The 72,089-nt window shown below is 39.7% G+C and overlaps 2 protein-coding genes and 1 pseudogene across 2 annotated transcripts; 2 read left to right on the top strand and 1 right to left on the bottom strand.

The window, feature by feature from the left end:
* The window catches only part of LOC133077026 (D-dopachrome decarboxylase-like), a 7,107-nt pseudogene extending 3,204 nt beyond the window's left edge, over positions 1 to 3,903 (top strand).
* Positions 3,904 to 13,117: 9,214 nt separating this feature from the next.
* On the top strand, positions 13,118 to 39,911 carry PSKH2 (protein serine kinase H2). The gene is given in 6 exon segments (XM_061171723.1): positions 13,118 to 13,248; positions 17,345 to 17,681; positions 17,683 to 17,904; positions 17,907 to 18,014; positions 39,616 to 39,646; positions 39,649 to 39,911. Coding segments are annotated over 6 exon segments (1,092 nt in total).
* Positions 24,807 to 26,058, bottom strand: LOC133076977 (protein archease-like). Its single transcript, XM_061171694.1, has one exon. The coding sequence runs from the start codon at positions 25,707 to 25,709 to the stop codon at positions 25,206 to 25,208; it is 504 nt and encodes a 167-aa protein (XP_061027677.1). The 5' UTR covers positions 25,710 to 26,058; the 3' UTR covers positions 24,807 to 25,205.
* Positions 39,912 to 72,089: the final 32,178 nt, after the last annotated feature.

Below are 72,089 nucleotides of genomic sequence, written 5' to 3'. Positions count from 1 at the left end.
GCATTAATTTACTTTAATCCAAATTCTATATTCTGGCTTGCAGAGAAATGAATATCTACCTGAGAAAGATGATTATTTTCCCTTATATTTTGTTTAGTCTTTATCGTTTTCTGCTCTGCTTACCAGGGCAATGCATACCTTTTGCAAAAATTTTAACTATTACAGGAATATATGAGATGAAAGTCCCTCTAAAACCACTCTGAAGAGATAACCACTGACAATAGTTTGGGGAACATTGAAAGAATGTTATTTAAACTCCAAGATATTTGCTGCTCATGGTGCCAGGATTAATTTTTCAAAGGGTCATTTTGGTTTTGAACCACAAGGGGTCATCATAACATTACAGCAAGCACCTTTTCACTTAATTTACCTGTCAAAGAACAATTCAACAGAGTAAATCTGAAGGTATAATTGGCTTTATTCAACAATTCATGAACCAGGAAGCATCCCATCTGGTAACTACAAGAGTGCTCCCAGGAGTGGTACAGGCAGAAGGCTTTTATAGAAAGAAGGGTGTGTGGGGGGGGAGTCATTAGTAAAAGAAAAGAAAGGATTAGTTTGGGCCAGGACAACTTATTTTTGGAGGGAAGAGACCCAGAGGGTTCTATCATGCAGACTGCGTCCTCTTCCTCTGGGATGGGAGGTGGGGGTGGGTTGGGGAAAAGGCCAACATGCTGACTAGAAAATTCCAACTGCGTGATTAAGATTACATTTCTGAGGCAGGTTGAAACTGCAGTTAGGTTAGGTATGAAATCTAGGTGGTATCATGGGCTTTAGCAAAAGTGATGCCATTTGGGGCCTGTGGTTTTTCTCTTTAACATACATTACCTATAAATTTTTCATTTAAAAAAGTCGCACTGCAGCTTACACAAGTGACTTCCTGTTGTATATGTTCGATGTTTTTGGACACCTCATTAAGTGTCAAGGTGTTCTCCTACTCCCTATCTCTTGATGGCTCACCAAACCATCACTGGTCTTCACCATAATGCAAGCCCTTCTTTTCTTCCTCCTAAATAGCATTTTTTTTTTAATGTTTTCATCTGTTATTTCACAGTCTGGTTCCATTTACCCTACATGTTCACTGAAACTTATCTTGTTTTAAGGGTCTGTAAACAAAAAGAACAGAGTGTCTGTTATTTATCATCCAGTTACACAAAGGGATAAGTTGCAATCCACTGCAGTCACCCACCGACTGTACGCTCTGAATTCAGGGAATTCAGGATGGCAAAAACAGGATGAAGCATTCTGTGTTTTGGATTACCGTCCCTAGATAGTTAAGATGCATATCTAAGGAAGAATTTCAGTGACCCCAGATTCTTGCACCTTCCCATACATAGAAAAGCGCTAAACTCATTGACGTGAGATATCTGCTTTTGTGATTAGCAATAATTTCTTACCAAGATGTACGCTTGATTACATGTATTCCCCAGCCCCGAATTCATATTTATACTGGCTCTTCCCCTACCTCTTCAGAGCTATCTGAGAGGCTCTCTCCAGGCTATAGTCCTCAATAAGGTTCCCAAATCAAATAAAACTGAGCTTTCTCCCCTGCTGCCCTTTGCACAGCTTCCCGCTGGACTCGGCAGTGCACACGAACTTGCCCGCCCGCCGCGTGCCCGCGGGCCTGGAGAAGCGGCTGTGCGCGGCCACTGCCGCTACCCTGGGCAAGCCTGAGGACTTGAACATGGGCCGGGGAGCACGCTGTGGGAGGAGGTTGGCTGACCTGGGTCGGGCTCTGTCCCCGCGCCGGCTCCCCCACCGTGAGCCCGACCCTTCCGCGCCCGCCCGCCCCGCCGCCCGCCGAGTCTGACCTCCAGCTCTCTGTGACCTCGCGGCCCCGTCCCCCACATCCGCTCCGTGTCGCCTTGCCCAGTCAGGACACCGACGTGACCTCCAGTAACCCCGGCCGGTGCCCCCAGCTCTAATCCCTTGCGGCCCGCGCATCTCCACCCCGCGCTCCCGCACTCCGCGCGCCCCGGTCCTCAGCACGATCCCGGCCTACACCGGCTTCAGGTTAAGCTTTCGTGTCCCCGCAGCGCGTGAACGTGACGGTGCGGTCCGGCCTGGCCACAGCGGTGAACGACTTAGCGGATCCCGGCGCGCAGCCGCTCGTCTCCTCCATCGGTGTGATGGGCATCCCGCCTCTTCGAGTTCCTCACCAAGGAGCTGGAGCTGGCCCAGGACTGGTGCGTAGGGGCAGGGAGAGGACCCTCTTGGGACTGCTGCGCGGCCGGGAGCAGGGATCCCACCTCAGGCCCCTCCTAAGTTTGGGGAAAAAATAAGTGTCTCACCCTGTGCAAGAATGATCTGGTGCCCCCGGGGCCCATTGACCCCTTGCCCCCACCCCCCACCCGCCGTGGTGGAGCCACCTTGAGAGTGGTAGTGGAATTGAATGAATTCCTGGCTCTGCAGTGGTTCCTGTGACACCTGGGTAAGGTGTGGCCTCTTGGACCTCAGTGTTTCCATCTGTGAAGTGGGAAGGCTGTCCTTTAACCACTCCCTGGGGGCACTGCATGACATGGCACTATACCGTACCTGCCCTGGCACCTGGCAGGGTGGGATGTTGTTACCCTGACAAAACCAAAGCCACTTATCATCTGCCTTCAGACTTTTCCACATCTTAGGAAAACAGGAGTAATTTTCTAGAACTTCTCCAAGCAGGTCAGGAGGAATTCTGGGTATGTTCTGAGGCTGGGACCTTTGGGTCCCAGGTAAGGTTCCCAGGAGGGCCATGGAGTAGTGGAAAGAGCATTGGCCTGAATGTCTGGAGACCTGGGTTCTGGGTCCCGAGCAGCTGGGGGATCCAGACAAACCTGGAAATGAACCACCTCTGGTTTGTAGCCTTCTCTTCTGTGACTAGAGAGGCATGGATTAAATGATTCCCAAGAAGCCCCTACAGCTCCCAAACCTGGGATTCTGTGGCAAGGTTAAAATTTCTTCCCGGGTGAAAAATATTCCTGAGCCAAGTCCATGCCTACGAAGTACTAAGTGCATGAGAAGCTTGAAAGAACCTTCCAGAATGGAGCCTTCGTTGGCCCAGAAAGGCTGGTGAAGAATGGTCACTTCTGGGAGGTGCTCAGGCCTGGTCCTCAAGCTGGGGAGCGATAATAATTCTAACAATGATAAGTAATGCGTAATTTACCGTGTGCCAGATACTCAATAGGTAACTCACATGCATGATTCCATTTGATCCTCAGAAGTTTTGTTCCCGTGTCCACACCCCTCATGTGGACATGCCATCCCCATGAGGTAGATACCTCCATTATGCCTATTTACAGATGGGAAAACTGAGGTTGTCACATATACCTCCTTGGCCCCAGGCTATCCCAAGTATCCTGTTTCTTCACAAAGAACTTCCTATCACTTCTGTGAGAGAGGCACACTCACTCCACAGACATTACAGGGGTGGGGGTGAGAGTGGGAGTCACCCTGTGCTTGGCCTTCTTGAGCCAGACTTTGCGAAAACAGGCGGCTGGAGCACTGCATATGTCCCCAGCGGGCCTGCAGTTTGGAAGAGAGAGGATTCCCCTGTGAACCCACAGACAGCATACAGTGACCACAGAGGCTGCCGTGTTGAGTCTGTCCTGGGAGGGCAATGATGATGTGCAGTCACCATCCCATCCCTGACATGCCCACTGCCCTGTTGGGGGTTGGGGGGAGAGCATTAATGGGGTGAGGCAGGCTTGCAAAATGCCCGGGGGCTAAGGCAGGCTGGCCTGGGAGCCCATGATGGGAGTGCCTGTCTCGGGGTCTTGGAATGTGAGGCATTAGCCCAGGAGCTGATGACATCTTTTTCTCTGTTCCCTGAAGGATCATTATCCGCTTTCTTCCCCTGGATCCCAGGCAGATTGTCAAGAATGGGACAGTCGTGACATTTTTGTGATTGGCATGGAGGGTGTCCAAGGCATCTGTGAGCTGGCCCCTTCCAGGGAGGCCTGCTGACAGAGTGAGGGCCTGGTGGATACCAGCTTTTGGCACCCCCATGTGCAGACATGCCTGTGACCTCACGGTCCTCTTCCCCATCCTCATGACAAATAAATGAAGAGAGCTTTGCCTCTCAAACATGAAAAAACTAAAAAATAAAATAAAATAAAACTGAAACTTACTGCTCTTAAGTTGTGTGTGTGTGTGTGTGTGTGTGTTTTCTTTTCAGTCGACAGTTTCATAAGAGATGTTCTGTGGGGGTAAAGAAAAGCTCTGTGAAAAAACAGGTTAGACAGTACATCCTACCCTGGACAAAGTGCATGTTAACATACTGAAGTCTCTGAGCAGTCCTTTGGTGATTAGAGCCACTTAACTTTAAAACAGCATTTTCCAAACAATTGATTGGACAATGACTCCCTTTGTTTGGGCAATTAATGTCTTTAACAACCTGAAGAAGTAATATTCTTTGGAATAGTATTTGAGAAATTCTGATTTATAACATTAATTTTAAAAAGTTATAAAACTCATATATCATACTATTGTATAAATATTCATGTTTCACTTGAATAAATTATATATTTTTGAATTCACATGTATTTTAAAATGTAATAACCTTACAATGTTTTCTTCTGCCCTCCAAATGTTTCTCATTTTTATTTTTTTCTGTCTCTCTATCTATTTATTTATTCATTTTCGGCTGCATTGGGTCTTCGTTGCTGCACGCAGGCTTTCTCTAGTTGCAGCAAGTGGGGGCTACTCTTCATTGCGGTGCGCGGGCTTCTCATTGCGGTGGCTTCTCTTGGAGCACGGGGTTTAGGCGTGCAGGCTTCAGTAGTTGTGGCACCCGGGCTCAGTAGTTGTGGCTCATGGGCTCTAGGGCACAGGCTCAGTAGTTGTGGTGCATGGGCTTAGTTGCTCGGCGGCATGTGGGATCTTCCCAGACCTGGGCTCGAACCCGTGTCCCCTACATTGGCAGGCGGATTCTTAACCACTGCACCACCAGGGAAGCCCTATTTTTTTCTATCTTGATAGCAGAGATCCCAGGACCTGTCTTGCTACAGCAGTAAGCTTGTATGGTAATTACATGAACTAATGATGGAAAATTCACCAGTGGGAATAATAAATGGCATTGTTATGCTGAGAACACTGTTTCTATTAGAAAATATGAACTAAGAAAAATGAATTATTAGGTAGAAAGGCGATTTTACATTATTATAGAGGTCCTTATTATACATTATATGTACATTATTAAAGATGTCACAGAAGAAAGATTTGTAATCAGAGAGAGTTTTATACATACAAACCTTATAATCTTAGAATAGGAAGGGATATTATCAGAGATAATTTGATAGAATGTCATACCAACTGAAGAAATAAGGAGGAATTCATGGCTTTTTGTGTCTAATCATTAAAGAATCTGAAAAAGAAATTTCTTGATTTAAGAGTTCTCCAAATGCTACATATAATAGAATTATAAAATGTATTGAAAATTATAAAGAACTTAGGAACATCAAAAACAGCCTTCTTACCTCAAAGAAAGGGAGACCCAACGTCAAAAAGTTAAGTAATTTTTTTTTAAAACAAACGTTACACATCAGTAATTGCAGATCTGGAGATAAAACAAAGATATTCTGACTCTAGGTTTATGATTAATTCTACTATTTAAAAAGTGATTTATAAACTATTCATAGTTTTATACAAATATGAGGTTATTACTGGAGTGACCTTAGAGCTGTATTCTGAAATGGGATTATTCTTTAGGGGGGAAATACCTGTACTTCTCCATTTCAACCACTAGATAGCAGGCTACTGAATAAAACACAATATGGGATTTCATAGGTCTAGAAACAGGGTCAATGAGAATGGCAAATTGCAAAGTCACAAAAGACAGGAAGTTATAAAGATTTGGATGAGTTGGGATTTACTTGAGGAGAATGAGCCCGTAACTTTCCCCTACTTCTAACGCAGTGAGAGCCAGGTCTAATGACTCTTGAACCCTGAGATATAATTTGCTTTGGTGATCTCAAATCAGTGTGGTGGGTAGAAAATGAGAAACTGTTCAATCAAAAGTACAGAGGCTGATTACACAGTGCATTTCAACATCACAATGTATCCAATGTAGGAGTCCTTTCTGAGTTCAATGCAAAAGGCAGAAACAATAAAGGAAAAAATTAAAAGACTTATCTCAAATATTTAAAATATCTATGTGTTGAAGGGGATGGTGGTGGCACATCCCATGTCCACCACACAGTGGGACTGAATATTCAATAACAAAAGAATATTTAATTAAATTGTGGAATATCTACATGATGGAATGCTGGTTAGCCACTTAAAATCATCTTTTAGATAATTTTTTTTGACATGGGAAATAAGGATACTGATCGGTGGAAAAAAAATTACATTGCATTATATATACCATGATATTTTTAAGAAATAACAAGATACAAATATGAAAAATAAAGATATTTATATACATCCATAAATTAAAGTTATTATTAACAGTCAGCTTTCCTATAGTGTTTTCAGAAAGGTTGCGCTAATCATGTATTACCTCTGAAATTGGAAAACAATGAAACTAAACATTAACAGAAGGGTTGGTAAAGCAACTCCTTTGCCGTAATCGGTACCCAATGCTCACCTGCTGTCCACTGTCCAAGCCATTCAGAGCTTGCCCAGCGCTCTTGCTCCCTCTCTCTCTCTCCCCTTCTCCTGGTGGTGGCTACCTCATATCTGTTTTCCCTGGAGGTGATGGCATTTGGGTGGGGTCTATGAAGTTACTGTTTAGGTGCCCAGTTTTGCCATTTATGAGTAATAGCACTGAATATGGTTATGATTCTTTGATTTAAATTTTAATGACTTTTAGATTTGAATGTCTAAAACAATATTTTCAAATTGTGGTTTACAGACCACTTTACACTGGTTTGTTAAAAATGCAACGTCTTGGTCTTTTTCCCAGGCTCAATGAATCTAAAATTTTGGGAATAGTGTTCTGGAATTTACATTTTTAACTAGCTCCCTGAGTTTGCTTTTTTGTTTTTTTGTGTTTTTAATTAACGTTTATTTATTTATTTATTTTTGGCTGTGTTGGGTCTTTGTTGCTGTGCGTAGGCTTTCTCTAGTTGCGGCGAGCAGGGGCTACTCGTCATTGCGGTGCGCGGGCTTCTCATTGCGGTGGCTTCTCTCGCTGCGGAGCATGGGCTCTAGGCGCACGGGCTTCAGTAGTTGTGGCTCGCGGGCTCTAGAGCTCAGGCTCAGTAGTTATGGTGCGCGGGCCCAGTTGCTCCGCGGCATGTGGGATCTTCCCGGACGAGGGCTCGAACCCGTGTTCCCTGCATTGGCAGGCGGATTCTTAACCACTGCGCCACCAGGGAAGTCCCCTGAGTTATTTTTATGCACATTAAAGTTTGAGAACCTTTGGTAATGGCTGAGATCAAGCGTGAAAAAAATGAGAGTAAAAATATCAAACTAGTGAACGCTTTTAAAGTCTGAATATTTATCAAACTCCTCATCTGAGCTATTTTTCCAGCAGATGCTTATATATTCAATATTTTTAAAGGCACAAACATATAGGGACAAACTAATAATAATAATTTTAATAATCTAAGCACTGCCCCGCCACCCACCAAAAATTTACTACTTCATGAAAGCACCCAGTATGTATGTGGCAATTGAAGTGAATAAACCAAGAAACAATGTCTTAAAAAATAAAATGAAACAAAACAGCATTTCAGAAATAAAGCTTCACATAATGGAGGAATAAATCTGGATTTAAACATTCTCTGCTATTCCTGACGCCAAATGGCACCTGACAAATTTGGACACCAGAGGAGTTGACGACAGGGTGAAGAGATTAAGTCTGCAAAGCTTTCACAGCTGGCTTTTCAGCTTGACCATGAGCTCCTCTTGGGCGCAGGGCTGTGTCCCACATTCTGAGATTAACATTTGGAAGGAAACTGTGACCTCCAATTTCAATCCATAGCAGGTTTCTCCAAAATGTCGGAGAGAGAAAATTGGTCACAAACAGTCAGAGAGAAAAGCATTGCCAAGGATTCAGTTGATGGTGTCCTAGGAAGAGAAAGCTATTTCCCTGGAGAGAAAGGCTTGTATGGGAACAACGGATATAAGAGAAGTATCAGGTTGTGGAAATGCCCCAAGACCACAAGTCAATCAAAAACCAAGGTTCTTTTCTCTGTTAACTTTTTTTAGAGTCTTGTTTGAATTAAACATGGCAGCAGGGAAATCCAGGGCATGTTTCAGTAAATGGTAAAAAATGTTGATTTATTTAGGTTAGAAATTAGTCTCTAAGCCACTGGTTTTTGAAACGTTTATGAAAACTGTGCAAATATTTTTGGAATAAAAGTTTAGATTTTTGTTTGTTAAAATGCTCATTTTAAAATAGTTCATCTAGCTATTCAAATATGGTTTTCTTTTCATAACAATTGTCTTGATACTTGATTATCTGTGGCAGCCATGAGAATTGCACCTTGAGAACCTCCTACTAGAGGAAGCTGACTGACTGAGGGCCCAGCCAACTGTGCATTTTCGCAGAGGTAACCTCTCTGATGCCCAAGTGTGGTGGGCATACTCAGACCTATTATTGAGAGACAGGGGATGCTTCTCAGCTCACTTTGTTAAAGTTTGAAAGCTACCAAATTCAGGGGAGATTTGTTATAAAACAAGAGATAACTAATACAACCCCTTAAAGCCATTTACTTATGTTAGTTTTTAGTGTACTATGTAGTTATTATATATAATATATTACAATAATGATATTTATTGGGCATTTATAATGTTCCAGGTACTGTTCTAATTGCTTTACATGAATGGAGTTATTCACAGCAACCCTATGACATTTGTGTTATTATTATTTCAAATTCATAGATAAGAAAGCTGGAGTGATAGAGAGGCTAGGTAACTTTCCTAAGGTCACAGCATTATTTGGTAAGTGGTGCTAACGGGACTTGAACTTGGAAGTCTACTTTCAGAGCCAAGCTCTCCTGAGGTGGCAGTCAAGCTGTCATCTGGGGCTGTAGTCATCTCGAGGCTCAGCTAGTGTTGAAGAATCTGTTCCCAAGTTCAGTCACATAGTTGTCAGCAAGTCTCTGTTCCTTGCTGTTTGATTTTTGGCCGGAGGCTTCCTTCCACACCACAGGAACTTATCTCATTAGTGAGATTACAAATGAGACCATACTATATAGAGTTTGGTTTTTTTACCCCACCCCGAAATACATTGTAAATATTTTTCCATGTAACTAAATCTATTTCTAATCATCATTTTTTTTAAGGTTTGGATGCAAATTGTCAACTTGAAAAGGCAGAATTCTTTTAGGCAAATCAGCTAAAATATCATGGAAAAACTCTCACTTTATCTTTGATTTATGCACAATATCAGGGAAACTTCACTCATCAGTTGGCTGTCGACTTCTTTGAGTCATTACTATTAAAAAAAGCAAAATTTGTTTTTACTTGACAGCAGATATCTTACCTGCAATTTATTATTGTATACTAACATTTATCTTCTTTTTTTGCAATTATAAGATAACTTATAAAACTTGAAATTCTACAAGAGCTAAATACTCTTTTTCTCAGTGCTAAATGTAGAGCTATGCAAATTAACAGGAATGATTCACTACTATAGTGGAGACAAAATATTTTCAGTAATTGAAAATTTCTTACTGACTTGTCGGAATTATTATGGTTTTTTTTTGGTGTTATGATAATGAAAAATAGTCTGCCAAGGGTAGCAGGAACGTTTCTCTCATCTCTGAATTTCACACAAAGGCATCCTACTTAGAGATTCTTTATTATTGGTTTATGAGAAGAAAGCTCAGAGAGGAGCTTTGCACTGTTGGTTCCACACTTCACTTTGTATGTGAAATTGGCTTAAAAGAGCCCCATGCTAGTTGTCATTACAAACACAAACCCTGCACCTTGGGGAAAAGGAAGTCAATAAGATGAACACCTACACCTTCAAACTGATGTTTCAGGCATGAGATCACTCTAGAGAAAATTAATCCCAGTAGGTGGGATCTAAAGAAAAGGAAAACCTGAAACACAACAACAAAATTGCAGCTATTCCTAGAAGAACTCATTCCAAATGAAGCAAATTCTTCATTTTTATCTGTTAAATATGCCTTTTGTTTATATTTTTTTCTTCTTAATCTAAAGAAGATAGTATAGAATTGTAGGGCTTCCCAGTGTATCACTCCTTGTGACCTCCCTAATTTCTTGCATTGCTCTTTTTCTTTCACTGAAGTGTACTAAATACTTACAATAGAATAGAATACAAAAATTCATAATATTTTTCTGTTTTCCACCAATATTATTCATGTAAGAGAGAAATGAGTTTTCCCTAAATGATCGTCTAAGTCTTTAATGAGTTTTAGATTTGGCATAATTCTGTAAATCCTTTCAGTGCAATATTCTTTAGGGACTGGATTATTATTTGTTGAGTATATCTTTCACACACCAAGTTACTTAGTTGACTCAATTTATGACATATAAGCCAGAGTGTTATTCTAGGAAGTTCCTATGGGTTCAGAATCTCTATTGCCTAGGACTCAATGTGCCCATCTAACTCTGCTTTTTAAAAACTGGGTATAGGAAGGAACCCAGCACTGAGTGATTGGAGCTATGCGTTACATATTGTTTTGAACATTATGGCTGACTATTTAATGAGAATTTGTGACTTTGGGGTAATAAGTGGGAGCTGAGGATGAGGTAAGTTCTTTTTCTTTAGAAACTGGAGGTTCAATTTATTTAATACTCTTCAGAAAACACCACTAGAGTAAAGTTTAGCACAGAATCAGATGTTGAACACCATTTTCATTTCTTCAACTGGTGTGTTACAGGAAGCCATTTATAAGCACTAAACACAAGGACATAAAAATAAAAGTTCATTTAAAACGGGCCTTAAGTCTAAAACTTACTTGAACAATTTTATTACTTCAATTAGGATAAAATATATAATTTAAATAACTATAAATAATTAATGTGTAAATAGCATGTGGTCCCAAACAATGTTTCCGTGGTCTCCAAAACAATGAGGCAATTATGCACAATAAAGAGAAATACACACAGGAGACCCTGCAGTAGGATGCTATTCTGCACATTACTGATCCTTTTGGAGGGGGTAGTTGGGCTAAAAGAACACACTGAGATGTGTGGTTAACATTTTAACATTTTAAAGCTTGGTGAAAACCCTTAAAAGTTTTGAATGCGTAAGTAAATTTTGTCTCCTGGAACGGAATTTATATTGTCAACAACACTTCCATTTAATAGTTGGTGCTTTCCAAAAAAGAACTAATCAGTGGTTTCTATTTACTGTTTTCATTTCTAAAGAGCTTAAAAACCAGTGATTGTATTAGCCAATTTTCAAGGAAAATTCAGGCTTAGCAGGAGGCTCTTGACAAAGCTCTCCCTGCTGGACGGCCAGCTGCATAGAGGGACTGCCTCGCGGGACTGAGGCAGGCTGTCACCGCTGCCCAGGGCCAGGACGCTTCCTATCTGCTGGGCCGCATGCATCCTCACAGCCCTGTGCTCCCTGAGCAGGAGAGCTTGCTCTTTGAGCAGCACCCGAACGTTTTACTTCTCTCCATCTCCTCCCCTTTCTTCTCTTTTCCATTCTGCTTATTTTGCCTATTCTGAAAATCAGTTAAAAACTTGAGACATAAAAGCACGAATTCTTCACCTGCTTACAACCAACTTTCTCTCTTTGTTTCCCAGTACATGGCGAACCTTGAGGGTTCTTTTTCATGAAAAGTCTATTATTTGGCACTTAAGCTCCCTTTGCAGGATGGGCTCATTTTCTCTAAGCTAAATCCAAGTCGTATTTTAAATTTTCCTTCAAAATACAGTTCTTCTGGGCAAATCCATGACTAATTGACTCATCACAGATTGTCTCTGTTAAGCCAAACTAAACATTAAACAAAATTAGAGGCCTTCCCTGGTGGCGCAGTGGTTGAGAATCTGCCTGCCAATGCAGGGGACACGGGTTCGAGCCCTGGTCTGGGAAGATCCCACATGCCACGGAGCAACTGGGCCGATGAGCCACAATTACTGAGCCTGCGCGTCTGGAGCCTGTGCTCCCCAACAAGAGAGGCCGCGATACTGAGAGGCCCGCGCACCGCGATGAAGAGTGGCCCCCGCTTTCCACAACTAGAGAAAGCCCTCGCACAGAAACGAAGACCCAACACAGCCATAAATAAATACATAAATAAAATCCCAATGCTCAGTCTAAAAAAAAAAAAAAAAAAATTAGAAAGGATATGACCATTGGAAGAGCACTAGACTGGGAGACTTGGACCTCACTTCTGGCTCCACAGCCTCTGAGGGGTACCTGATCTTGACGTGCCTGGCTGGTTTTGGCTGAATTTCACTCCCCACGCATCAATTATATACAATTTATCAATGTAAATTATACATAATCAGTATGTTGATATCTGACCAATACATAAAATATCATTTACTAAAACGATATGTATAACATATATACTCATGTATAAATAATTATGAATACAAGGATGAAATAGATAAAATAGATTATATATTATATAATAATTACAATTAATAATTAATATTATACATAATTAATACTATTTTTTTTCCACCACAGATTTTACCCTTGTATTTGCAAAGTGTATTGGGCTGGGTTCTAGACAGAGTTTTTCTGTCTCAGATGCATCACTCAGAGGGTGAGGCTCATGTCTCTTACAGATGTAGGAGGTAGCAGAGTGCCAGACACAGACTCGTGTGCTCAATTAATGCAATAGAGTACAGTGATATTTTATACTTTAAATATTATAAGCTCTTAAAGTTTAAAAAATATTATATTTAATGTTCATATCATCTAGATATGAGTGCGCTCTGCCTTGGAGACATAAAAGTCCTTTAGAAGGAAGATCTCCTTTGTAAACTATATAACTTTATATGTTCACGTCCTCATTTCACAGATGAGAAAACGGAGCCCTTGAGAATTAAGCCCAGGCTCCTGACTTCTCGCCCACTTTGCTTTTACCACGTCAAGCTCTACTATGGATAAGTGGTCAGTGCGGATCAAGGCGGCCGGACTGTAGGCCGGACCTTCTTCCTAACGAGGGCCCCTGGGCGGGGGGCTCAGTTCTGCCCCCTCTGCTAGCCGGGGATAAGTGGGCGCCCGCACCGGGAGCCTCGGGCCCCGCTCCCCGCCGTGGCCATGGGTTGTGGCGCCAGCCGCCCGCGCCGGCCCGGGTCGAGCGGGAGAGTCAAGGCCAAGGCCGCCCCGGAGTCTCGAAGGATGCAGGTGGCCCGCCTCCGGGCCAAGTTCGCCCCCTGGGTCCTCGCCAGGTAAAGCGCGGCGTGAACCGCAGGCGGAGGGGCTGGGCTGAGCAAGGTGAACCGCTGACCGAGGCGCCCTTAAAGTTCCCCTCGACTTGACCGGACCTTAGGCTTCTTTCTGATCAAAGGCCCCAGACCTCCCTAAATCGTCTCTGCCCCTTTGAGATGTAAATCTTTTACAACCCAGGAATGTCTTTCTCAAGGATCTGGGCGCCAACTTTTTGAAATGTAATCAAAGAAAGATCGAGGCTCTATCTACCAGTCTCTGTGGGAGGGTAGGAATCTCACTTCCATGACACCACTTCCTACCCTAATGCCCTTTAGTAATTTCCTACAAGCTCACTCCAGCCTTACAACTCTCTTGCCTTGTGTTTCAACAGTTGAGTTCAGTCTCTCCCATCGCAGTAGTTTTGACCCATCTTGCAATAGTCTGGAATAAAGTCTTCCTTGCTGTTTTTAGCAAGTGTCCAGTGCAATTTCTCTTTGAAAGAGGGGAGGAGGGCAGAAGATAGGGAAAGTTCAAGACTGAAGAAGTAGAAGGAGCCACAGGGAGTAGAGGGAGAGAATCCCTGACCTCAGAGCCCTGGGAAGGAGGAAGTCCTCCCACCCGCACAGCGCCTGGAGGGGTGGAGTTGGGGGGGCTTGCCATAGATACACTGGGGCTGGGGTGTGTGAAGGATCTTCTGTTACATTCTAGAAAAGGAGATCATAATTAGTGGAATAGAAACAGGGCTTTGAATCAACCAGACCTGAGATCCATTCCTATCTTTTCTATTGTGTGTCATTGGGAATGGTCCTTAGCCTTTTTCCTTGCTCAATTTCCGCCTCTGTAAAATGGGAATAATAATAATAGCTGCCTCGTAAGAATGCTGTGAGGATGATTAAGTAATATATGTAAATGATGCTGCACAGTGCATGGTTCAGAACCTCATGTAGATACTATTATTGTCTTCATAAGATGACCATGTAAGAAATGAGCAAGGAAGGCTGGCCGGTTGGTTGACCTGAGAAAGAATTTCCTCAGAGTGCCCCACGTTGGCCAGGTCGAGGAAGGACACCATGGAATCCTCTCCACTCTGCAGCGTTTGGTTGGACACAGTGGTAGGTGGCTTGACCGGATTCTCAGGGACACTTCTAGTCTTAGGATTATACACTCACCTCATCACACTGTTCTGACCAGAGTCTATGCAGAGCCATTTCCTGGCATCCTTGGGAAATTCTGGTACAAGGATGACTTGAGGATTAGTCTAGTATCTGCTAAGCTTAGAGAAGAACAAAATTGGCTGATGCAACTGAACTTGAATGAGAGGGGATATGGGGTCTTGTCAAGACTGAATTGATTGGGTGGCATCTCTGGTCATCTGTGGCCAGGGGGTCTGGTCTAGTCTTTATCCACCCTCATAACCTCCACCTCCGGGTTAGTCCCAGGCCCTTAGATTATGACAAAGTCATAGAAGTAGAGGATCTCAATATTGGAAAGCTTTAGAGACTAACCAAAGGCTCTTCTTTAACCAATGAGGAATTGAGCCCTAAAAGATTAAGTGACTTATCCAAGTTGGTGACAGAAATGGGTCTAGAACACAGTTGTCTTTCCTCTCCATTGTGAGCCCAAATGATAGATGATAGAATTTAAGTCTGACTATATTCACTTTCTTCTTGGGAGTTCATTACAATTGCTTCTGTCAAACCGGTTGCAATATTATTATTGTTTCCATGTTTCATTTTTTTAATCATGTTCAGTTTGTGGCAGCTGAGGTCAAAGTAATAATTTTGTTTCTTATAATCTCTGGGATGATGTAAAATTGCATGACCTACAAACCTGACTTTGAGGCTGCTTTGTGAGAGGGTGGGAGTGGAGGGTGGAAGTGGAGGAGGTGGATTGGCCTTGTAGTTGCATCCTCCCATGCCTGATTCCATTCTTAATGTTTTCAAAATAAGACAATAATTTGGAAATAATATTCATTCAGTGAATGATTCTCTCATTCAACATTTATTGCTGTCTCCTCTGTGCCAGGCACTACAAAAGATATAGCCACCCAAGTCATAAAAATAGTCACCATCGTAATAAAAATTGTCACCATCCTCATAAAAATAGTCACCATCCATGGCCATCAAGGGCTCACAAGCAAGGCCACAGCTTCAGGCTTTTGTTGTGGGACGTTTGTTATCTGAAAGCATTTATCTGCACTACCCTAAATTTTGGCTTAAAGCTTACTGTTTCTTCCAATGCCAAATTACTGGCATTTTTTCAAACATTTGGTTTATGAAGGCCCGTAACAATGTTGAATAACACTCCTTTTATTTGAGTGAGAGTGTAGTTCCTCAGAAATGGTAATTCGTCTGATAGCTGATGATTAATCCCATGAGCAAATGAATTTTCCTGCAGTTTTGAGGGCATAGTGATAAATTAGTATTTGCAAAGTGCTTTCATCCACATTAGAGGTAATGTGTTGGTCTGCAAAGCAACAGAATTTGAAATGCCTGTGATTATCTTCAAAATCACACTGGGAGTGCATGTGAATGAAAAAAGCAGAGTTGGAAAGAGAAGAGGGGACAGAATCCATTTAAGATGACTAAATTGCTGTCTATTTTGATAAGGTAATTGGCCAGAAAATTAAATGCACCGTATAGAACAAAGCTATTTGTTGTAAGCTGGTACAGCCAAATGCCATTTTTATTCAGTAAGCACAGGAATATAAGGAATAAGTAAGTAGACAAACGAAAAAAAAATACAGGAAGAATAAACTCAGCAAAAAGAAGTAAGGCTATTTAAAGTACAGGTTGATATTTGCATTTGAATCTTTGGTATTCAGTATGTGACTTAAAGAATTACCTTCTCCCTGTGTCCTCCTTGAGTACATTCCATTCGCTGGCATTCTTACCTGGGAGAAGTTTTAGTAAAGTGGGAAAAGCACCAAATTATGATGCAAGTAAGGAGACCTGGGTTCTAATCCTCACTCCACAAATTAAACAACCAATCAGCTAACCTGATCTTCAAATGTCTTCATTTGTAAAATGAGGGGTTGGATTAAATCATTCTCTAATATTCTTTCCAGCTTAAAATCATGATTCTAAGTCAAGCACTTTCTCAACGTTTCTTAAATAAAGATAGAAGGTTAAATTTTGATAGGACTTTTAAATTTACATAGACATTAACACAGGTAACTAAAGTTTCAGATTCCTAGCCTTTGAAATCCTAGCTGACTTCCTGGTCTTTCTGAGAGATGATTACTTTACACATTACTCACATACATCCCAGGTTAAAATTTTGTTGGCTGTGTAAAATTGCAAGTGCAGTGGCGTCAGGTAGGGGGAACTATGAGAGCTGCTGGCTGCAAGGCGGTCCTGACACCACCGCCACCCGTCTTCTGAAAGCTGCCCTTATAATAGCGCAACCATGCTGACTTTCGCAATGGTACATCTACTGAGGAGCCATTTGGGGTGATACCTTGGGCGAGATACGAGTTATGCCTGGGACTGAGAGCTCACAGTCTAGTAACCTGAGGAAGCCTACTCTTTGTACCCTGTCTCCTGATATGGTTTCCTCCATCTTTGGAGAAGTTATAAATAGGACTAAGCTTCTTTTTTATTCTCTCCACCTGGTTTGGTGGTTGCTGTTGCAGAATGATAAAAACAAGAGTTGGAGGGAGGAAAGAAAATGGTAGATGGAGGTCCCAAAATTCTTCAAGGAAATTTTGGAGAAATGCATTTGAAAGAATTGGATTTAAATCCCATCTATTGCAACTATCAATACAATCTGTGTGGCCTTGGGAAATCACTTAACTTTTTAATATCACCCAGCAGGAATTTTATAGGATAGGATTTAAAAAAAATAAAATTCCTGGCGCATAATAAATGTGTAATAAATGGTAGCTATTGTTATTAAGATTATTTGTCTTTCTACCAACTAATTACTTTTATATCACTTGCCTCCATTTCAAAAGAGGATTTGGGGTGACTTTCAAAAGTAATGAACACAGTTATGCAAGGAAATTGGATAGGGGGAATATAAAGCTAGAAAAGATGATATAAAGCATCTAATTAAATAATTTTGAAAATCATCACTTCAGAGGGTAACAGATTTATTTGGTTTTTCTTCCAACAGATATGATGTCAAGGCTCTTATCGGGACAGACAGTTGCAGCAAGTTTGTCAGAGTGGAGCAGAAGACCACCAAGAAACCTTTTGCAATTAAAGTGATGGAAACCAGAATGAGAGAAGGCAGAGAGGCATGTGAGTCTGAGTTCTCCATCCTGAGGTGGGTTAGCTATCATTACATCATCCAGCTCCTGGAGATCTTTGAGGCCCAAGATCAAGTTTACATGGTGATGGAGTTGGCTACAGGAGGGGAATTCTTTGATGGACTCATCTCTCAGGGATACTTTACAGAGCAGGACGCTGTCAGAATCCCCCACATGGTTGCTGATGGCATGAGGTGTTTGCAATGCATTGAAAATAACTCACAGGCACCTAAAGCCCGAAAATCGCTTATGTTATCACCCAGGTGCAGAGTCAAAATTTTTTATCACAGATTTTGGTTTGGCACACTCTGGGAACAAAAGTGGTGACTGGACAGGGAGGATGCTCTGTGGGACCCCAGAGTAAATAGCCTCCGAGATTTTGCTAAGGAAACCTTACACCAGTGCAGTTGACATGTGGGCTTTTAAGGCCTAACCACATATGTTTTACTTAGCGGATTCCTGCCTTTTGATGGTGAAAACCATATGAGACTTTACAGGAAGATTCTGAAAGGCAAATATAATTATACAGGAAATGTAAGCTCTCACTTTCTTTCTATTGACTTGGTCTTGAATAGAGTTTCTCAACCTTAGCGCTATTGCCATTTAGGGCGGGATGATTCTTTATTGGGGGTGGGGTGGGAAGAGGTGATGGAGTGGGACTGTCCTGTGCATTGTAGGATGTTTAGCAGCATCCCTGGCCTCTACCAACTAGGTATCAGTAGGTATACTACTAGCAGATACTGGTAGATACTGATTTCTAGTAGCTACACTAGATACACACCTTCCCGCAGTTGTGACAATCAAAATTGTCTCCAGACACTTTTTTTTTTAAAGAACTATTTTTATTTTTATTTTATTTTTTTGGTTGCGTTGGGTCTTTGTTGCTGTGCGTGGGCATTTCTCTGGTTGCAGCGAGCGGGGGCTACTCTTCGTTGTGGTGCGCGGGCTTCTCATGGCAGTGGCTTCTCTTGTTGCAGAGCATGGGCTCTAGGCATGTGGGCTTCAGTAGTTGTGGCACGTGGGCTCAGTAGTTGTGGCTCACAGGCTGTAGAGCGCAGGGTCAGTAGTTGTGGCACACAGGCTTAGTTGCTGGGATCTTCCTGGACCAGGGCTTGAACCCGTGTCCCCTGCATTGGCAGGCAGATTCTTCACCACTGTGCCACCAGGGAAGCCCTGTCTCCAGACATTGTTAAATGTCCCCAAGGGGGCAAAATCACCCCTGGCTGAGAGCCACTGGTCTCAAGGTAGCAAGATCTTCGATTACTGAGTTGTCTGTGGTTAGCACATGACATTGACAATCAAGTAGATGAGTGAGTTTGCTGTTGTTTCTTCAATCATCATGCAGAGCCTGAGCCAGCTGAGTAGATTAATGTGTACTCAGAGGCTCAGCATGCTGCTTCGGTGTTTGATGAGAGATTTTCTGCCTTGATTCTAGATGATCCACAACCTTTTTGAGATGTAGTGTTTCCTCAGTGAAATGTTTAACTTCACAGTTTGTGTAAAATATTTATACATTGTTTAAACTTGGAACTCCCAGTGTTTATGAATGTGTTAACTTTTTTGTTTTGTTTAAGGAAGGAAAGTAACCAATACTTCTCTGTGGGAAGCCTGACAAAATAGGAAATTCACTTCATGTTGAGCAAATTTATTTTATGTTTAACTATAAAAGAGCTTTTTTACCCTCGTAAAGAAAAGTATGGATAGTTTGATTTTACCTACTTAAAGTGTAACATCTATATCATCTTAAGCAAAATTGAAAGCTAAATAACAAATTGAAAAATAATATTGTCTATGACAGATTTAATATCTTATAGTACATGTATATGTTTTAAAAAAAAACTGATACAAATTGACAATTGAGAACTGAGACTTACATAGGGAGATAGGAAAGGATGGGAAGAATTCACAGACAATGTAAACCACTGATTATTAAAAGCTTGAAAAAAATGTCTAGCTTCACTAATGACCAAAGAAATGCAAATGAAGACAACAATATCTTTTCTTTGTCTTTCAAACTGATAAAGATTAAAAAAAAAAAAAACACTCAACTTAATTCTACTCATTGCTGCTAAGGGTACTAAGAGATTAACCCTGTTATTCACTACTGGTAGAGGATGAATTGTAGATTTCTTGGAAAGTAGTTTGAAAAGATATATCTAGAACTTTTAAAAGTTTATGTATTTTGATCTACTAATTCCACTTTTAAGAATCTAAGGAAATAATCTCAGATGCAGCAAAGATTCCAGTGTCAAGAGGCTCATCTGGGCTATACTACAAAAGTGGACAATTGAAAAGAACGCTAAGAGACTGTTTGAATAAATTATTGAGCATTCATATGATAGTCCCTAAATTATTCATGTTTAAAAATTATAAGGGTAATGGAAAATATTTCCGATATAGTGCCAAGTAAAAAAAAAAAACAAAACAATACAAATTGTGTATATGGTATTAACACAAATCATGTGAGAAAATGTATGCATAGGAAAAAGTCTTTGAGGAAATACAGTGTAATGCAGTATAATGTTAACAGAGCTTATCTCCCGGTTTACGGATTATGTACCATTTTGGTTTTCCTCTTTATAGTTTGAGTATATCTGTATTTCTGTTCTGGTTTTGTTTACAAAGAACATATATTTCTGTTTTGGTTATCTATTGCTGAATAACAAACCTTCCCTAAACCTAATGCCTTAAAATAACAACCATTTTATCATGACTCATGATTCTGTGTGTTGACAGGGCTCAGCTTGGTGACATTTCTGCTCCACATGACGTTGCAGCCATCTGGTTCTTGACTGGGATGGAATAACCTTGATGACCCCTCAAATGGCTGACCTCTTGGTGGGATGGCTGGAAAGCTGGATTAACTAGGTCACTGGGACCACTCGGCCTTTTTCTCTCTCCTCTCTCTGTGCATCTCAGGCCCCTTTTCTCTTCATGGGGTTTCTCCATGTGGTCTCTTCAGCAGGGCAGTCAGACGTTTTACATGGCGGTTTAGGCTTTCCAAAAGGCAGTATTCCAAGAGGGAGACAAGAAGTTGCCAGTCATCTTCAAGGCTGGGCTTGGAAATGGCACAGCATCCCTTTTGCCTCATTCTATTGGCTACTCTGAGTGCTAGGCCAACCCAGATTCCACGTGCAAGGAGACCACATAAAGTGTGGCTCCAGGGGGCCTGGTCCACTGGGGCCACATTTGGACTAGATATCACAATGTCTTTTTTAATGTGCAAAAATAATAAACAATTATTCTATTAAGAGGTCCTTTTGTCAGGTTTAATTCAGAGGGTTTCTAACGTCAGGTTCCTCAGAAGGCAGCCCTGAGAAGAGGGTTCATGTACAAGTAATTTATTAAGGATAGACTCCCATGGACACAGGTGAGGGAGTGAGGGAACCAGGATGGGTAGGGGAGGAGGCCAAGGCCATGGAGGTGAGCCTCATCCCACAGCATTGTTCCAGCCTGAGGCAGGTGAGCTGGGTCTTCATGCCCACCCCTCTCTGCTGACCCATGGGGTGGTGATAAGAATGCTGTGGCAAATACTCACTGCTCTCTGGGATCAAGGCAGAGTGACCCCCGAAGCCCAAGGGTGATGCTGAACAAGATTGAGGTGCTGCGTTTCAGAAGCAAAACACTCCAAAAGAGGAGAGTATACACACATACTGAAAAGAGGGGCTCAGCGGCAGGATGGAGCATTGATATCTCCATGATGTCATGCTCTGTGTCTTGAGGAAATGCCTGTCTGTAGCCCCAGAGTACTGAAAGCACATACCACAGAGCAGAAGTGCAACTGCTTTTAACAACTTATTGGATTTATATCCCCTTGGCCTTCTTCCCCATGCTTGTCAGCCACACATGTCTACATATTAACATTTTCTTTTAATATTACCAAGTGTCTTAGTCATCTTGAGCTGCCATAACAAAATACTACAGACTGGGTGGCTTAAACAACAGAAATTTGTTTCTCACAGGTCTAGAGTCTAGGAAGTCCATGATCGAGATGCCAGCGAGGTAGGTTTCATTCTGAGGCCTCTTCTCTTGGCTCACAGGCAGCTGCCATCTCACTGTGTGCTATTTGACACAGTGTGCATGCAGAGAAAGAGAGAATGAACTTTCTGGTGTTTTTTTCTTATGAGGACACTAATCCTATCAGATCAGGGCCCCACCATAATGACCTCATTTAACCATAATTATTTCCTTAGAAATTTCATCTCCAAATACAGCCACACTAGGGGTTAGGGCTTCTATATATGAATTTTGGAGGGACACAAACATTCATTCCATAACACCAAGGAAACATATGTCGATAGACTCAGATAAGGGTATCATCATGTTTTCTCTGTCCTAATATTGTTGTCTATACCTATCAAGAAGTCTAGTAATTTCTAAATGCACCAATTTTATTTAAAAACCAGGGTGACCATCAAGTCTGGAAGCATAGGTGTGATAGACAAAATAATGCCCCCCCGCCCCTCGCAAAGATGTCCACATCTTAATACCCAGAATCTGTGACTATATTACTTTACAGGTCAGAAGGAAATTTGCAGACGTGATTAAATTAAGGGTTTTGAGATGAGGAGATTATATTGGATTATCTGGGTGGGCCCAATATGATTGCAAGCGTCTTTATATGTAACAGGAAGAAGAAGGGTCAAAGTTAGAGGACATGTGAAGACAGAAAGATAGGTTGGATTAATGTGTTTTGAGGATGGAGGAAGGGGTCACAACGAGCCAAGAAATGTGGGTGGTCTCTAGAAGCAGGAAAAGGCAGGGAACAAATTCTCCCCTAGAACCTCTGAAAGGAACATGGCTCTGCTGACACCTTGATTTTAGTCCCTAAGACCCATCTCAGACTTTTGACCTGCAAAACTGTAAGATGATAGATTTGCATTGTCTTTTTAAAAAGTTCTGTTGTCTATAACTGAAATTCCAGGTGTGACATATTGTGTGAATCACTTCTTTTCTCTAGAAGTCAGATGGAAGAGTGAAATAAATAGGATCAGAACATCCAGAGATCTCTTATGGTGAAGAAGAGAGACATGTTTAATATAAATAGCTGATATTTTACTAGACACCTGGCAGATCTGTACTCTAGTCTCACCCATGTCTAGGCAAAAAATTAGCTATAATGTTAATGTTTAATTTTTCTTGATTTTGGTGTGAAATACATTCCTTTTCATGAAGCTTTTATGACCATTCCACTGTTGTTCTTTCCTTTTCTGAATACTGTTTAGGATTACCATAAATTTCTTTTGTTTTGACATTTAAACTATGTGTCATCTTTCTAAGACATTGTAGGCTCCTTGAAGGCTGGGATTCTGTCATATTTTTCGACCCGTCTCCAATATGATATCACAAAGAGGTAAGCATAGACAATGCATTTCTTAAAACTAAATTGCTTTTAAGAATTGAGATTCTGATTTATACCTACATGAGTAAATGGATCTCAACCATCACTGCATTGAGCATAGAATACAAATTTTAATTTATGGTATGGTAGACTATTAGATAACTCATATTTTTAGTTGCTGAATTTATTAGATTCATTCTGGAATATTCGGGTGGTTTTTTTTTTTTTTTTTTTAAGATTGATTGATTGATTGATTGATTGATTGCTATGTTGGGTCTTCGTTTCTGTGCTAGGGCTTTCTCCAGTTGTGGCAAGCGGGGGCCACTCTTCATCGCGGTGCGCGGGCCTCTCACTATCGTGGCCTCTCTTGTTGCAGAGCACAGGCTCCAGACGCGCAGGCTCAGTAGTTGTGGCGCACGGGCTTAGTTGCTCCGCGGCATGTGGGATCTTCCCAAACCAGGGCTCGAACCCGTGTCCCCCGCATCGGCAGGCAGACTCCCAACCACTGCGCCACCAGGGAAGCCCATTCGGGTGGTTTAAAGGCTGCATTTATTTTACTGGGTTTTGCAGAATAGAGGTGGGGGTTCCCCATTCCAGGTGCTCCCGGCAATGCCTGAGGAGCAACCAGGGTAGCATGTCACAGCACATGGTGGAAAAGAGGTGAAAGAGAGCAAAGAGTTCCTCCCCACTGTGTGAGGGAGACCTTTGCTTATCTACTTGGTCACCGATGCCATCACGATGGCTTTCAGCATGGTGGCAGGGCTCGTTCTGGAGTCTCATCCATAATTCTCCTGGAGACCGTTTGACACATGCTTGTGTGTCTCCACCCCTCCCTTCTTCCTGGTTAGGCTTTCTTCATGTCAGGAATCAAGCTCAGCTTGGGAAATACCCACATGAAAAATGCTCAGTGTCCCTGCTCTTAGGGATCTAGTGCTCTTGTCTGACAGTCCACGTATTACTATGTATCTCTTCAAATATGAAGGCTGTGATACACATAGGAAAAAAGGCTCAAAGTCCATGGAGCAAGGGAAGAGAGCCTCTCACTGTGTAGGAAAGCTGGGTCAGATTTCCTGGAGAAGGGGACATTTGTGCTGTGACTTGGTGGAAGAGTAGGAGTTTCTGAATGGGAGATGAGCACATTGTAAGTAGACAGAACAACATATGCAAAAGCACAGGAAATGGAATAAGTTGACTAGTAAAAAATAAGACTTTTAGAGCATTTGTGTGCATGTGAATGCATATTTATATGAGTCTTTTGTAAAGCAGTGTAGTGTAAATGTTAAGAGCACAGTCTGGAGCGATACTGGCTGCCCTTCACTCCCAGCTCTGCCATTTACTAACTGTGTAACTCTGGGCTTGCTTCTTAATTTCTCTATATCTCAGTTTCTTCATTGGTAAAACAGAAATAATGCTAGTGTCTGCCTAACAGGGTTGTTGTGAAGATCAAATGAGCTAATAGATGTAAAGTGCTTAGAATAGATTTATATGTTACTACATATGTAGTCAGTGCTATATATGTGTTGGCTATTTCTGTTATTATTACTATTAATATGGGAAATATTGGGACTGAAAGTTTGAATTCTGCTTAAGCAATATATATACGTACATATATATACATATATATACATATATATATATATATAGAGAGAGAGAGAGAGAGAGAGAGAGAATATATAGTTATCAAGTGTACCTGTCTCATCTTTTTTTTTTTTTTTTTTTTTTTTTTTTACATGCATCAAATTTTTATTATGGGAAAACAGGAAAGTGTCAATACTTCAGTGCTTAAAAAAAAGTGAGAACAGTAAATCAGGGCTCTTTCTAGAGAAGCCTTCCAATTGTTCAACTATAATTGTTTCATCTGAGAAAACCAACTGGAATACAGGATGGCTCTTTCCCACAGCAATCTAAAACGACCCCTTTTCATGTATGTATAGAAAATATATGTGTTAACCAATTTGGAAGAAAAGCAAAATCCTGGTTGTAGGATTCCTCAAATTTCTTTTTTTTTCAAGCTGCATTCAGTAAGAACACGGGGGCTTCAGAGTCTCTCAGGCTGCTCTTAGATCAATGATCCTTTCTGGGACCAGGCTGGAGGGCTGGCATTCCATGGGAAAGGTGTAAGGCACCTGCTGCTACAGCAGGGAATTAACAAATGAGGAACCATACTTGCCACCTAAAGGTTTCTTTAAACTTTGAATATTTGGATAACACAGATCAAGACTGTATCTAGATTTTCCATTTCTGAAAGTCACACTTTAAGTTAAAAATTTCTGTTCTGCAAATCTCCATATATTAACAGATACTGTAGAATTTATATCATGGTATCTTCTCAAAAGGAAGAGAAAAAACAGTTCTTCAGAGGGAGTCTCTTTTTTGTGTGTGTCTTAAATGTCAATGATCACAAAAACTTCTGGCTTCTCTTCATCATAGACCTGCATTGCTGAATATGTTATTGCCTTGACTTCAGTTCCCTGAGGGTGCTTGGACAATGAGAATTCTTCTCCCCACCCAATTGACCGTAATTTGAAATTTCTTTGATCAATATTAAGTACTTTTACTTCCCGGGCTACGAAGAATTCACCAGCACTGAATTTATAAAGCCATTCATCCAAAAAGTGAAACAGAAGAGATTGTAAGTCATCTCCTTGGGTTTCTACTTCTGTTGCTTGGAGGGGCTCCACTGTCCCCGTATCTGTCATATAACCAAACATGGCCATTGCACATTGCTCAAATGCTTCCTCCAGAGTATCTCCCCATGCGTGTAACTGGACATCAGCTGTATGATCCAAATACTCGTACTTCCGATTGACTGGAGGATACTTGGCCTTGATCGCCTTCTGCTCCTCAGTCAAATTGTAATCTCTAACATCTTCCTTTTCCAGCGCCATGACTGCTGCTTGGGCCCCAAACTCAACTTCCGCCCTTCATCAGCCGGACTTCGGCCCGGACTTACAACTTCCGCCCTGGACTCCGCCCCTTGACACACACCCTTAAAGGGCCAGGACTCCATTCTCGAGGACTGACTTAATCCCCTAAGACTACCGTCTTAGGTCCCGCCGCTTGGAGGAGATCTTTAAAAGTCCAAGGCCTCATTTTCTGGGCTTGCTTCATCAATAGTTCTTTCTAAGAACTAAGGGAACAAATAAATTGGAGGACCTAGGAGCAAGGGACACTTGAATTAGACACCTCGAGGTCTGATAGAAGCCTTTTCTTGCAGCCTCACCCCCAGAGTTGACAACTAGACCCGAAAACATCTTAGACTCCTCATCTAAAGTCCTACTTTGAAGAGATCACTAGCGTAACATCCTTCAAGAAAATGGCTGCCCCCAGGAGAGTGCGGACTAAACCTCTTGTCTCACCTTTTAAATGGAATAGTGAGAAACGTGTGGTGTTAGCTTTTTAATATTAATGATAAATCAATTACACATTCTTGCCAATGAGTTGAGAATCACATATTTTGCCTAATTATCTCCACTATATCGCAGTAATCTTTTTTTGGTGTGAAGTAAATTGATAATAAAGTGAGTCATAACCATATTAGCTAGCTGACAAGGATAAACACTGGTATTAAAAAGATATATATATATATTTTTTAATAAAATTATTTTATTTATTTATTTGTTTTTGGCTGCGTTGGATCTTTGTTGCTGTGCACGGGCTTTCTCTAGTTGTGGCGAGTGGGGGCTACTCTTCATTGTGGTGTGCGGGCTTCTCATTGCCGTGACTTCTCTTGTTGCGGAGTATGGGCTCCAGGCGCATGGGCTTCAGTAGTTGTGGCTCGCAGGCTCTAGAGCACACGCTCAGTAGTTGTGGTGCATGGACTTAGCTACTCCGTGGCATGTGGGATCTTCCCGGACCAGGGCTCGAGCCTGTGTTCCCTGAATTGGCAGGCAGATTCTTAACCACTGCACCACCAGGGAAGCCCTAAAAAGATATTTTAAAAATAACCCACATGAACATTAATAGAAAGTGGTGCCCATCTGCTTAGATTCACCTATGATTGCTGTACTGTTAGGAAAAATTTTACTGATATGTTCCCTTGGAAGGAACAGATCTGATGGATTATGCTCACCAGCCATGACCCCAGTTCCTTTCTATCTCCTTATCTCCACTAGTTTCTCACATTTTTTCTTTACTATATTTCTCCTCTACTCAGGTTATTAAGTAGGAAAAAAAGGAGAGGAGAGCAGAAGACTTGGGATTTTAACTCCCGTTCATTCTCTTTCCATCCTGACTAGAATGCCAATAATGAACATTACACTGTATCTCAGGCCATAATTCTTGTAATTTGGTTCCTATTCCTGTGTTTTAGTTCCTAAGTACTTCTGCTCACAAAAAAAGTGGTGCTTAATATTTCTTTAATGATATTTTTACTTTAAAAGTTATTTTACAGAAAATGATTTAAAGATTATAAATCTTTCAAATTGGACTTCATTTTCTGCTTGTCACTTTCTTCATCTCTTCTCTGACTTACCGTAAATTGAATGTATGTATATCTTCTTTTAAACTCAATCACAAATAGTGAGTGTTTGTAAGAACTGAAACAGAGAGGAGCTTCAAGATGGCGGAAGAGTAAGACGCGGAGATCACCTTCCTCCCCCAAATACATCACAAATACATCTACATGTGTAACAACTCCTACAGAACACCTACTGAACGCTGGCAGAAGACCTCAGACCTCCCAAAAGGCAAGAAACTCCCCACATACCTGGGTAGGGCAAAAGAAAAAAGAAAAAACAGAGACAAAAGAATAGGGACGGGACCTGCACCAGTGGGAGGGAGCTGTGAAGGAGGAAAGGTTTCCACACACTAGGAAGCCCCTTCGCGGGCAGAGACTGCGGGTGGCGGAGGGGGGAAGCTGCGGAGCCGCGGAGGAGAGCGCAGCCACAGGGGTGCGGAGGGCAAAGCGGAGAGATCCCTGCACAGAGGAGTGGTGCTGGCCAGCACGCACCAGCCCCAGAGGCTTGTCTGCTCACACGCTGGGACGGGTGGGGTCTGGGAGCTGAGGCTCGGGCTTCGGTCGGATCGCAGGGAGAGGACTGGGGTTGGCTGCGTGAACACAGCCTGAAGGGGCTAGTGCGCCACAGCTAGCCCGGAGGGAGTCCGGGAAAAAGTCTGGAGCTGCCGAAGAGACAAGAGACTTTTTCTTGCTTCTTTGTTTTGTGGTGCGCGAGGAGAGGGGATTTAGAGCGCTGCTTAAAGGAGCTCCAGAGACGGGCGCGAGCCGTGGCTATCAGCGCGGACCCCAGAGATGGGCATGGGACGCTAAGGCTGCTGCTGCAGCCACCAAGAAGCCTGTGTGCAAGCGCAGGTCACTATCCACACCTCCCCTCCTGGGAGCCTGTGCAGCCCGCCACTGCCAGGCTCCCGTGATCCAGGGACAACTTACCCGGGAGAATGCATGGCGCGCCTCAGGCTGATGCAACGTCACGTGACCTGCAGGCTCACCCCGCATCCGTACCCCTCCCTCCCCCCGGCCTGAGTGAGCCAGAGCCCCCAAATCAGCTGCTCCTTTAACCCCGTCCTGTCGGAGCAAAGAACAGACGCCCTCAGGTGACCTACACGCAGAGGCGGGTCCATATCCAAAGCTGAAACCCGGAAGCTATGCGAACAAAGAAGAGAAAGGGAAATTTCTCTCAGCAGCCTCAGGAGCAGCGGAGTAAATCTCCACAATCAACTTGATGTACCTGCATCTGTGGAATACCTGAATAGACAATGAATCATCCCAAATTGAGGAGGTGGACTTTGGGAGCAATGATATATATATTTATTTCCCTTTTTCTCTTTTTGTGAGTGTGTATGTGTATGCTTCTGTGTGTGATTTTGTCTGTATAGCTTTGCTTTTACCATTTGTCCTGGAGTTCTGTCTGTCCATTTTTTTTTTTATTACTTAAACAAATCTTTTTTACCTTAATAATTATTTTTTATTTTAATAACTTTATTTTATTTTATTTTACTTTGTTTTATTTTATTTTATTTTACATTCATCTTTCTTTCTTTCTTTTTTCTCACTTTTATTCTGAGCCATGTGGAGGACAGGCTCTTGGTGCTCCAGCCAGGCGTCAGGGCTGTGCCACTGAGATGAGAGAGGCAAGTTCAGGACACTGGTCCACAAGAGACCTCCCAGCTCCACGTAATATCAAATGGTGCAAATCTCCCAGAGTTCTCCAACTCAACGCCAAGACCCAGCTCCACTCAAAAACCAGCAAGCTCCAGTGCTGGACACCCTATGCCAAACAACTAGCAAGACAGGAACACAACCCCATCCATTAGCACAGAGGCTGCCTAAACTCATAATAAGGCCACAGACACCCCAAAACACACCACCAGACGTAGACCTGCCCACCAGAAAGACAAGATCCAGCCTCATCCACCAGAACACAGGCACTAGTCCCCTCCACCAGGAAGCCTACACAACCCACTGAACCAAATTTAGCCACTGGGGACAGACACCAAAAACAACGGGAACTACGAACCTGCAGCCTGCAAAAAGGAGACCCCAAACACAGTAAGATAAGCAAAATGAGAAGACAGAGAAACACACAGCAGATGAAGGAGCAAGGCAAAGACCCATCAGACCAAACAAATGAAGAGGAAATAGGCAGTCTACCTGATAAAGAATTCAGAATAATGATAGTAAAGATGATCCAAAATCTTGGAAATAGAATGGAGAAAATACAAGAAACGTTTAACAAGCAACTGGAAGAACTAAAGAGGAAACAAACAATGATGAATAACACAATAAATGAAATTAAAAATTCTCTAGAAGGGATCAATAGCAGAATAACTGAGGCAGAAAAACGGATAAGTGACCTGGAAGATAAAATAGTGGAAATAACTACTGCAGAGCAGAATAAAGAAAAAAGAATGAAAAGAATTGAGGACAGTCTCAGAGACTTCTGGGACAACATTAAACACACCAACATTCGAAATATAGGGGTCCCAGAAGAAGAAGAGAAAAAGAAAGTGACTGAGAAAATATTTGAAGAGATTATAGTTGAAAACTTCCCTACTATGGGAAAGGAAATAGTGAATCAAGTCCAGGAAGCACAGAGAGTCCCATACAGGATAAATCCAAGGATAAACATGCCAAGACACATAATAATCAAACTATCAAAAATTAAATACAAAGAACAAATATTAAAAGCAACAAGGGAAAAACAACAGGTAACACAAAAGGGAATCCCCATAAGGTTAACAGGTGATCTTTCAGCAGAAACTCTAAAAGCCAGAAGGGAGTAGCAGGACATATTTAAAGTGATGAAAGAGAAAAACCTACAACCAAGATTACTCTACCCAGCAAGGATCTCATTCAGATTTGACCGAGAAATTAAAAGCTTTACAGACAAGCAAAAGCTAAGAGAATTCAACACCACCAAACCAGCTTTACAACAAATGCTAAAGGAACTTCTCTAGGCAGGAAACACAAGAGAAGGAAAGACCTACAATAATACACCCAAAACAACTAAGAAAATGGTAATAGGAACATACATACCAATAATTACCTTAAAAGTAAATGGATTAAATGCTCCAACCAAAAGACATAGACTGGCTGAATGGATACAAAAAGAAGACCCGTATATATGCTGTCTACAAGAGACCCACTTCAGACCTAGGGACACATACAGACTGAAAGTGAGTGGAGAGAAAAAGATATTCCATGCAAATGGAAATCAAAAGAAAGCTGGAGTAGCAATTCTCATATCAGACAAAATAAACTTTAAAACAAAGACTATTACAAGAGACAAAGAAGGACACTACATAATGATCAAGGGATCAATCCAAGAAGATATAACAATTGTAAATATTTATGCACCTAACATAGGAGTACCTCAATACATAAGGCAAATACTAACAGCCATAAAAGGGGAAATCGACAGTAACAGAATCATAGTAGGGGACTTTAACACCCCACTTTCACCAATAGATAGATCATCCAAAATGAAAATAAGTAAGGAAACACAAGCTTTAAATGATACATTAAACAAGATGGACTTAATTGATATTTATAGGACATTCCATCCAAAAACAACAGAATACACATTCTTCTCAAGTGCTCATGGAACATTCTCCAGGATAGATCATACCTTGGGTCACAAATCAACCCTGGGTAAATTTAAGAAAATTGAAATTGTATCAAGTATCTTTTCCGACCACAACGCTATGAGACTAGATATCAATTACAGGAAAAAAATCTGTAAGAAATATAAACACATGGAGGCTAAACAACACACTACTTAATAACCAAGAGATCACAGAAGAAATCAAAGAGGAAATCAAAAAATACCTAGAAACAAATGACAATGAAAACACAATGACCCAAAACCTATGGGACGCAGCAAAAGCAGTTCTAAGAGGGAAGTTTATAGCAATACAATCCTACCTTAAGAAACAAGAAACATCTCAAATAAACAACCTAACCTTACACCTAAAGCAATTAGAGAAAGAAGAACAAAAATACCCCAAGGTTAGCAGAAGGAAAGAAATCATAAAGATCAGATCAGAAGTAAATGAAAAAGAAATGAAGGAAACGATAGCAAAGATCAATAAAACTAAAAGCTGGTTCTTTGAGAAGGTAAAGAAAATTGATAAACCATTAGCCAGACTTATCAAGAAAAAAAGGGAGAAGACTCAAATCAATAGAATTAGAAATGAAAAAGGAGAATTAACAAGTGACACTGCAGAAATACAAAGGATCATGAGAGACCACTACAAGCAACTATATGCCAGTAAAATGGACAACCTGGAAGTAATGGACAAATTCTTAGAAATGCACAACCTTCTGAGACTGAACCAGGAAGAAATAGAAAATATGAACAGACCAATCACAAGCACTGAAATTGAAACTGTGATTAAAAATCTTCCAACCAACAAAAGCCCAGGACCAGATGGCTTCACAGCGAATTCTATCAAACATTTAGAGAAGAGCTAACACCTATCCTTCTCCAAGTATTCCAAAATATAGCCAAGGGAGGAACACTCCCAAACTCATGCTACAAGGCCACCATCACCCTGATACCAAAACCAGACAAAGATGTCACAAAGAAAGAAAACTACAGGCCAATATCACTGATGAATATAGATGCAAAAATCCTCCACAAAATACTAGCAAACAGAATCCAACAGCACATTAAAAGGATCATACACCATGATCAAGTGGGGTTTATCCCAGGAATGCAAGGATTCTTCAATATACACAAATCAATCAATGTGATACACCATATTAACAAATTGAAGAAAAAAACCATATGATCATCTAAATAGATGCAGAGAAAGCTTTCGACAAAATTCAACAGCCATTTGATAAAAACCCTCCAGCAAGTAAGCATAGTGGGAACTTTCCTCAACACAATAAAGGCCATATATGACAAACCCACAGCCAACATCATCCTCAATGGTGAAAAACTGAAACCATTTCCAGTAGGATCAGGAACAAGACAAGGTTGTCCACTCTCACCACTATTGTTCAACATAGTTTTGGAAGTTTTAGCCACAGCAATCAGAGAAGAAAAAGAAATAAAAGGAATTCAAATCGGAAAAGAAGAAGTAAAGCTGTCACTGTTTGCAGATGACATGATACTATACCCAGAGAATCCTAAAGATGCTACCAGAAAACTACTAGAGCTAATCAATGAATTTGGTAAAGTAGCAGGATACAAAATTAATGCACAGAAATCTCTTGCATTCCTATACACTAATGATGAAATATCTGAAAGCGAAATTAAGAAAACAATCCCATTTACCATTGCAACAAAAAGAATAAAATATCTAGGAATAAACCTACCTAAGGAGACAAGAGACCTGTATGCAGAAAATTATAAGACACTGATGAAAGAAATTAAAGATGATACAGATAGATGCAGAGATATACCATGTTCTTGGATTGGAAGAATCAACATTGTGAAAATGACTCTATTACCCAAAGCAATCTACAGATTCAATGCAATCCCTATCAAACTACCACTGCCTTTTTTCACAGAACTAGAACAAAAAAAATCACAGTTTGTATGGAAACACAAAAGACCCCGAATAGCCAAAGCAATCTTGAGAAAGGAAAATGGAATTGGAGGAATCAGGCTCCCTGACTTCAGACTATACTACAAAGTTACAGTAATCAAGACAGTATGGTACTGGCACAAAAACAGAAATATAGATGAATGGAACAGGATAGAAAGCCCAGAGATAAACCCATGCACATATGGTCACCTTAATTTTGATAAAGGAGGCAAGAATACACAGTGGAGAAAAGACAGCCACTTCAATAAGTGGTGCTGGGAAAACTGGACAGCTACATGTAGAGGAATGAAATTAGAACACTCCCTAACACCATACACAAAAATAAACTCAAAATGGATTAAAGACCTAAGTGTAAGGCCAGACACCATCAAACTCTTAGAGGAAAACATAGGCAGAACACTCTGTGACATAAATCACAGCAAGATCCTTTTTGACCCACCTCTTAGAGAAATGGAAATAAAGACAAAAATAAACAAATGGGACCTAATGAAACTTAAGAGTCTTTTGCACAGCAAAGGAAACCATAAACAAGACCAAAAGACAACCCTCAGAATGGGAGAAAATATTTGCAAATGAAGCAACTGACAAAGGATTAATCTCCAAAATATACAAGCAACTTATGCAGCTCAATAACAAAAAAACAAACAACCCAATCCAAAAAAGGGCAGAAGACCTAAATAGACATTTCTCCAAAGAAGATATACAGATTGCCAACAGACACATTAAAGAATGCTCAACATCATTAATCATTAGAGAAATGCAAATCAAAACTACAATGAGGTATCACCTCACACCAGTCAGAATGGCCATCATCAAAAAACCTACAAACAATAAATGCTGGAGAGGGTGTGGAGAAGAGGGAACCCTCTTGCACTGTTGGTGGGAATGTAAATTGATACAGCCACTATGGAGAACAGTATGGAGGTCCCTTAAAGAACTAAAAATAGAACTACCATATGACCCAGCAATCCCACTACTGGGCATATACCCTGAGAAAACCATAATTCAAAAAGAGTCATGTACCAAAATGTTCATTGCAGCTCTATTTACAATAGCCAGGACATGGAAGCAACCTAAGTGGCCATCAAGAAATGAATGGATAAAGAAGATGTGGCACATATATACAATGGAATATTACTCAGCCATAAAAATTAATGAAACTGAGTTATTTGTAGTGAGGTGGATGGACCTAGAGACTGTCATACAGAGTGAAGTAAGTCAGAAAGAGAAAAACAAATACTGTATGCTAACACATATATATGGAATATAAAAAAGAAAGAAAGAAAGAAAAATGGTCAGAAGAACCTAGGGGAAAGATGGGAATAAAGATGCAGACCTACCAGAGAATGGACTTGAGGATATGGCAAGGGGGAAGGGTAAGCTGGGACAAAGTGAGAGAGTTACATGGGCATGTATACACTATCAAACGTAAAATAGATAGCTAGTGGGAAGCAGTCGCATAGCACAGGGAGATCAGCTCGGTGCTTTGTGACCACCTTGAGGGGTGGGATAGGGAAGGTGGGAGGGAGGGAGATGCAGGAGGGAAGAGATATGGGGACATATGTGTATGTATAACTGATTCACTTTGTTATAAAGCAGAAAGTAACACACCATTGTAAAGCAATTATACTCCAACAAAGATGTTAAAAAAAAAAAAAAGAATTGAAATAGTGGTTCATCTCACTTTGACTGTGTGGATGTTACCCTTGGCATAAGGGATAGTGATTAGAGTGGAAAATAGCTATTGGCTTCCTTGATTATGTTGCACTTCTTGACGTTGATCTTATCAATGGAATTCATGGAGTTGAGGGGAAAAGAACTATTTGCATAAAGTTTTCATAAACTTAGAAATATCTGGATTTAATATTATATTTATATTATTTATATTATGGTTTATTAGGCTTATAGTATAGGAACTAGTTCTAAATGTATTTTATGTATGGAAGAATGGGGCAACCGATGATTTAGCATTCAAAGGCCAATTCATTTTTTGTTATTTTTCTTATCATCTTTTTTTGAGGATAATCTCTGCCCAATCCTTTTAAAGTTTCAGCACTTTCTTTATGAGTGAAGAACTAAAACCATCCCTCCCCCCATGTCAAGAGCCTCAAAATTATCCTCTTAACTTACAAAAATATCTTCTTTATGAGCCTCATGTAGGATTAATTGGCTCTTTCTCCATTTTTTATTAGATGTCACTTATAATAACTTGTGAATGTCTATTCACTTTTTCCAGGGTTCACAAATGTCCCAACAGATAGAGCATTGTGACATAATTAGTCAAATCTTGACTTTGAGCAGTTTCAGCTTTGGCAAATGTAAGACATAATTTGAAGTCTGCTTTGAATATTGGGAAGAAAAAAACCTTAAATATCTATGACATAAAGATGATGTACAGAATCTCTTCCTATTTGAAATGAGGAACAATGATTTTGCCCAGTCTACTGCTAACAAAGTTATGGAGAGTTGTCAGTACTTTGGGGCACATTTACATAAAATTTAATTGCAAAGCTTAAGTGAAATCCTACCAAGGCCATAAGGCTAACGTTCAAAGAAGGAAGGGAAATGCTTGTCGGAGGGTTATCACTAGGAGAAATTTTAATAAAAACTACAATTTTTGAGGGGATTAATGTTACTTTGAGTGCTCCTAGTCCAAGGATTTGAATGATAGCTTAACCATCTACCTAGAAAAATAGATGTTTGTAGTTTTATGAAAACTTATGATTAAATCCACCAGTAATTACACTTTACTTCTATAAGCTCTATATTTATCAAGTTTCAACATTAATTATAATCCTTAAATTTTTTTCTTCCAGTTTTATTGAGATATCACTGACATACCACACTGTATAAGTTTAAGGTATACAGCATAATGATTTGACTTATATACATCATGAAATGATTGTCACAATAAATTTAGTGAACATCCATCATCTAATAGAGATACAGAATAAAAGAAAAAGAAAAAAAATATTTTTCCTTGTGATGAGAACTCTTAGGATTTACTCTCTTAACAGCTTTCATGTATAACATACAGCAGTGCTAATTATTAAATCTTGTTGTATATTACAACCCCAATACTTATTTATCTTGTAACTGGAAGTTTCTACCTTTTAACCACCTTCATTCAATTCCTCTTCCCCCTTCCCACCTGCCTCTGGTAGCCAAAAATCTGATCTCTTTTTCTATGAGTTTTGTTTGTTTTTGAAGTACAATTGTCCTACAACACTGTGTTAATTCCTAGTGCACAACATAGTGATTCAATATTTCTGTACATTAAAAAATGATCACCATTACAATGTTTAAAATTTAAGACATTGCATCCAGAATTTTAGGGACTACATCTATATTGCATGTGCATGTGCTTGTGGTGTCTAGCTTTTAATAATGATTTTTAATAATGATTCTCTGTGGGAATGCCTCAAAGGAACCAAGAAATATGAAAGCTTTGACTAGTCATATGAATATTATTCATTTTTTAAACTAGTTACATAGTCAGTTTTTGTATATTTGGTAACCTTCTGCTCAAGCTATTACATTGCCTTTATTAATCAGTGTTCATTAAAAGAAAATAATTAACATGGGAATCTGGAATGTAGGACTCTGTTGTCTCTTGCAGGGGGAGCTGGGAATCTCTATGGGGACTCCTGGGGCTCCTGGGGAGGAGATTGAAGGAGACTATAGGATACAAAGCTGTGGGCAACCCCTAGGTAAGAGAATCCTGAACAAATAATTTAATTTGGGAGCTGATGCATAAAATTAGAGATGAAAGTAGGGCCTGGTTGTCAGAATGAGGAAGAAGGGCAGGAAAGGATGGGGTGGAGGACAGAGCCAGTGAATGTAATACTGCAGAGAAGGCCAGGGAGCACCAGATGAAGGGCAAGCTGGAAGACAGCTGAACAATAGGCCAGCAAGAGCCTCACTGGGGCAGGATCCAGAGAGCCAGACTCTTTCAAAGGCCCTGCACTTGGGTCACATTAAGAGAAAAGTATTCATCAACAAATTGGAAAGCAATAAACTACTATCATTCCCTACTTCTCTGTTTAGAGGCAAAGGAGTCAAGACATCAATAGAATATGATACCGTCCTTCTAAAATTCTTTAATTCCTCCAAAACTAATAGTGCAATTGCTAGTATTGAATTTTACTTTTATACCTTTTTTTGTTGTTGTTTTGTACAGTTTAGCTAGTTTCTATTAGAGAGGACAGAGAAATAGGCAGAGATGAACAAAGGAAGAGAGAAGAAAGTGGAAAAAGGCCCATATTGTCCACAAATATTACAATGTACTTGTAACTAATTGGATGAGCTTGGGATAAAAGAAAGTGCTGTCTTTCTTTTTACATGGTTCATTACCGCTTCACACAGAACAATTTTTTTTTTTTAAGGACACACATTTATCATGGTAATAATAAGTGGAATTAGTCTGAGAAGTTTTGGATAATTTGCATCTTCTGGTCCTCTAAATATTGTTAGTGAGGTGTCTATAGTAGTACTGAGGAGGAAGTTACATTGTGATTTAATAGTAACCATGACAAAAGCAACAACAATCTACCTAATATTTTATACTTTGAAAACCATTTTTCACATACTTTATTAATTTGGTCCTAATAGGAGATATGATGATCCCCATTTTTCTGATGAGGAAACCAAGACCTTGAGGTTTAGAGCTGAGTGTGGCCAGTCAGCCTGTCTGGTCCTGACCCACTTACCTCAATCCCCAGTTCTTTCCACATTAAGACCAGTTAACTGGCTGGCTGACAGCAGTGTCTCCCTGAGACTGTGGAGAAAAGCCAAATGGGAATTTTCAAGTCAAAGAGTGGGAGTGGCCATGTCTAAGAAGATAAATGGTGAGGAAAGCCTCGTTGGACATAACGTGGATGTGAAAGCTGCTGACAGAACTGAATGATGTCATCAGGTGACAGTTGGTCCAGAGTAGGAATTTGATTCAACCTGTGGTGCCATAACCTGATTGTTTTGTGTCATATAACACTATTAGTTCAAAAATTTTGAGCATGCACACTCAGTTTTTATGCATTTCTAGAATATATACATGTATGTATATTAATCTGTTTTATACTTTATAAAACATAGACAAAAATAAATTTTGGATTAAGAAGATAAAAATACAGTAGAAGTCCTAACATTTTTTTCCTTGTACTTGTTGTCTTCTAATATGTAACATGAAATTGTCTTCTACATACTCTCTAGTTGTTCTTTGTGGCTCAGGGATTCTGTCATTTATAACCTGTGTTTGAATAATGAGCTTTGTCTGAAGAATTTTTTTCCAGGACACTAGTTACCTTATTTTCTGCAACTGCATTTTCAATGTACATTCATTTGGTCATCTTAATGAGCTCCCCATAAATCTCATTGCACATATTTTATATTCTTTCCAGAACGATTCAGTTGCTTGTCTTATAATGCTCCGCTGGAGACATCTAATTTAACCTTCATTTAACTAGACATGAGCCCAGATAAATATGTCTGGATCCAGGGCCAAATAAATGTCTAGCCAGAATCAGAGGACATGCCATCATGAGTGTCAGCTACTGACATGTTTTGTCTAGACTTGCAAGGTTTATGTTTTATTTTCCCTGTGCTTGGCAAGTGTGTTCATTTATTTCAGGAATTTTATTTTTGGGATAAACATTTCTCGAATCTAATTTATCTAAATAAACTAAAGGAAAAAAGGAAGAGTAATTCCTTTACTGGTTTCTTTGATGCAGATTCTCAGAGTGCTAAGAGATTGGAGGCTGTGATGTTTATGTATGGAGTTTGATTTTTTCTTCCACAAGGACAAAGCAATAGCTTGTAAGGATTCCCTTATTTTTCTTGAGATACACATATCAACCAGAAATTGCTGTTTGCGATATAGCAAATATATGGTCAGTTTTCTCAATCTCTCTCCTTTCTAGATAAGGAGGGATACAAAACCATAGTATTTTCCAGGTACGTGCTACATGTTGATAGGTAACACAGAAAACAAGTTTGAGGAAAAGCAACAGCCCTCTTGTCCCCATCCTCACAAAAGTCACTATGAATTTCTGTCATTGTACTTAAATTATGTGCAAAAGCTGTAGATTTTGCCAGAATATGTCCTTGAAACATCAAATAGCTGGTTGAACATGTCATATCTCTGCTACGGGCTGAATTCCGCTTGTAGGCAACTGACTGGGAGTCATGTGGGCCCTGTGTGCTCAGAGGAAAGGCGCTGTGAGGGATTCTTCCCCGAAGTCCTCTTTTTTTTCCAGGCTGTGGAGATGTAGGCATCGTAAGTTCAGAGTAAGTTTTCAAAGGGAGAGAAAAGTTGATGATTTCCCAGTCCATTCCACTTTCCATTCTAACTCATTCTTGGAGTCACAGGGACTCTCTGACTTAACCACAATGGGGTAAATACCTGATACTGGTGGAGTTCACCAACAACAGCTGCTTCGCCTTGTCCTGCTCACATGAACAGGATGTGGAAACTTGCATCACTGCTGGCAGCACACTGGACAGATTTCTGGAAAAGAATTCTCATTCGTTGGACAAAGAGTTTGGAAGAGAATTTTTGTGTTTGTTTTTTTCTTTTGCTAAAGAGAGATTTTTTTTTGTCTTTTCAAAAGTGGAATTTTAGGTTCACTACATGTCTAATGATATAATCTCTGAATGGCTTATTTGAAGAAGTCATTTGGATTTAATAAGCATTGACCTTTATAATTAAGAACATGATTCTGTATGTGTGTGTTTTTATTTTATTTATTTTATTCTATTTTACTTATTTACTTTTCTTCTTAGCCTTGGCCAACTATTTCCCACTGGGCAAAGGACTTAACAAACTACTGATTTTGGAGGCTAAACATCAAGTGTCAGCTGGGCAGGCCCTGGACCATCCCTGGGTCATCATGACTGCAGGGTCTTCCATGAAGAATCTTTAGAGGGTCATTTCCCAGAACTTCATGCGGAAGGCATCTCCCCAACCACAGAGTCCCAGATCTGCACAATCTTCTAAGTGATGTTCTTATCATAAATCAAGGCATATGTGGAGCAAGAGAAACTTAAAGGTAGAAGAATCACCACTATCTGCACTTTAGTGAGCAGATGACCTTTAAAATCACTTTATCCAATTTCAAGCCAGATACATTAACTTCATTAATAGCATTAGGTCAGTAGGGACCATTTCATCATGATTAAGGCACCCTAAAGCTCCAAGGATCTGGGAGTATGTGGTTATTGTTGGATAACGGTGACTTTCACTTTTACCATTTTTTGATCTATAATTTGTCCCATATTTATATAGGAAATATATAAATTCTCCAAAATTACTGCTGTAAATGATGACTAATATAGTAAATACTTAGTGCATTTATGTAATAGGAAAGAGTAGATGAAGAAAATCTCTTAATAATTGATGGATTAAATACAATATGAGATTATAGGAATAAGGGATGAATATGTGAGGGAATGATGAATCAGAGACATAGCAGGCATTGTTAGATATGGGGAATAAATGTACTTATCCTGAAATTACTGATTTGTAGTTAAGACCAGTATATGGTGTTAATAACCACTGGGTAACACTCAAGATAGTTACAAGCATCTGTTAATTTCATATTTAGTCTGCAAGTATTCATGGAAATTGTTAATTATGGGGCATATAAAAAAACTTAGCAGGTAACAAAATAAAAATAAACCAGTGGGACTACCTCAAACTAAAAAGTTTCTGTATAGCAAAGGAAACAACAAAACAGAAAGGCAACCCACAGAATGGGAAAGAATATTTGCAAACCATATATCTGATAAGAGGTTAATGTCCAATATATAAGGAACTTGTATAGCTCAATAGTAAAAAACAAACAAAAAAACAAACTAATAAACCCAATTTTTAAAATGGGCTAAGGGCTTGAATAGACATTTCTCTGAAGAAGACATATAGATGGCCATCAGGTACATCATCAGGGAAATGCAAATCAAAACCACAATGAGATATCACTTCACACCTGTCATTAACAAAACAAAAGACAACAAGTGTTGGCAAGGATGTGGAGAAAAGGGAATCCTTGTACACTGTTGATGAGAATATAAATTGGTGCCGCCACTATGGAAAACAGTATGGCGGCTTCTCAAAAAATTAAAAATAGAACTACTGTATGATCCAGCAATCTCACTTCTGGATATTTATCCAAAAGAACTGAAATCAGGATCTGGAAGAGAGATGAACACTCCTATGTTCATTGTGCATTGTTTGCAAAAGCCAAGATGTGGAAACAACCTAAATGCCCATCTGCAGATAAATGCATAAGAAAATGTGATGTATACATACAACGGAATACTATTCAGCCTTAAAAAAGAAGGAAATTCTGCAGTATGTGACAACATGGATGAACCTTGAGGACATTATGCTTAATTGAATAATCCAGTCACAGAAAAATAGATACCGCATGATTCCACTTATATGAGGTATCTAAAATATTCAAATTCATAGAATCGAAGAGTGGAATGGTTAGTTGTCAGGGCCTGAGGGGAGGAGGAAATGGGGAGTTAGTAATTAACCAGTGTAAAGTTTTAGTCAAGCAAGTTTCTAGAGATCAGCTGTACAACCTTGTATCTATAGTCAACAATACATAATATACTGTACACTTAACATTTGTTAAGAGGATAGATCTCATCTTACCACAATAAAATTAAAAACCAAAAATGAATTTTAAGATGCTGTAGCTATCCATCAGAAGCTTACAAGCTAATTGGACCATTATTCACTGGAAAATGGGATTTTACAGAATCAGACAATAGTGATATTATTCTACTGTTAGCATCCATCACCCACCAGAGTTTACAAAGGAATATGTATGTGATCATCTTGCTTCATTCCTCTACTGTCAACTCTTTTTTGGTTAGCCCGGGTTTCTTCTAGAATCATTTAATCAAATACCTTGACAGCTCTAAATACCCAGCATGGAATAATTATAAGTGGTGTATTAAAAGAAGTAAACTCCAAAACTCAGTTCTCCAGGCAAGGCACATATGGTCTGATTCCTTGTACAGTAAATTTTTGCAAAGTGATACAAAGACTGAAATATTATTAAGTATATCACTTAATATCACTCTTATGAATGGATAAATATAGTAAATAGTGATTTATCAGTTGACATCACTTTATTTTGTTAAGTACAATAATAAAATACTAGAGTGATGTTTAGTATAACCATAAAATCAGTCTTAATTTTCTATTTTATTTTTCTCTTTTAGGTTATATATATGGAACAATTATATGTGATATATAAATTTGAATGTTAATTAGTAATAGAAATATTTCCAGTATAAATTGTAATGCTGTATCATATATGGCAAACAGTGGTTAATTCCTTTACTATAGAAAAAGTACAAATTCATTAAAAAATAGAAAAAAATGGGCAAATATCTTGACAGGTAGTTCATAAAAATACAAATGTATAATAAGCACGTGAAAATGCTCAATTTCACTCATAATTTAAAAATGAAAATTAAAACAACAAAGAGATAGGAATTTTTCACCTATCAGATGAATGCAGTTTAACACTTGGATAAAATGTCTGGTGGAGGTTGCAGGAAAAGAGACATTGTCATGCACCCTTGAGACAGAGGAGTGCAAGCTCCTTTCCACTTCACCGGGGGAAGGTTTGGCGGCAACATCTATTCAAATTAAAAATGCAGTGGCCCTTTGACCTAATAGTGGCATTTCTAGAAATTTGCCCTATCCATATTCTTGACAAAGTGTGAAAAGATAATATGTGCAAAAGTGTATAAAGCATTGTTATTTATATAAACAAGAATCCCAAGTGAATGCCCATCAGTACAGGAACTCTTTAAATAAAGCATGGTACATCTAAGCATCGGGCAACCCCACATTAAAAATGACGTGGTAGATCTGTATGTCATGTTATGTGATATGTTATTGTGTAAAATGAAAAGGCAAGGTGCAGAGAACTATTACAGTATGATATCATTTGTGTGAAAAATGCATTTAGAAGCCTGAAATTTGCAAGAATTTGATGAAGATAGTGATTATATCTGGGGAAAAAAAGAATAGGAGGTCTGGGGTGGAAGGGAAAGGTTTATTTTCATTTTATACCTATTTCTACCTTAATTTTTTTAAATTGATGTATTTACTTTGTCTATTGTGAAAGAAAATCCACTTGAAAATGCAAGTGGCAGAAGTGAAAAAATCAAAAAGGGAGAAGCTTGAATAAGCAGTCCTAAAAAAATTGGGGACTGACTGACTAAGCTGTGAAAACTAGTTCTTTATATAAGTGGATATTTTATATCTTTTCCAATTGAAATTTTTCAATTGAAAAAGTACAAGCAATAGAAGTACAAGCAATAAAAATTCTAATGCTAGACATAGAAAACAAATTTATGGTTACCAAATGGGAAAGTGGGGGAGGGAAAAATTAAGAGTTTGAGGTTAACATATACACACATATATATATACATATACAGCACAGGGAACTATATTCAATATCTTGTAATAACCTATGATGGAAAAGAATCTGAAAAAGATTATATATATATATATCTCTGAATCACTTTGCTGTATATCTGAAACTAACACAACTTTGTGAATCAGCTATACTCCAATACAAAATTCTAATGCTAATACTTTCAGATTTCTTAAACGATTAGAAATAGCTTTAACATGCAGCCATGTTATTCTAACATTTATTGAACACAGTATTACTCTGTGCCAAGAACTATGCCCAACACCTTTTTTTTTTTTTATAAAGACAGTGAAATAGAGAGGAAGTCTTTATTTATTTATTTATTTATTTATTTATTTATTTATTTATGGCTGTGTTGGGTCTCCGTTTCTGTGCGAGGGCTTTCTCTAGTTGTGGCAAGTGGGGGCCACTCTTCATCGCGGTGCGTGGGCCTCTCACTATCGCGGCCTCTCTTGTTGCGGAGCACAGGCTCCAGACGCGCAGGCTCAGTAATTGTGGCTCACGGGCCTAGTTGCTCCGTGGCATGTGGGATCTTCCCAGACCACGGCTCGAACCCGTGTCCCCTGCATTGGCAGGCAGATTCTCAACCACTGCACCACCAGGGAAGCCCCCAACACCTTTAATATATATTATCTTGTTTACTCTTCACAACAAATTTATGATGCATGTATTATTCCTAATTTGATTTTACACATAGCTCAGAGATGTGCAATAACTTATTCATGATCACACAGCAGGTAAATAGCTCTGGAATTAGAAACTCAGAACTCCTCCCACAATCTCTATGTTGGATTACTTCTAGGAGATTAGAATGCAAGAGGAAGGCTCTGAGGTCTTAGATTTTGTCCATATTGACACAAAGAAATAGTGGAATACAGTATTACCTGAAGTTATGGTATAAATATTTGTAATATCCATGGATAATTTACTTTCATGTCCTTTGCTTATGCAGGTTACCCAGACTTAAAGAGTTCACCTGCAGGCATCCTCTAATCCAGGGGTCCCCAACCCCTGGCGGCGGACCGGTACTGGTCCGAGTCAGAGTCAGAGACCTGCTATGAGTCAGAGACCTGTTATGAGTCAGAGACCTGTTATGAACCGGGCCGCACAGCAGGAGGTGAGAGGTGGGCTAGCGAGCGAAGCTTCATCTGCTACTCCCCATCACTCGCATTACCGCCTGAACCATCTCCCCTGCTGCCCAGTCTGTGGAAAAATTGTCTTCCACGAAACTGGTTCCTGGTGCCAAAAATGTTGGGGACCGCTGCTCTAGTCCAGAGTCAGCACTGGGTTATTGTGGGGCCAACAGAGGATGTTGAATGCAGGGCACGGAGAAAGGTTTAGGAGAGGTAGGGCTGGCTAGGAAGATGGGTCGAGCCTCAGAGATGAACAAAGGCAGGGAGCTTGGAATCCAGGGAGGCAGTCTGGGGCAGCAGGGATGAGAAAAGAAGGATCAGGAACCCAGGCAGAGGGAGACAATAAGAACTCAGTGCCCCAGGAGAGGAGCCTGACACTAAGTCCAGGGTTCCTCAGGGTCAGAGCGCTTGTTTACATGGTAACTCGGTACCATTAGTGAGAGAACCTATAGGATGGAAGGACCGAGAGGCAGACAGTTGCTCATGACGCCTACATTTTTAACTTCTCAAGGGCAGGGACCAGACCTTATTTATTTTTGAAAACCCAGAGCCTGGTAATGTGCACTTAGCAGGCACTCACTGTTTGAAAATGAAATGTGGACAGTTCTCCACCTGCCCTTGCCCCAAGCGTTCCCTGCTTAGCAGCCAAAGTTCCCATTGATCTAAATCTCTTAATCATTTGTAGAAGTTGGGTGGATGAGATGGGAAAGGCTCAAGATGTCTAGCGGGATATACACTATGAATTTTCATGAGCAGAAAAAACACCCTTCTTTTTCCTGCTAGCTATTTGTGGACCCTCACTAACAGTCTGGAAACCTTTAAAGGATTTTGAATGGAGGACTGTGGGTTAGGTAATGTCCCCTTCGCTCCAACTTTTGTAAAGTTCTTACAAATCAACTCACTTTGTTTTTAATTGTCTCTCTGAAAAATTCATAGTTCTTTCACAGGTTCACTTTCTTGTTATATTGATATGATGTGACAAGGAACTTGTAGGTCATATTTAACATCCCAGGATGGAGTTCTTCCCACCCTCCTCTCTCCACCACAAAGAAACAGACTAAGGAGCAAATCAACCACATCCCTGGCCATATCATCTTCTGAAATTTTTTTTGGAATAAAAAGATTTTGACAGTTCTACAAATCACGGAACTTTGTAGTCAACTCCTGAGAGAAAAATATAAATTAGCAATTTTTTCATATGTGTCGACCCTCTTCTACCATCCTCTGGTGAAATTAGGTATTGCAAACCAATTTTAAAATATTTGGATATTCTTCACTTGAACATTGCTAATATGAACTGAGTGAAAAGAACACAGATTATTTTATAAAAGATAATTAAATCTCACATTTCCTTTTACATTTCTTTTTTTTTTACTTTTATGAAATCACTTCTCTCTTTCTCTAATAGAGAAAACAGGTTTGTCCTGAATAATAATATCAACTTCCTCTTTCATCACTGTCTAATATCCATTTAGATTTTGTCTTGTATTATTATTTGTTCTGAATTTTCTTATCTTAATATATTCTGTCTTACCCTTTCTCCCTGTCTCCTGGTGGTTATGTGATTGTTTACTGTTATCTTTGTTTGCATATTTTAAAAATGTTTGTCAAAAAGTTCTACTTTCCATGATATAAGGTTGATAACTATATTTTGAGGAGTTCTATGTTTGATTGACATAATCTGAATAATAGAAATCATGTGGCTTATGGTTCAAGATGGCGGAGTAGAAGGACGTGCTCTCACTCTCTCCTGTGAGAACACCAGAATCACAACTAACTGCTGAACAAGCAACGACAGGAAGACACTGGAACTGACCAAAAAAATACCCCACATCCAAAGACAAAGGAGAAGCCACAATGAGACGGTAGGAGGGACACAATCACAATAAAATCAAATCCCATAACTGCTGGGTGGGCGACTGACAAACTGGAGAACACTTATACCACAGAAGTCCACCCACTGGAGTGAAGGTTCTGAGCCCCACGTCAGGCTTCCCAACCTGGGGGTCCGGCAATGAGAGTAGGAACTCCTAGAAAATCAGACTTTGAAGGCTAGTGGGATTTGATTGCAGGACTTCGACAGGACTGGGGGAAACAGAGACTCCACTCTTGGAGGGCACACACAAAGTAGTGTGCACATTGGGACCCAGGGAAAGGAGCAGTGACCCCATAGGAGACTGAACCAGACCTACCTGCTAGTGTTGGAGGGTCTCCTGCAGAGGCAGGGGGTGGCTCTGTCTCACTGTGAGGACAAGGACACTGGCAGCAGAAGTTCTGGGAAGTACTCCTTAGCGTGAGCCCTCCCAGAGTCAGCCATTAGCCCCACCAAAGAGCCTAGGTTAGCTCCAGTGTTGGGTCACCTCAGGGCAAACAACCAACAGGGAGGGAACCCAGCCCCACCCATCAGCAGTCAAGTAGATTAAAGTTTTACTGAGCTCTGCCCACCAGAGCAACAGCCAGCTCTACCCACCACCAGTCCCTCTGATCAGGAAACTTGCACAAGCCTCTTAGATAGCCTCATCCACCAGAGTGCAGACAGCAGAAGCAAGAACTACAGTCCTGCAACCTGTGGAACAAAAACCACATTCACAGAAAGATAGACAAGATGAAAAGGCAGAGGGTTATATACCAGATGAAGAAACAAGATAAAACCCCAGAAAAACAACTAAATGAAGTGGAGATAGGCAACCTTCCAGAAAAAGAATTCAGAATAATGATAGGGAAGATGATCCAGGACCTCGGAAAAAGAATGGAGGCAAAGATCGAGAAGATGCAAGAAATGTTTAACAAAGACCTGGAAGAATTAAAGAACAAAGAAACAGAGATGAACAATACAATAACTGAAATGAAAACTACACTAGAAGGAATCAATAGAGAATAACTGAGGCAGAAGAACAGATAAGTGACCTGGAAGACACAATGGTGGAATTCACTGCTGCAGAACAGACTAAAGAAAAAAGAATGAAAAGAAATGAAGACAGCCTAAGAGACCTCTGGGACAACATTAAACACAACAACATTCGTATTATAGGGGTCCCAGAAAGAGAAGAGAGAGAGAAAGGACTGGAGGAAATATTTGAAGAGATTATAGTTGAAAACTTCCCTAACGTGGGAAAGGAAATAGCCACCCAAGTCTAGGAAGCGCAGTGAGTCCCATACAGGATAAACCCAAGGAGAAACATGCCGAGACACATGGTAATCAAATTGGCAAAAATCAAAGACAAAGAAAAATTATTGAAAGCAGCAAGGGAAAAACAGCAAATAACATACAAGGGAACTCCCATAAGGTTAACAGCTGGTTTCTCATCAGAAACTCTATGAGCCAGAAGGGAGTGGCATGATATACTTAAAGTGATGAAAGGGAATAACCTACAATGAAGATTACTCTACTCAGCAAGGATCTCATTCAGACTCGATGGAGAAATCAAAAGCTTTATGGACAAGCAAAAGCTAAGAGAATTCAGCACCACCAAACCAGCTCAACAACAAATGCTAAAGGAACTTCTTTAAGTGGGAAACACAAGAGAAGAAAAGGACCTACGAAAACAAACCCAAAACAATTAAGAAAATTGTAAATAGGAACATACATATAAATAAGTACCTTAAACGTGAATGGATTAAATGCTCCAACCAAAAGACACGGGCTTGCTGAATGGATACAAAAACAAGACCCATATATATGCTGTCTACAAGAGACCCACTTCATACCTAGGGACACATACACACTGAAAGTGAGGGGATGGAAAAAGATAATCCACGCAAATGGAAATCAAAAGAAAGCTGGAGTAGCAATACTTATATAAGATAAGTAGACTTTAAAATAAAGAGTGTTACAAGAGACTAGGAAGGACATTACATAATGATCAAGGGATCAATCCAAGAAGAAGATATAACAATTATAAATATATACGCACCCAACATAGGAGCACCTCAATACATAAGGCAACTGCTAACAGCTATAAAAGAGGAAATCGACAGTAACACAATAATAGTGGGGGACTTTAACACCTCACTTACACCAATGGACAGATCATCCAAAATGAAAATAAATAAGGAAACAGAAGCTTTAAATGACACAATAGACCAGATAGATTTAATTGACATTTATAGGACATTCCATCCAAAAACAGCAGAGTACACTTTCTTCTAAAGTGCGCACGGAACATTCTCCAGGATAGATCACATCTTGGGTCACAAATCAAGCCTCAGTAAATTTAAGAAAATTGAAATCATATCAAGCATCTTTTCTGACCACAACGCTATGAGATTAGAAATGAATTACAGGGGAAAAAACGTAAAAAACACAAACACATGGAGGCTAAACAATACGTTACTAAATAACAAAGAGATCATTGAAGAAATCAAAGAGGAAATCAAAAAATACCTAGAGACAAATTACAATGAAAACACGATGATCCAAAACCTATGGGATGCAGCAAAAGCAGTTCTAAGAGGGAAGTTTATAGCTATACTAGCCTATCTCAAGAAACAAGAAAAATCTCAAATAAACAAACTAACCTTACACCTGAAGGAACTAGAGAAAGAAGAACAAACAAAACCCGCAGTTAGCAGAAGGAAAGAAATCATAAAGATCAGAGCAGAAAAAAAATGAAATAGAAACAAAGAAAACAATAGCAAAGATCAATCAAACTAAAAGCTCGTTCTTTGAGAAGATAAACAAAATTGATAAACCATTAGCCAGACTCATCAAGAAAAAGAGGGAGAGGACTCAAATCAATAAAACTAGAAATGGAAAATGAGAAGTTACAACAGACACCACAGAAATACAAAACATCCTAAGAGACTACTACAAGCAACTCTATGCCAATAAAATGGACAACCTGGAAGAAATGGACAAATTCTTAGAAAGGTATAAACTTCCAAGACTGAAACAGGAAGAAATAGAAAATATGAACCAATCACAAGCACTGAAATTGAAACTGTGATTAAAAATCTTCCAACAAACAAAAGTGCAGGACCAGATGGCTTCACAGGTGAAATCTAACAAACATTTAGAGAAGAGCTAACACCCATCCTTCTCAAGCTCTTCCAAAAAATTGCATTGGACGGAACACTCCCAAACTCATCCTATGAGGACACCATCACCCTGATACCAAAACCAGACAAAGATACTACAAAAAAAGAAAATTACAGACCAATATCACTGATGAATATAGATGCAAAAATCCTCAACAAAATACTAGCAAACAGAATCTAACAACATATTAAAAGGATCATACTACTTGATCAAGAGGGATTTATCCCAGGGATGCAAGGATTCCTCAATATATGCAAATCAATCAATGTGATACACCATATTAACAAACTGAAGAAGAAAAACCATATGATCGTATCGATGCAGAAAAAGCTTTTGACAGAATTCAACACCCATTTAAGATAAAAACTCTCCAGAAAGTGGGCATAGAGGGAACCTACCTCAACATAATAAAGGCCATATACAGCAAACCCACAGCAAACATCATTCTCAGTGGTGAAAAACTGAAGGCATTTCCTCTAAGATCAGGAACCTGATGAGGATGTCCACTGTCACCACTATTATTCAGCATAGTTTTGGAAGTCCTAGCCATGGCAGTCAGAGAAGAAGAACAAATAAAAGGAATACAAATTGGAAAAGAAGAAGTAAAACTGTCACTGTTTGCAGATGACATGATACTATACATAGAGAATCCTAAAGATGCTACCAGAAATCTACTAGACCTAATCAATGAATTTGGTAAAGTTGCAGGATACAAAATTAATGCACAGAAATCTCTTGCATTCCTGTATACTAGTGATGAAAAATCTGAAAACAAATTTAAGGAAACACTCCCATTTACCATTGCAACAAAAAGAATAAAATACCTAGGTATAAACCTACATAGGGAGACAAAAGACCTGTATCGAGAAAACTATAAGACACTGATGAAAGAAATTAATGATGATACCAACAGATGGAGAGATATACCATGTTCTTGGATTGGAAGAATCAATATTGTGAAAATGACTATACTACTGAAAGCAATCTACAGATTCATTGAAATCCCTATCAAATTACCAATGGCATTTTTTTACAAAATTAGAACAAAAAATCTTAAAATTTGTTTGGAGACACAAAAGACCCCGAATAGCCAAAACAGTCTTGAGGGGAAAAACGTGGAGCTGGAGGAATCAGTCTCCCTGACTTCAGGCTATACTACAAAGCTATAGTCATCAAGACAATATGGTACTGGCACAAAAACAGAAATATAGATCAATGGAACAAGATAGAAAGCCCAGAGATAAACGCATGCACCTATGGTCAACTAGTCTATGACAAAGGAGGCAAGGATATACAATGGAGAAAAGACAGTCTCTTCAATAAGTGGTGCTGGGAAAAGTGGACAGCTACATGTAAAAGAATGAAATTAGAACACTCCCTAACACCATACACAAAAATAAACTCAAAATGGATTAGAGACCTAAATGTAAGACTGGACACTATAAAAAACTTAGAGGAAAACATAGGAAGAACACTCTTTGACATAAATCACAGCAAGATCTTTTTTGATCCACCTCCTAGAGTAATGGAAATAAAAACAAAAATAAACAAATGGGACCAAATGAAACTTCAAAGCTTTTGCACAGCAAAGGAAACCATAAACAAGACGAAAAGACAACCCTCAGAATGAGAGAAAATATTTGCAGACGAATCAATGGACAAAGGATTAATCTCCAAAATATATAAACAGATCATGCAGCTCAACATTAAAAAAACAAACAACCCAATCCAAAAATGGGCAGAAGACTTAAATAGACATTCCTCCATACAGATGGCCAAGAAGCACATGAAAAGCTGCTCAACATCACTAATTATTAGAGAAATGCAAATCAAAACTACAATGAGGTATCACCTCACACCAGTTAGAATAGGCATCATCAGAAAATCTACAAACAACAAATGCTGGAGAGGGGGTGGAGAAAAGGGAACCCTCTTGCACTGTTGGTGGGAATGTAAATTGATACAACCACTATGGAGAACAGTATGGAGGTTCCTTAAAAAAACTAAAAATAGAACTACCATATAAACCAGCAATCCCACTACTGGGCAGATACCCAGAGAAAACCATAATTCCAAAAGACACATACACCCCAATGTTCATTGCAGCACTATTTATAATAGCCAGGTCATGGAAGCAACCTAAATGTCCATTAACAGATGACTGCATAAAGAAGATGTGGTACATATATACAATGGAATATTACTCAGCCATAAAAAGGAACGAAATTGGGTTATTTGTAGAGACGTGGATGTATCTAGAGACTGTCATACAGAGTGAAGTAAGTCAGAAAGAGAAAAACAAATATCGTATATTAACGCATATATGTGGAACCTAGAAATATGGTACAGAGGAACCAGTTTACAGGGCAGAAATTGAGACACAGATGTAGAGAACAAATGTATGGACACCAAGGGGGGAAAGTGGTGGTGGGGTGGGGATAGTTGTGTGCTGAATTGGGCGATTGGAAATGACATGTATACACTGATGTGTATAAAATGGATGACTAATAAGAACCTGGTGTATAAAAAAATAAATAAAATTAAATTTTAAAAAAAGGTTAAAATTAAAAAAGAAATAGAAATCATGCACATATGGGCTGTATTTTTTCATTCTATTGAATATCATACCATCATTTATTAAAATGCATAATATAAAAATGTGATGGAGAATAGTCTTTAAGTGTACAAACTTCTGGAAAGTTAAAACATTTAGGCTACAGTATAAACATCTTCAACTTAATATATCTTAATAATTACTGATTTGTGTTTGAAATATTTTTTCAAAGTGAAGAAGCTTCACTTTCAAAAAGTCACTTTAATCAAGAGTTAAATTCATAAAGAAAGGTTCTGAAACCTAAAACATGGATTGGTGTGAATTTGAACCTGGAGACCTAAGATGGTGCGTTATTTTCCCAGGGCTGCTGGAACAAATGATCGCAAACTGGGTGGCTTAAAACAACTCTGGTCTCTGTGTTCTGGAGACCAGAGTCTGAAATCGAGGTACCTGTGGGTTTGATTCCTTGTGGAGGCTCTGAGGGAGAATCTGCTCCATGCTTCTCTCCTGGCTTCCGGTGGTTGCTGACGATGCTTGGCACTTCTTGGCTTGTGGCTGCCCTACAGTATCTGCATCAGTCTTCATATGGCTTTTCTCTGTATGTCTGTGTCTCCTTCTCTGACTCTTATAAGGACACTTGTCATTGGATTTTTCACCTTAATTCAGGATGATCTCATCTCTAGATCCTTACCTTAATTATATTTTAAAAGACCCTTATTCCAAATAAAATTGCATTCTGAGGTTCTGCTTGCACATGTGTTTTAAGGTCACCATTCAACCCATTACAGATGGGAATTATCACCTATATTTGCAGCTCTGAGGTCACACTTGGCGTCCTCCTTTAGACCTGGCTTCCTAAACCGTTGTCTTCCTCTTTCTGTTGCCTGTGGCCCTGGCCTTGGGGCTCCACTTCCAATCTTTCATGAAATGGTACTCAGAGTATTAACTAGTGGATTTTTTAAAAACTATATTCCATAGAATTGTTCCAATTCTATAATTCTATTCTATTTCCTAGTATATCAGGAAAAGAGAACACTTTTATTTGCCTCTGATAAATAATTAAAGTACCAGATATTCCAGTCTTTATTTATTTATTCATTTCCCTGTTTCAAAGGTTTTAAGGTATCTTACATAAATAGATAAAAATGAGGTAAAAATCAATTTGAATTAAATAGAAGAGGAAAGCAGGAAAAATGAAAATGAGAGTCGAAGGGATAGGAAGAAGCTAGAAGGTAAAATTATTACATAAATTTTATAAATAAAAATATTAAAACCCATAAATTGTAGAAGGTGATTTGCTAAAGGTAAACTTCAAATTTGACTCTCAACTTTCTAGCAGTCCATTCAAAGAAGAAAGCAGGTATGTGCTTCAAAGTGTCCATAAAATTAAAGCAAATTAATTTTAATTAGTTGCTTGGAGGAAGTACATTCATTCCTGACGATTAGAAAATTTCTTGTGGGATCTCCAGGTGAGAATGTGCCATGTAATTAGCAAGTGCAATGCAATTAGCAGCGTCTTTAAACACAGTGAGAAGTTTCAACAGGTTTCTTGTTGTAATGTCCCTCAATATAAACCTCTGGGTAATTTGGTGAAAATAGTTACAGGGAGCTCAAAAGCATTTGGTCCAGGTACAGAGCTCAGTGTTTGTCTGGAATGCTGGAGAGAGGGATTTTTAGAAAATCAAAAAGAAGGGATAGCTAACATGCCTTCCAAGTGATATTCCAAATATACTGTTTCTCATTACGATTTTGGCTTGTATCGCACAGCAGTTACATCAGGCTGTTCTAGTGAAAATAACCTGGAGGGTGGCTCCCTGCAATGTCAGCTGTCATGTGCTCCAGCTGGCAGCCAGAGGGGCAGGCTGACAACCTCTGTTGCACACATGCTGAAGAGAAGCTGCCCACCCTCCCCACGTGGAGGGAGGATGAGGGCACAGCCTTGGGGGCCACCAGGATTTTCTCCAGGAATTGGGGCCTGCTGCAGTGCCCTGAGGAAAGGGCAACCAGGGCCACCAAAACTCCACAGCAAATGGTGTAGATGTTTTTTATTTGGAAAATCTTTAAATGTCTATGGCAAAATATTTTCTTCATATGTAAAAACATTTCAATAAAGTTTCACAGAAGCTTTACTGTTAAATACTGCTTTTTCTTGGTGTAACTTCTGAAATAAACTAGCATAACAAACTATTTCTAGGGTAACAGTAAATTAACATGTTGTGTAGACTTAATAGCTTTATGCTAGTTTAAAGTTGGGAATCATCTGACAAAAATGATGACTTTGATTCTAAAAGATCACTTGCCCTTCTTTCCAACAGATATCAGATAGGCTCACTCATCTATTGAAAGCATACCTAGTTAGTGGCAACAGAGACTCTTATCCTGTATTTTAAAAAGTGACTACCTATGATTTTATTTTATACAGGATTCCTTACAAATAATTAACACATTTTCTTAATAAAATAGGTGATCTAGTTACGGATAGAAGATAATATCTCAGTGGCAAGGACCAGAGAAAAGGCAATTTGACTTGCTTCCCATCGCTGCAGAGGTTTGGGATGGGTGAAAGGATTGTCACTTTTAGGCTGGGTCCTTGACCACACACACCTCCTGTCCCCTTAAACACCAGTACCTCCAGCATTCAAAAAATGGGGCAGAGAGCCTGGAGCAGGAGGGCGCAGACGCTGCTCCGTGTCTGTGGGGCTGTCCAGGCGATTAACTTGCGGGGTGCAGTTGGATAGTTTTCCTCTGGATACAGAGGCAGAATTCTGCTTGTTCTTACAAACCATCTAAAGTTAGATTCACGACCCAGGCAGTTCTTCTGGTACTAACTTGGTGTGGCGGCTCTGGCTACAGTTTAGAGCAACTTCAGAAGAGCCCTGCTCACTCTGTGCCAGGCTGGCTTCGGGTTGAAAGTGATTAGTGCAGCCCAGTGCTAGATGCCATGCATTAGCAGCACTTCAGCGCTAAGAACGTTTATGCCACAATAACTGCCAGCTACTCAGTGTGGGTTAGGGACAAGCAGAATAGTGAGAAGGGGGTGGATGGTGTGGGAGAGAGCATTTCACGGACTTTTAGAAGAGATTTGTGCGCAAAAGAGAAACAGAAAACAAATGGGAAGGGAGTTAAGGACAAGGTCGCTTCTTAGCATGCACTCCAATGTTGTTGAAGACACCAAGGGACTCTTCTTCCCCAGCCAGAGCGAATCTGAAGCAAAGCTGCCCTCTGGAGTGGAGAAGGCGACCCAGAAGGAGTCGTGAATCCCAGCTTGGGTTGAGGTTTTCACTAATCCAGGCTCCTGCCAAGACAGAGGACCTGGACTGGTACCTTTCCAAGGGATGGCTGGTCTCCGCTGGCATCCCTGACAAAGCAGGAGACACCAACAGCTGAGGGAGGCATGCTCACTGCTGTCTGGCAGGAAAGCCGGGGAGGAAGGTGGCACTTTGGAAATGTGACTGTGCACAGAAGCCACTGTGAAGTGCCCCGTGAACAAAAGTCTTCTTAGTGGACAGTGCATTGCCCCCAGTGGGAATTATTCGCCATGAAAGACCAGTATTACAGGAGCAACTGTTTTCCATGTTCAGATATGGGTGTTTCTGAAAATAGGGCTTTCTTTAAAGTCTTGAAAGAAAAAAAAGCCAAAACAAACAAACAAAACCCTTGTAGCTGCTGGATGGAAAAAGAGAGAAAAAAAAAGAGGCAAAAATCAGTCCAGAACTGGGTCCTCAAAATTCCTACCCATTCAAGCCTTCAAGAAGGAAGGAAACCTATGAACACAACTTTACCAAAAGCCTGTATATAACTGGTAGATAGGTTGAAATATGTGTCGTAATTTAGAAAATGCAACATTTGATACGTTGCTTCCGTTGGAATGTACACATCTATGTGAGGACATTTCACAACTGTGACAGCCATTCAAACCAAGCAGAGAAATCCATCCATTTAGAAACAAACATCTAATTACAATGTTGCAAAGCTTAGACAAGGTTTCCAATAATAATGAAGCATAATTAATTATATGATCTTATTAAATATATATTTTAATAAAAGTGAAATATATTTTATTAACAAATGACATTTTATCATTAATAAATAAAATTTAAATTAAAAAAATATTATTTTACCTTTAGCTTGCCGTTTTGAAATCACTAGTTTGTGTATTTTCCCTAAAGTCTCTATTAATATAATAGTATTTGCAAATAATTTTATATATAAATATATAAATACATTTACTGATAAAAACTAAATAAGAAAGTTTGGGGATCATTTATCTAAGTTATCAAAAGAGTATTTCTAATGATCAGCACACTCAGATTTAAGTTATTGATATTATTGAATATTCTGAGCTCTGCTTTGAATTCAGGAAGGTAACCTCACTGAGTCAAATACAGAAGAAAGGCCAATAAAAACCACAAATAATTTTGTTGTTCCTAACAGATTTTTCCCCCCAAATGGTTAACAGTATACAATTGTGGTCAATAGCCCAGTCTATAATTAATTTGTCAAGAAGAAAAATGGGAAATGGCATTTCTTTGCAATGTCTAGTAAGTTAATAGTTTACAACTTAGGAAAAGAATTGCTCTTTTAAAAATGGGAAAGACCACCTCTAGTTGCAGAGAAAAGGGATAAACTTGTAGATACTATAATCAAAGAGGCCAGGGTTGAAGCTCAAGGTTCATAACAATCCTTAAATTGTTTTGAGGGCAGAATATCACCTTGTTAGTCAATCAGCATCATTTTTTTTCAGGCTTCTCTCTATATAAAGCACTATTATTTAAAACCTTTTTCTTGAAAAGTTTTGTTTTGCTAAAACCAACTTTAATCTTTAAGAATAATATAACCATATATTTACCAGGTTCTATTTTAAGTCTTCAATAGCCTTTCCAAGTTAATGGTAAATATACTTTCAAAAGTATAATGCCAATTTTGAAGTTTGTTCAGCCAATGAACATTACCAGTGTAAGTAGATGAGAGGAATATGAGAAGTGAGATGCAGCCTATAGGGATCAACGACCAGAAACTACACAGATGCTTTGCCTGGAGGATTTGTTGCACTTTCCACGGGGAGCCAGTGAGACAGACATATGACTCAAGTGTGGCTTCCCTGCTGGATGAGGAAAACCATCACCCTCACCCACCAGCCCCCTTCTGTCTGGCCCAACTTGGGCCCCGACCCTGAGAGGTGACACAAGGCTCAGGGAAAGCTGAGGATGTTGCTTCACACGTTACTTAATAGTAAAATCGTAGCAGTAGGAGCAACAACAAAAAAACCCTATACCTGTAATGAATTCTTTGTTTTTTGGTGGGAGGGTTAGGTCAAAATGTGCTTCTTTAATAAATATACCTACAGGGAACTCTGCTCAATATTATGTAACAACTTAAATGGGAAAAGAATTTGAAAAAGGATAGATACATGTATATGCATAACTGAATCACTTTGCCATACACCTGAAACTATCACAACACTGTTAATCAACTATACTCCAAAATAAAATTAAAAGTTAAGGAGGAGGGAGGGGCAAGATGGCGGAAGAGTAAGACGCGGAGATCACCTTCCTCCCCACAGATACATTAGAAATACATCTACACGTGGAACTGCTCCTACAGAACACCCACTGAACGCTGGCAGAAGACGTCAGACCTCCCAAAAGGCAAGAAACTCCCCACGTACTTGGGTAGGGCAAAAGAAAAAAGAAATAACAGAGACAAAAGAATAGGGCCAGGACCTGCACCAGTGGGAGGGAGCTGTGAAGGAGGAAAGGTTTCCACACACTAGGAAGCCCCTTCGTGGGCAGAGACTGCGGGTAGCAGAGGGGGGAAGCTTCGGAGCCACGGAGGAGAGCGCACCCACATTGGTGCGGAGGGCAAAGCGGAGATTCCCGCACAGAGGAGCGGTGCCGACCAGCACTCACCAGCCTGAGAGGCTTGTCTGCTCAGCCGCCGGGGCGGGCGGGGCCTGGGAGCTGGGGCTCGGGCTTCGGTGCTAGCCGGGAGGGAGTCCGGGAAAAAGACTGCAGCTGCCAAAGAGGCAAGAGAATTTTTCTTGCCTCTTTGTTTCGCGGCGCGCAAGGAGAGGGGATTCAGAGCGCCACTTAAACGAACTCCAGAGACGGGCGCGAGCCGCGGCTATCAGCGCGGACCCCAGAGACGGGCATGAGACGCTAAGGCTGCTGCTGCCGCCACCAAAAAGCCTGTGGGCGAGCACAGGTCATTCTCCACACCGCCCCTCCCGGGAGCCTGTGCAGCCCGCCACAGCCAGGCTCCCGTAATCCGGGGACAACTTCCCCGGGAGAGCGCACGGCGCGCCTCAGGCTGCTGCAACGTCACGCCGGCTTCTGCCGCCGCAGGCTCGCCCCGCCTCCTCCGTACCGCTCCCTCCCCCCGGCCTGACTGAGCCAGAGCCCCCGAATCAGCTGCTCCTTTAACCCCGTTCTGTCTGGGCGGGGAACAGACGCCCTCAGGGGACCTACATGCAGAGGCGGGTCCAAATCCAAAGCTGAACCCCGGGAGCTGTAGGAACAAAGAAGAGAAAGGGAAATCTCTCCCAGCAGCCTCAGAAGCAGCGGATTAAAGCTCCACAAACAACTTGATGTGCCTGCATCTGTTGAATACCTGAATAGACAACGAATCATCCCAAATTTAGGAGATGGACTTTGGGAGCAGGATATATTAACTTTTCCCCTTTTCCTTTTTTTTGTGAGTGTAGATGTGTATGCTTCTGGGTGATATTTTGTCTGTATAGCTTTGCTCTCACCGTTAGTCCTAGGGTTAGGTCCGTCCGTTTTTTTTGTTTTTTTTTGTTTTTTTTTTGGCTTAAAAATTTTTTTTTCCCTAATAAATGTTTTCTTAATAATTTTTTCCTTATTTTCTATTTTTAAAAAAATTTTTAATAAGTTTTTTCATATTTTTTATTTTAAAAAATTAAAAAATTTTTTTTTCTAAATAATTTTTTTCTTATTTTTAGTATAAAAAATTAATAAATCTATTTTTAAAAATTAAAAAAATTTTTTTCTTAATAAATTTACTCTTAATAATTTTTTTTCTTATTTTTTATTATAATTGCTTTATTTTATTTTATTTTATTTTATTTTATTTTATTTTATCCTCTTTTTTTCTTTCTTTCCATTTTTTCTCCCTTTTATTCTGAGCCGTGTGGATGAAAGGCTCTTGGTGCTCCAGCCAGGCATCAGGGCTGTGCCTCTGAGGTGGGAGAGCCAACTTCAGGACACTGGTCCACAAGAGACCTCCCAGCTCCACGTAATACCAAACGGCGTAAATCTCTCACAGATCTCCATCTCAACATCAAGACCCAGCTTCACTCAACGACCAGCAAGCTACAGTGCTGGACACCCTATGCCAAACAACTAGCAAGAGAGGAACACAGCCCCATCCATTAACAGAGAGGCTGCCTAAAATCATAATAAGGCCACAGACACCCCAAAACACACCACCAGACGTGGACGAACCCACCAGAAAGACAACATCCAGCCGCATCCACCAGAACACAGGCACTAGTTCCCTCCACCAGGAAACCTACACAACCCACTGAACCAACCTTAGCCACTGGGGACAGATACCAAAAACAACGGGAACTACGAACCTGCAGCCTGTGAAAAGGAGACCCCAAACACAGTAAGATAAGCAAAATGAGATGACAGAAAAACACACAGCAGATGAAGGAGCAGGGTCAAAACACACCAGACCTAACAAATGAAGAGGAAATAGGTAGTCTACCTGAAAAAGAATTCAGAATAATGATAGTAAGGATGAACCAAAGTCTTGGAAATAGAATAGACAAAATGCAAGAAACATTTAACAAGGACGTAGAAGAACTAAAGAGGAATCAAGAAACGATGACAAGCACAATAAATGAAATTAAAAATACTCTAGATGGGATCAATAGCAGAATAACTGAGGCAAAAGAACGGATAAGTGACCTGGAAGATAAAATGGTGGAAATAATTACTGCAGACCAGAATAAAGAAAAAAGAATGAAAAGAACTGAGGACAGTCTCAGAGACCTCTGGGACAACATTAAACGCACCAACATTCGAATTATAGGGGTCCCAGAAGAAGAAGAGAAAAAGAAAGGGACTGAGAAAATATTTGAAGAGATTATAGTTGAAAACTTCCCTAATATGGGAAAGGAAATAGTTAATCAAGTCCTGGAAGCACAGAGAGTCCCATACAGGATAAATCCAAGGAGAAACACACCAAGACACATATTAATCAAACTATCAAAAATTAAATATAAAGAAAACATATTAAAAGCAGCAAGGGAAAAACAACAGATAACACACAAGGGCATCCCCATAAGGTTAACAGCTGATCTTTCAGCAGAAACGCTGCAAGCCAGAAGGGAGTGGCAGGATATACTTAAAGTGATGAAGGAGAAAAACCTACAACCAAGATTACTCTACCCAGCAAGGATCTCATTCAGATTTGACCGAGAAATTAAAAGCTTTACAGACAAGCAAAAGCTGAGAGAGTTCAGCACCACCAAACCAGCTTTACAACAAATGCTAAAGGAACTTCTCTAGGCAAGAAACACGAGAGAAGGAAAACACCTACAATAACAAACCCAAAACATTTAAGAAAATGGGAATAGGAACATACATATCGATAATTACCTTAAATGTAAATGGATTAAATGCTCCCACCAAAAGACACAGACTGGCTGAATGGATACAAAAACAAGACCCATATATATGCTGTCTACAAGAGACCCACTTCAGACCTAGAGACACATACAGACTGAAAGTGAGGGGATGGAAAAAGATATTCCATGCAAATGGAAATCAAAAGAAAGCTGGAGTAGCAATTCTCATATCAGACAAAATAGACTTTAAAATAAAGACAATTACAAGAGACAAAGACGGACACTATATAATGATCAAGGGATCGATCCAAGAGGAAGGTATAACAATTGTAAATATTTATGCACCCAACATAGGAGCACCTCAATACATAAGGCAAATACTAACAGCCATAAAAGGGGAAATCGACAGTAACACAATCATAGTAGGGGACTTTAACACCCCACTTTCACCAATGGACAGATCATCCAAAATGAAAATAAATAAGGAAACACAAGCTTTAAATGATACATTAAACAAGATGGACTTAATTGATATTTATAGGACATTCCACCCAAAAACAACAGAATACACATTTTTCTCAAGTGCTCATGGAACATTCTCCAGGATAGATCATATCTTGGGTCACAAATCAAGCCTTGGTAAATTTAAAAAAATTGAAATCGTATCAAGTATCTTTTCCGACCACAACGCTATGAGACTAGATATCAATTACAGGAAAAGATCTGTAAAAAATACAAACACATGGAGGCTACACAATACACTACTAAATAACGAAGTGATCACTGAAGAAATCAAAGGGGAAATCAAAAAATACCTAGAAACAAATGACAATGGAGACACGACGATCCAAAACCTATGGGATGCAGCAAAAGCAGTTCTAAGAGGGAAGTTTATAGCAATACAAGCCTACATCAAGAAACAGGAAACATCTCGAATAAACAACCTAACCTTGCACCTAAAGCAATTAGAGAAAGAAGAACAAAAAAACCCCAAAGCTAGCAGAAGGAAAGAAATCATAAAGATCAGATCAGAAATAAATGAAAAAGAAATGAAGGAAACAATAGCAAAAATCAATGAAACTAAAAGCTGGTTCTTTGAGAAGATAAACAAAATTGATAAACCATTAGCCAGACTCATCAAGAGAAAAAAGGAGAAGACTCAAATTAATAGAATTAGAAATGAAAAAGGAGAAGTAACCACTGACACTGCAGAAATACAAACGATCATGAGAGATTACTACAAGCAACTCTATGCTAATAAAATGGACAACCTGGAAGAAATGGACAGATTCTTAGAAATGCACAACCTGCCGAGACTGAACCAGGAAGAAATAGAAAATATGAACAGACCAATCACAAGCACTGAAATTGAAACTGTGATTAAAAATCTTCCAACACACAAAAGCCCAGGACCAGATGGCTTCACAGGCGAATTCTATCAAACATTTAGAGAAGAGCTAACACCTATCCTTCTCAAACTCTTCGAAAATATTGCAGAGGGAGGAACACTCCCCAACTCATTCTACGAGGCCACCATCACCCTGATACCAAAACCAGGCAAAGATGTCACAAAGAAAGAAAACTACAGGCCAATATCACTGATGAACATAGATGCAAAAATCCTCAACAAAATACTAGCAAACAGAATCCAACAGCACATTAAAAGGATCATACACCATGATCAAGTGGGGTTTATTCCAGGAATGCAAGGATTCTTCAATATATGCAAATCAATCAACGTGATACATCATATTAACAAATTGAAGGAGAAAAACCATATGATCATCTCAATAGATGCAGAGAAAGCTTTCGACAAAATTCAACACCCATTTATGATAAAAGTCCTGCAGAAAGTAGGCATAGAGGGAACTTTCCTCAACATAATAAAGGCCGTATATGACAAACCCACAGCCAACATTGTCCTCAATGGTGAAAAACTGAAACCATTTCCACTAAGATCAGGAACAAGACAAGGTTGCCCACTCTCACCACTATTATTCAACATAGTTTTGGAAGTGTTAGCCACAGCAATCAGAGACGAAAAAGAAATAAAAGGAATCCAAATCGGAAAAGAAGAAGTAAAGCTGTCACTGTTTGCAGATGACATGATACTATACATAGAGAATCCAAAAGATGCTACCAGAAAACTACTAGAGCTAATCAATGAATTTGGTAAAGTAGCAGGATACAAAATTAATGCACAGAAATCTCTTGCATTCCTGTATACTAATGATGAAAAATCTGAAAGTGAAATTAAGAAAACACTCCCGTTTACCATTGCAACAAAAAGAATAAAATACCTAGGAATAAACCTACCTAAGGAGACAAAAGACCTGTATGCAGAAAATTATAGGACACTGATGAAAGAAATTAAAGATGATACAAATAGATGGAGAGATATACCATGTTCTTGGATTGGAAGAATCAACATTGTGAAAATGACTCTGCTACCCAAAGCAATCTACAGATTCAATGCAATCCCTATCAAACTACCACTGGCATTTTTCACAGAACTAGAACAAAAAATTTCACAATTTGTATGGAAACACAAAAGACCCCGAATAGCCAAAGCAATCTTGAGAACGAAAAATGGAGCTGGAGGAATCAGGCTCCCTGACTTCAGACTATATTACAAAGCTACAGTAATCAAGACAGTTTGGTACTGGCACAAAAACAGAAATATAGATCAATGGAACAGGATAGAAAGCCCAGAGATAAGCCCACGCACATATGGTCACCTTATCTTTGATAAAGGAGGCAAGCATATACAGTGGAGAAAAGACAGCCTCTTCAATAAGTGGTGCTGGGAAAATTGGACAGGTACATGTAAAAGTATGAAATTAGAACACTCCCTAACACCATACACAAAAATAAACTCAAAATGGATTAAAGACCTAAGTGTAAGGCCAGACACTATCAAACTCTTAGAGGAAAACATAGGCAGAACACTGTATGACATAAGTCACAGCAAGATCCTTTTTGACCCAGGTCCTAGAGAAATGGAAATAAAAACACAAATAAACAAATGGGACCTAATGAAACTTAAAAGTTTTTGCACAGCAAAGGAAACCATAAACAAGACCAAAAGACAACCCTCAGAATGGGAGAAAATATTTGCAAATGAAGCAACGGACAAAGGATTAATCTCCAAGATTTACAAGCAGCTCATGCAGCTCAATAACAAAAAAACAAACAACCCAATCCAAAAATGGGCAGAAGACCTAAATAGACATTTCTCCAAAGAAGAGATACAGATTGCCAACAGACACATGAAAGAATGCTCAACATCATTAATCATTAGAGAAATGCAAATCAAAACTACAATGAGGTATCATCTCACACCGGTCAGAATGGCCATCATCAAAAAATCTAGAAACAATAAATGCTGGAGAGGGTGTGGAGAAAAGGGAACACTCTTGCACTGTTGGTGGGAATGTAAATTGATACAGCCACTATGGAGAACAGTATGGAGGTTCCTTAAAAAACTAAAAATAGAACTACCATATGACCCAGCAATCCCACTACTGGGCATATACCCTGAGAAAACCATAATTCAGAAAGAGTCATGTACCAAAATATTCATTGCAGCTCTGTTTACAATAGCCAGGACATGGAAGCAACCTAGGTGTCCATCATCGGATGAATGGATAAAGAAGATGTGGCACATATATACAATGGAATATTACTCAGCCATAAAAAGAAATGAAATGGAGGTGTTTGTAATGAGGTGGATGGAGTTAGAGTCTGTCATACAGAGTGAAGTAAGTCAGAAAGAGAAAAACAAATACAGTATGCTAACACATATATATGGAATCTAAGGGAAAAAAAAAAAAAAAAAAAAGAGGTCATGAAGAACCTAGTGGCAAGATGGGAATAAAGACACAGACCTACTAGAGAATGGACTTGAGGATATGGGGAGGGGGAGGGGTGAGATGTGACAGGGTGAGAGAGTGTCATGGACATATATACACTACCAAATGTAAAATAGATAACTAGTGGGAAGCAGCCGCATAGCACAGGGAGATCAGCTCGGTGCTTTGTGACCACCTAGAGGGGTGGGATAGGGAGGGTGGGAGGGAGGGAGATGCAAGAGGGAAGAGATATGGCAACATATGTATATGTGTAACTGATTCACTTTGTTGTAAAGCAGAAGCTAGCACACCATTGTAAAGCAATTATACTTCAATAAAGATGTTAAAAAAAAAAAAGTTAAAAAAAAATAAACCTATAGTCTAAAACTAATATTTAAAAAATATCCAGTTTTAAGTTATACATATCATTGCTCTTCTGACCTTGTGCTTGACGCAGAGGTAGCTGGACATAGAGTAATAAATTCCATTTATTGCTCCAAGGTTCGTAGGGGCTCTTTGCGGCTATAAGAAGCTAAGAGTAGAGTGGCACATTGTCACGTGCTAAAGGGGACCAGATTTGTAGTTGTAGGATGTTTTCCACTCACATAAATTGTGATAATCAAAACTTCCAAAGTGTGTGCTGGTTCCACCATCACGGCTGAGCAGTCAGTCACCTTCTAAATGTTTTCTCAGCCACTTTCTGATTCCACTGGATCACCACGCCCTGTTCTCTCCACCTCCACGATCCCTCTTTAATCTATTTCCTTCTGACCACCATTTCTGTTGTTCTAGTCCTATTTCAGGCCTCTTATTTTTATTTTTTGTTTATAGTTCCCTGTGCTATAAGTAGGTCCTTGTTGTTTATCTATTTTATATATAGTAGTCTGTATCTACCAAATTCCAAATTTATCCCTCCCCCCTCCTTTCCCCTTTGGTAACTATAAAGTTTGTTTTCTATGTCTGTGAGTCTATATCTGTTTTGTAAATAAGTTCTTTTATATCAGTTATTAAGAGTCCACATATAAGTGATATCATATGATATTTGTCTTTCTCTGTCTGACTTAGTTCACTTAGTATGATATTCTCTAGGTCCATCCATGTTGCTGCAAATGATATTTATTCTTTTTTATGACTGAGTAATATTCCATTATATATATACACCACATCTTCTATTTTTTATTTTTTAACATCTTTATTGGAGTATAATTGCTTTACAATGGTGTGTTAGTTTCTGCTTTATAACAAAGTGAATCAGTTATACATATACATATGCTCCCATATCTCTTCCCTCTTGCATCTCCCTCCCTCCCACCCTCCCTATCCCACCCCTCTAGGTGGTCACAAAGCACAGAGCTGATCTCCCTGTGCTATGCGGTTGCTTCCCACTAGCTATCTATTTTACGTTTGGTAGTGTATATATGGCCATGCCACTCTCTCACTTTGTCACATCTTACCCTTCCCCCTCCCCATATCCTCAAGTCCATTCTCTAGTAGGTCTGTGTCTTTATTCCCGTCTTGCCACTAGGTTCTTCATGACCTTTTTTTGTTTTTCTTCTCATATATATGTGTTAGCATACTGTATTTGTTTTTCTCTTTCTGACTTACTTCACTCTGTATGACAGACTCTAACTCCATCCACCTCACTACAAATAACTCAATTTCATTTCTTTTTATGGCTGAGTAATATTCCATTGTATATATGTGCCACATCTTCTTTATCCAGTCATCCGATGATGGACACTTAGGTTGCTTCCATGTCCTGGCTGTTGTAAATAGAGCTGCAATGAACATTTTGGTACATGACTCTTTTTGAATTATGGTTTTCTCAGGGTATATGCCCAGTAGTGGGATTGCTGGGTCATATGGTAGTTCTATTTTTAGTTTTTTAAGGAACCTCCATACTGTTCTCCATAGTGGCTGTATCAATTTACATTCCCACCAACAGTGCAAGAGTGTTCCCTTTTCTCCACACCCTCTCCAGCATTTATTGTTTCTAGATTTTTTGATGATGGCCATTCTGACCGGTGTGAGATGATACCTCATTGTAGTTTTGATTTGCATTTCTCTAATGATTAATGATGTTGAGCATTCTTTAATGTGTCTGTTGGCAATGTGTATATCTTCTTTGGAGAAATGTCTATTTAGGTCTTCTGCCCATTTTTGGATTGGGTTGTTTGTTTTTTTGTTATTGAGCTGCATGAGCTGCTTGTAAATCTTGGAGATTAATCCTTTGTCAGTTGCTTCATTTGCAAATATTTTCTCCCATTCTGAGGCTTGTCTTTTGGTCTTGTTTATGGTTTCCTTTGCTGTGCAAAAACTTTTAAGTTTCATTAGGTCCCATTTGTTTATTTGTGTTTGTATTACCATTTCTTTAGGAGCTGGGTCAAAAAGGATCTTGCTGTGATTTATGTCATACAGTGTTCCGCCTATGTTTTCCTCTAAGAGTTTGATAGTGTCTGGCCTTACATTTAGGTCTTTAATCCATTCTGAGTTTATTTTTGTGTATGGTGTTAGGGAGTGTTCTAATTTCATACTTTTACATGTACCTGTCCAGTTTTCCCAGCACCACTTATTGAAGAGGCTGTCTTTTCTCCACTGTATATTCTTGCCTCCTTTATCAAAGATAAGGTGACCATATGTGCATGGGTTTATCTCTGGGCTTTCTATCCTGTTCCATTGATCTATATTTCTGTTTTTGTGCCAGTACCATACTGTCTTGATTACTGTAGCTTTCTAGTATAGTCTGAAGTCAGGAAGCCTGATCCCTCCAGCTCCGTTTTTGTTCTCAAGATTGCTTTGGCTATTCGGGGTCTTTTGTGGTTCCATACAAATTGTGAAATTTTTTGTTCTAGTTCTGTGAAAAATGCCAGCAGTAGTTTGATAGGGATTGCATTGAATCTGTAGATTGCTTTGGGTAATAGAGTCATTTTCACAATGTTGATTCTTCCAATCCAAGAACACGGTATATCTCTCCATCTATTTGTATCATCTTTAATTTCTTTCATCAGTGTCTTTTAATTTTCTGCATACAGGTCTTTTGTCTCCTTAGGTAGGTTTATTCCTAGATATTTTATTCTTTTTGTTGCAATGGTAAATGGGATTGTTTTCTTAATTTCACTTTCAGATTTTTCATCATTAGTGTATAGGAATGCAAGAGATTTCTGTGCATTAATTTTGTATCCTGCTACTTAACCAAATTCATTGATTAGCTCTACTAGTTTTCTGGTAGCATCTTTAGGATTCTCTGGGTATAGTATCATGTCATCTGCAAACAGTGACAGCTTTACTTCTTCTTTTCCGATTTGGATTCCTTTTATTTCTTTTTCTTCTCTGACTGCTGTGGCTACAACTTCCAAAACTATGTTGAATAATAGTGGTGAGAGTGGGCAGCCTTGTCTTGTTCCTGATCTTAGTGGAAATGGTTTCAGTTTTTCACTGTTGAGGATGATGTTTGCTGTGGGTTTGTCATATATGGCCGTTATTATGTTGAGGAAAGTTCCCTCTATGCCTACTTTTTGCAGGGCTTTTATCATAAATGGGTGTTGAATTTTGTCGAAAGCTTTCTCTGCATCTATTTAGATGATCATATGGTTTTTCTCCTTCAATTTGTTAATATGGTGTATCAGATTGATTGATTTGTGTATATTGAAGAATCCTTGCATTCCTGGAATAAACCCCACTTGATCATGGTGTATGATCCTTTTAATGTGCTGTTGGATTCTGTTTGCTAGTATTTTGTTGAGGATTTTTGCATCTATGTTCATCAGTGATACTGGCCTGTAGTTTTCTTTCTTTGTGACATCTTTGTCTGGTTTTGGTATCAGGGTGATGGTGGCCTCGTAGAATGAGTTGGGGAGTGGTCCTCCCTCTGCAATAGTTTGGAAGAGTTTGAGAAGGATAGGTGTTAGCTCTTCTCTAAATGTTGGATAGAATTTGCCTGTGAAGCCATCTGGTCCTGGGCTTTTGTTTGTTGGAAGATTTTTAATCACAGTTTCAATTTCAGTGCTTGTGATTGGTCTGTTCATATTTTCTACTTCTTCCTGGTTCAGTCTCGGAAGGTTGTGCATTTCTAAGAATTTGTCCATTTCCTACAGGTTGTCCATTTTATTGGCATAGAGTTGCTTGTAGTAATCTCTCATGATTGTTTGTATTTCTGCAGTGTCAGTTGTTACTTCTGCTTTTTCATTTCTAATTCTATTGATTTGAATCTTCTCCCTTTTTTTCTTGATGAGTCTGGCTAATGGTTTATCAATTTTGTTTATCTTCGCAAAGAACCAGCTTTTAGTTTTGTTGATCTTTGCTATTGTTTCCTTCATTTGTTTTTCATTTATTTCTGATTTGATCTTTATGATTTCTTTCCTTCTGCTAACTTTGGGGTTTTTTTGTTCTTTCTCTAATTGCTTTAGGTGCAAAGTTAGGTTGTTTTTTCGAGATGTTTCCTGTTTCTTGAGGTAGGCTCGTATTGCTATAAACTTCCCTCTTAGAACTGCTTTTGCTGCATCCCATAGGTTTTGGGTCGTCATGTCTCCATTGTCATTTGTTTCTAGGAATTTTTTGATTTCCCCTTTGATTTCTTCAGTGATCACTTCGTTATTAAGTAGTGTATTGTGTCGCCTCCATGTGTTTGTATTTTTTAAAGACCTTTTCCTGTAATTGATATCTAGTCTCATAGTGTTGTGGTCGGAAAAGACACTTGATATGATTTGAATTTTCTTAAATTTACCAAGGCTTGATTTGTGACCCAAGATATGATCTATCCTGGAGAATGTTCCATGAGCATTTGAGAAAAATGTGTATTCTGTTGTTTTTGGGTGGAATGTCCTATAAATATCAATTAAGTCCATCTTGTTTAATGTATCATTTAAAGCTTGTGTTTCCTTATTTATTTTCATTTTGGATGATCTGTCCATTGGTGAAAGTGGGGTGTTAAAGTCCCCTACTATGATTGTGTTACTGTCACTTTCCCCTTTTATGGCTGTTAGCATTTGCCTTATGTACTGAGGGGATCCTATGTTGGGTGCATAATTATTTACAATTGTTATACCTTCTTCTTGGATGGATCCCTTGATCACTATGTAGTATCCTTCTTTGTCTCTTGTAATAGTCTTTATTTTAAAGTCTATTTTGTCTGATATGAGAATTGCTACTCCAGCTTTCTTTTGATTTCCATTTGCATGGAATATCTTTTTCCATCCCCTCACTTTCAGTCTGTATGTGTCTCTAGGTATGAAGTGGGTCCCTTGTAGACAGCATATATATGGGTCGTGTTTTTGTATCCATTCAGCCAGTCTGTGTCTTTTGGTGGGAGCATTAATCCATTTACATTTAAGGTAATTATCGATATGTATGTTCCTATTCCCATTTTCTTAAATGTTTTGGGTTTGTTATTGTAGGTGTTTTCCTTCTCTTGTGTTTCTTGCCTAGAGAAGTTCCTTTAGCATTTGTTGTAAAGCTGGTTTGGTGGTGCTGAACTCTCTCAGCTTTTGCTTGTCTGTAAAGATTTTAATTTCTCCATCAAATCTGAATGAGATCCTTGCTGGGTAGAGTAATCTTGGTTGTAGGTTTTTCTCCTTCATCACTTTAAGTATATCCTGCCACTCCCTTCTGGCTTGCAGAGTTTCTGCTGAAAGATCAGCTGTTAACCTTATGGGGATTCCCTTGTGTGTTTTTTGTTGTTTTTCCCTTGCTGCTTTTAATATGTTTTCTTTATATTTAATTTTTGATAGTTTGATTAATATGTGTCTTGGCATGTTTCTCCTTGGATTTAACCTGTATGGGACTCTCTGTGCTTCCAGGACTTGATTCACTATTTCCTTTCCCATATTAGGGAAGTTTTCAACTATAATCTCTTCAAATATTTTCTCAGTCACTTTCTTTTTCTCTTCTTCTTTTGGGACCCCTATGATTCGAATGTTGGTGTGTTTAATGTTGTCCCAGAGGTCTCTGAGACTGTCCTCAGTTCTTTTCATTCTTTTTTCTTTATTCTGCTCTGCAGTAGTTATTTCCACTCTTTTATCTTCCAGGTCACTTATCCATTCTGATGCTTCAGTTATTCTGCTATTGATCCCTTCTAGAGTATTTTTAATTTCATTTATTGTGTTTTTCATCGTTGCTTTTTCCCTCTTTAGTTCTTCTACGTCCTTGTTAAATGTTTCTTGCATTTTGTCTATTCTATTCCCTAGATTTTGGATCATCTTTACTATCATTATTCTGAATTCTTTTTCAGGTAGACTGTCTATTTCCTCTTCATTTGTTAGGTCTGGTGTGTTTTTACCTTGCTCCTTCATCTGCTCTGTGTTTTTCTGTCCTCACATTTTGCTTATCTTACTGTGTTTGGGGTCTCCTTTTTGCATGCCACAGGTTCGTAGTTCCTGTTGTTTTTGGTATCTGTCCCCAGTGGCTAAGGTTGGTTCAGTGGGTTGTGTAGGCTTCCTGGTGGAGGGGACTAGTGCCTGTGTTCTGGTGGATGAGGCTGGATCTTGTCTTTCTGGTGGGCACGTCCACATCTGGTGGTGTGTTTTGGGGTGTCTGTGGCCTTACTATGATTTTAGGCAGCCTCTCTGCTAATGGATGGGGCTGTGTTCCTGTCTTACTAGTTGTTTGGCATAGGGTGTTCAGCACTATAGCTTGCTTGTCGTTGAGTGAAGCTGCGTCTTGGTGTTGAGATGGAGATCTCTGGGAGATTTTCGTCGTTTGGTATTGCATGGAGCTGGGAGGTCTCTTGTGGACCAGTGTCCTGAAGTTGGCTCTCCCACCTCAGAGGCACAACCTTGATGCCTGGCTGGAGCACCAAGAGCCTTTCATCCACATGGCTCAGAATAAAAGGGAGAAAAAATAGAAAGAAAAAAAAGAAAGAGGATAAAATAAAATAAAGTAAGATAAAATAAAATAAAGTTATTAAAATAAAAAAATAAAAAAAATTATTAAGAAAAAAAGAAAAAAAATTTTTTAAAGTAAAAAAAAAACAAAAACGGACGGACAGAACCCTAGGACAAATGGTGAAAGCAAAGCTATACAGACAAAATCTCACACAGAAGCATACACATACACACTCACAAAAAGAGGAAAAGGGGAAAAAATAGTAAATCTTGCTCCCGAAGTCCACCTCCTCAATTTGGGATGATTCATTGTCTATTCAGGTATTCCACAGATGCAGGTACATCGAGTTGTTTGTGGAGCTTTAATCCGCTGCTTCTGAGGCTGCTGGGAGAAATTTCCCTTTCTCTTCTTTGTTTGCACAGTTCCCGGGTTTCAGCTTTGGATTTGGACCCGCCTCTGCGTGTAGGTCGCCTGAGGTCGTCTGTTCTTCGCTCAGACAGGACGGGGTTAAAGGAGCAGCTGACTAGGGGGCTCTGGCTCACTCAGGCCGGGGGGAGGGAAGGGTACGGATGCGGGGCAAGCCTGCAGCGGCAGAGGCCTGCGAGACGTTGCAGCAGCCTGAGGCGCGCCGTGCGTTCTCCCGGGGAAGTTGTCCCTGGATCACGGGAGCCTGGCAGTGGCGGGCTGCACAGGCTCCCGGGAGGGGCGGTGTGGATACTGGCCTGTGCTCGCACACAGGCTTCTTGGTGGCGGCAGCAGCAGCCTTAGCGTCTCATGCCCGTCTCTGGGGTCCGCGCTGATAG

This window comes from Eubalaena glacialis, chromosome 17, assembly GCF_028564815.1.
Source record: "Eubalaena glacialis isolate mEubGla1 chromosome 17, mEubGla1.1.hap2.+ XY, whole genome shotgun sequence".
NCBI classification, from domain to species: Eukaryota; Metazoa; Chordata; class Mammalia; order Artiodactyla; family Balaenidae; genus Eubalaena; species Eubalaena glacialis.
Note: the sequence above shows the minus strand (reverse complement) of the source record. Positions and strands in the feature narration are given on the sequence as shown.

Excerpts from the sequence above, each read along its gene's own strand:
- LOC133076977 (XM_061171694.1), bottom strand. The coding sequence starts at position 25,709 with ATGGCGCTGGAAAAGGAAGATGTTAGAGATTACAATTTGACTGAGGAG.